We start from the raw sequence: 72,089 nt of genomic DNA, 5'->3' as shown, positions 1-72,089 counted from the left end.
ATCCCAGAAGGAGAAAGACCAACTTGGTATATACTCGCTTATATAGACCTACAAGATATGATAAACATAACGAAATTTACACACCTAAAGAAGATAATCAAGAAAGTGGACACAGGCGAAGGTGATTAATCCTCATTTAGAAAGACAAATGGGATGTGCATTGAACTTATGACAGGAGTCTACCACAAAAGGCATCTGAAAAACTCTACCTAGCAGTGTTTCAAAGCAGACACTAAGACTCATAACCAAACCCTCGGCAGAGTGCAGGGAATCATATGAAAGAAGGGAAGTTAGTATGATGTGGAAAGGATAGGAGTTCTACAAGGACCAAACATATCTGGTCACAGGGTCTTTTCTGAGACTGACACTCAACCAAGGACCATCTATGGATATAACCTAGAACTTCTGCTCGGATGTGGCCCATGGTAGCTCAGTAACCAAGTAGTTTTCCAAAGTAAGGGGAACACGGACTATTTCTAACAGGATTTCAAGGGCAGGCTGTTTGACCCCCCCCCCCGGGGGAGGAGCAGTCTGTTAGGCCACAGAGGAGGACTTTGCAGCCAGCCCTGAAGATACCTGATAAAACAGGGTCAGATGAAAGGGGAGGAGGTCCTCCCCTATCAGTGGACTTGGAAAGGGGCAGGGAGGAGACCAGGGAGGGAGTGTGGGATTGGGGAGGGAATGAGGGAGCGGGATACAGCTGGGACACAGAGTTAACAAAATGTAACTAAAAAGAAAAAAATAATAATTAAAAAAAAAGAAAAAAAAAGAAAAAAAAAAAAGCACAAAGCTGGTCGCGGTGCTGATGCCATGAATAGTGTTGACTCAGGGTAACCATGAAGGTAACATCACACAATGAAAAGTCTTTTCCAGCAAGGACAGACTTCCTTGTGCCCTGAGTGGCTTCCTGTGGGAGGCTGTATCTCATTTGTGTCCTGTATTTTCACAAATTGTCTGACTGTGTCAGAGGTGAATTAGAGTGTTCTCAAAACTCAGGCAGCAAGCACCATACTAGTATGTTCTGAAAGGCTGCTCAGCTGAGGGCCATATGTATTCAGTCAATACTAATGACAATTTTGTGAAATGCTTTCTAGTTTATGCTGGATAAAATCACCAGATATAGTAATGTGTTAGGTAGATATTTTATTGAAAGTTGATAACTATTTTTTTTGTGGGTTGTCAATTTACCTGTCTGTTAATCCTGTCACAAGCCACAAAACTATTAGAATGTATCCAATTTCTCAGAACTGAGTTTATTTTGGTTTTCTGTTGCTGTAGTAAAATTTCAGTGACCAAAAACAACTTGAGCAGGAAAGGGTTTATTTCAGCTTATAATTCCTTGTAACACGCTATCACTGAGGGAAGTCAGGGCAGGAACTTGGAGGCAGGAACTGATGACGTAAGATGTCATCAGTCTTGCCTTTCTCAGTCTGCTCTCTTACATACTCTAGGACCTCATTCCCACCTGAGGCAAGACCCACAGAAAGACAGGCTCTTGCACATAAATTATCAATCAAGAAAATGCGTCATAGACTTACCCACAGGCCAGTCTAGTGGGGAGTGTTCTCACATGAGGGTTCCTTTTCCAATATGTCTGTAGCTTGTGTCAAGCTGACATAAAACTATCAAACACAACAGACTCCTTAGAAACTTGACATGCGAAAACATTTATGTTAAACTATAGCCTTTTCTTTTTGTTCATACCTACTATTGCATGTTACTATTATAATATAAAACATAAATAACTTTAAGAGTTCCACAATATGTAAAAACTTAGTTGTTTAAAAAACAACTACAGTTTCTTTCAATGTTTTAAACCCCTCCAAAACATCTCTATTCAGTCTCCCTAAATATTCATTTTCTCTAAAATTCCAGATTCTCTCCAAAACGCATTCCTAAGTATCTTTAAAATTTCAATTTCTAAAATATTCATGACTTCTCTAAAATATCAAAGTCTCTTTAAAAGATCAAAGTCTCTCAACTGTGGGCTTCTGTAAAATCAGAAATAAGCTAAGTGCTTTCTTAATCCATGAAGGAGGAACCAGGGCACAGTCATAATCTGAACAAAGCAAAACCAAAGTGCAACAGTCAAAACCTTCAGTGCTTGAAATCTGGTACCGACTCAGCCACAATCCTCTGAGGTCCAAAGGGCTTCGATAGCTGCACCTCTCTGTCTCTGCCTGGCATTCATGGCACTTACCGCTTGTTTCGTAGTCTCAAGCTGGCTCAACTTGCTGCTGCTGTCCTTGCTGGTCATCACATAGTACTAGCATCTCCAAAACTCGGGGCTTTCCACTGCACCAGGATTCCACTTTCTATCCCTTGCCTCTCTCAAGCTCTCTTCAAAGACTCTATCACACTGCCTGGCATCAAACCTCTGCTTCTCTCCATGACCCGTTAAACTGACAAGGAGAGTTGATCTCAGGCCCTCAGAACCACTCCCTTAACCACAGAACCCTATCTCCAGCCCCCTAGGCTAGTCTCTTGTATAGGCTACATACAAATGAACATACATTACATTAGTCCATCTCAGCTTGTTCATTTTGATGATCATGACGCCCCACATCTTTGTCACCACAATTTCTAACATGTCCACCTTCATTATGGCTGAATGGTATCCCACTGTGAACATACCAGTGTTTTCTTTATTCATCTGATGATCAACACCTTGGTTGAGTCTATGCTTTTCTGTTTCAAATAACGCTGCATGACCATGTGAATTCACGCTCATTTTTGTGTCCTTGGATATATACCCAAGGGTGCAATTTCTGAATCATTGTGCTTCTGCTTTTAGTTGATTTTTTTAAGAAACTTTCATATTGTTTTCTATAACACTATACAAAATTATATGCATGCTAACAGCATGCAGAGATTGACTTCTCTATACATCTACTCTGGAACTTATCATTTTTTGTCTTTCTGATTATATCTGTCCTAGCAAGTATAAGTAATATCTCAGTGAGGTTTTACTCTCCCCAGTGATGGGTGACTAGCATTTTTCTAGGTTCCAGTCATTTTTATCTCTCCCTTTGAGAAGAACGCATCTGTGAATATAAGGAGAACGAATGAAGTTATTGAATTCTCTGGAGCTGGAGTTGCTGCCATTTGTGAACTGCCCACTGTGAGTGTGAGAAACGAAACCCAGGTCCTCTGAAATTGGAGCAAGTGCTCTTAACCACAAAGCCATTATTTCTCCAGCTCCATTGCTTATTTTAAACTGTGTTTTATTTGCCCCATTGAACCGCTTGTTTTTTTTAAATACATATTTGGATTTTAATTTCTTACCATGTTTGAGATTTATAAGCACTTTTTACTGTTCTGTGGTAACCTCTTGACTTTTTAGATAATCTCTTGTGCTGTGAGAGTTTGATTCAGCCCATTTCTCTGTTTCTGCTTTTGCTTTTGGTGCCTGTTCTATTGGCTACTTAGTCTTCAAAACAGACAGACAGACAAAAAACAAAACCTGTATAATGCATTTCCCCTGTGCTTTCAGATCTTTAAATTTTTCAGGTCTTTTACATAAGTCTAAACTTCCAAATTCCTTCTCTCTAAGGGTACCCAAATGTTCTGACACTCACTTGCTGAAGAGGCTGTTCTGCACCATAGCACCCGAGGGGCCTATCAACACTAGCATGTGCCTGTGGATAGTGTTCTCTCTTTGTTTCACTGAGGTGCCTGTCTCCCTTTGAGCTCCTTGATATAGTAGTTTTTATGAAAACCATACTTCATTTGCCCATTTTATTCTTTTTTTTTTTGTCACTGATCACTTTGTTGAATCTGAGTCTTTTATAAAAGGCTCTACACAAGCTTTAGGGTTTACTTTTCTGTCTGGAAAATACATTCATGGTGGTTTGACTGAGAAATGTCTCTCATGGTTCCCAGCTGGAGATATTGTGAGGAAACCTTTAGGATGCCAACCTTTTCTGGAGGAAGAAGATCACTGGGGGTGGACCTGGAGGGTTCATAGGCTGTCCCCACTTCCTTCTGGGGCATTGTCCATGTCTCCCCTTGCCCCTTTCCATGCCCACTTGTTCCTGTGAGTGGAGAAATTTAACTGGCCAGCTTCTTCCTATGGCTGGCATGGCATGCCTCCCTGATATGATTAACTCTAGTTCTCTAGAACAAAAAGCCAAACAGAAACCCATTCTTCATTAGTTTTGAGTCTGTTGTTGATTATTGTAACAGAACGTAATTAATAAAATATCAAGGGCTTTTGCTGAGGCTATTATTCACTCTCTAGGTTTCTTTAAATTTTGTAGCATTTAAAAACTAGTAGAGCTCCAAAACAATTCTTTTTAAAAATGTTTTATTATTATCATTTATTACAATTTATTCAATTTGTATCATGGCTGCAACCCCTCCCTCATCTCCTCCCAATCCCTCCTTTCCTCCCCTTTCTCCCCCTATTCCCTCCCTTAGTCCACTGATAAGTGAGGTCTTCCTCCTCTTCTATCTGACCCTAGCCTATCAGGCCTCATCAGGACTGGTTGCATTGTTTTCCTCTGTGGCCTGGTAAGGCTGCTCCCCCATAAGGGTAGGTGATCAAAGAGCCAGCCACTGGTTTCATGTCAGAGAGAGCCCCTTTTCCCTTTACTAGGGTACCCACTTGACATGCCTTCTTCTGTTCCATTCACAGTTTTAAAACACTCAAGTCATAGCGACCTCACGTGGTTAGACTTATTTATTCTACCCATGGGTAGTTGTTTTAAAGGTGAATATTTTCTTTATATCCTTTGGGGAATGGTCCTTATTAGAGTATAAGAATTTTACTAGTTATTATATCTATAACAACTTTCCTAACTTTATTATTGTAATGTATTTTTGGTAGAATATTTGTAGTTTCTCTGATATTTTATATATATATATATATATATATATATATATATATATATATATATATGTATATCATGTGTTCTCAGGTACCTGTGGAGGTAAGAAGAAGATGTCAAATACCCAGGGCTTGAGTTAGAGATGGTTGTGAGCTTCTTGGAATGGGTCCTGGAAACTAAACTTGAGTCCTCTTGAGAGAAAAACAAGCACTCTTAACCACTGAGCCATATCTCCACCCACTATGCTTTTAATTTAATTTTTATTGGTTTTCTTTATGTACTGTAATGCCTCCAGCAGATAGACACAATGTGTTCTCTTCTTGTCTGGACATCTGCAAGGCCGACCCCCACTTTACATTCTTTTGTCCACTTTACCCAGGACTCTGAAGCATGTGGCTCTTAGCCACTCTCTCTCCTTTTGCATAGGCTCTCCTGAGCCATCTGAAGAAGTTTTTTCTGGTCAATTTCATTCCTTATAGGTTCTTACTACCAATTCCCGTTTAGTCACTCAGTAATGTACATTAATTCTCCGTAATAATGGTATCAAATTAATGCTTTAGGGTCTAGCATTTGTCTTAGGATCTAGATTCAACCTGTTGCACCTGGACAGATAAACAGCATCACTGTGATTAGTGTGCCGGCTAGATGAGATAAGGGCACTTGCTGCTGTCCTGCTGACCGAAGTTTAACTCTAGACTTCTATTGTGGAAGAAGAGAAGCAATTCCCAGGTTGCTCTCTGACCTCCACTGAGGTAAGAGACTTCACACTCACCTGCACATAACAATAAACAAAAATATAATTAAACATTTAAAAACAACTCTGCACAAAGAGCTTCCTTGGAAGTCCAATGGAAATGACTTTGTGTGTATGTTAAAACTCATATACTCAATTTTCACAACATACACAAAATGCAATATGAATGTTAAATATTTTTATTCTTCTTCTATGTGGGAGTGGGATACAAGCCACAGCACATTCTGTCTCTTCCTCTTTTTCATCTCGTATGCCTTCCTCACTGTTATAGAGGAGGATGTATTCTAAATCTCTGGTCTAGGAAGAGCTCTTATTTTATCCTAGACCCACACCTTACCCCTAGATAGAGTCATTGATTGTTTTTTAGCTCTATTTTGGGTCCCCTCTCCAATCATTCCTGCCCCATCCACATTCATTTTCATTTTGGACTTGCCTTCTTCTTTATAACCACAAGCCTTTGATCCTATGATCTATTTACTTCCCTCTCTGGGGCTCCGAAGAGAAGAAATGAAATACTCAAAAATGATTTTTATTAAACCTTTTGACATCCCATGTTTCTGCTCTCATTCCCCATAAATATCTCAAATCCTACAATTATTTTTCTGTTCTAACACTTCAGAAGCCTGCAGAAGCAAATGTTAGCCATGGTTAGTTTCTCACAAAATTTCATGGATGCTTTTCACTTCTCTAACTTTAGGTTTTATTATTATTATTATTTCTGAAAACCCCTTCTCTGGTGTGTTACCTGCTATTGCATTGCAGCTCTCAGAAGCTTTATCTTTCTCACTCACTGTTTCTCCTCATTCCTTTTATCCCAGATTTTGGTGATCAATTCTCATGTCTGTGTGTGATTTCACTGGTTCCCAGTAATCATGTCTGTTTTAGGTCCATAAAAGTATGGCTAACTGCATGTTTTGCCTAGCAAGGTCAAAATATGAGTTCTCAACTTATCATGTATTATCCCTCTACCCCAAATATATCTACTTCTGAATGACTATATTAGTTAGTATTGCAAGGAATCCTTCATTGGGTTAGTAAAAAACCTCATTAACCTCTCTTGTCTCTTCATTTTATTTCTACTCCCTAAAGCTAACCAGTATCATCAATTAGTTTTAAATTATGTCATCTGAATGTCTTTCAATTCCATTTTATGGGCTGGCAGTAAAGGAGTTGCCCTGTAAACCCGATAACTTAAGTTTGATCAGTGGAACCTATGGTTGCAGGAAAGAACCTTGAAAATTGATCTCCAACCACTACATGTGCACTGTAGTAAGCACGTTCACGTGGGCAAATACGCAGAATAACAATACCCTGAAGTTTGAAAGCATATTTTACTTCTCTCTCTCTCTCTCTCTCTCTCTCTCTCGTGTGTGTGTGTGTGTGTGTGTGTGTGTGTGTGTGTGTTTCAAGACAGAATTTCTCTGCATAGCAGTCCAGGCTGTCCTCTGTCCTGGCCTCAATTTGTAGACCAGGCTGGGCTCAAACTCACAGAGATCTGCCTGCCTCTCCCTCTCTGAGTGCATCACTGTGCCTGGGCTTAATTTACTCTTTTTATTCCAATAAATGTCCCATGACCCTAATCTTTATTTTATATGTTCCAACGCCCCAATAATCTGAAATATAAACATCTTAATATCATAAGCATATGGTAGGCATCTATATGAAATGCCAGCCTACAATTAGAACTTTTAAAGATTATTTGAATTATATTTTATTCCACCAAGTTCTTTCTGGATTTTAAAACTCTATAAAGTCTATTAAAATGGAACAGTCAAGGGTACAAAGTAATTGAATAATCAGAAAGCAAGATGGTTCAGCAGGTAAAATTGCCTGTGGTCAGACATGACAGCCTGAGTTCAAATCCCTAGAAACCATGTCATGGAATAAGAGAATATACTCACACAAGTTTTTCTGTCTGTCTGTCTGTCTGTCTGTCTGTCTCTCTCTCTCAAACACACACACACACACACACACACACACACAGAATAAAAAATACTGTTACTCATAAAATTATATTGTTGCTATTAAATGAACCAATGAAGGAACAATTTCCTCATGCTGAAGCCAAATCACTATAACTCCATAAATGAACTCCATAAATCTATTTTATCTTAAATGATCAAAACGGTTAAAATGACAATATATTCATACTAAAAGAAGTAAAGTTTACCTAACTAATTTCATTTTTCCTAATATTTATGAATTTATTCCATTGCAATTGGTAAATACATTAAAATTTTACTACTGCTTTTCAAGTTACTATAATTCTTTAAATCTTAATTATACTCCTGTTTAGCCTCTTCTAAAAAAGAAGCATCTATTTAGGGCATTCTTTGTTATAGTTGTAGCTAAGCAGATCATACTGTTCAATAAGTGATATTTTAATGAATGTTTAGCTTCTGCTGTTTTTTTTTTTCTACTGAAAAATGCTCTTTTCAAAATGTCTAATTCTTCCTGAATCATGTATTGTGTATTGCTCCAACTGCCTTTTATTTATGGTCAGGCTTCGTAGTTAATCCATGCTTGCAATTTAATATTTATTTGTTGATATACACCAAAATGTTTCAAGATAAACTGCAACCTCTCTATATTATGTTCTAATAAATGTCTCCATAGAAACGTCATTGTTTATGGGTTATAAATTAGAAAGCTGTGGTTTGTTTAGCGCTGTTTTTGTTTATTTGGGGTTACGTGTTCTGATGATAAAACACACTGTCTAATAACTTGGTTTTAGGGCTGGGGGATGGTTCAGTGGGTAGAAGCACTTGCTGTGATTGTCAGATGTGTGGAGGACTCGTGAATAGCTAGACATGACTTTTCTGTTATCCCACCACTTCCTATGGGGAAATGGGAGTGGAAGACAGATAGAAGAGCCCTTGAACTCTGTAGGCAAGAAGGAAAAAAGCTGCCTCTGAAGGAGATGGAAGATTGATATCAAACTCAGAATATTGTACTCTGACCTGTACACACACACACACACAAACCATATCATACGCGTTTACCTCCTATGCTCACACACATACCACACATATGTTGAGCACACATACACACACCACATCACTCACACAAACATACCACACACATGCACACACGTCACACCACATACGCATACCATTACACATACTCACACATACTCTATCACAAAATATCAAACATACACACCCCACACCACACCATATGACACGCACACACACCCCACAGTGAACTTCATGTTATCACATATAACTCAGTTGCTAAATATTTCTTATTATGTGAGTGAATCTGCGTTTCTTGAGTATAATTATAAAGACTAATTTACATAAGACTGAGTAGTGTAAAAGAGATCTTGACATAGTTAAATTTTTAATGGCCAGTATTGGCAAGCCAGTTCTTTATATAGAACTCTCAAATATATTTGACTCCAATTAATTATCTCTTTATTCAAATAATTGCTTAAGATCTATAAGCAGAAGAAGAGTTCTGTGATAGCTATCCTGAGACCTGGCAGTGTTGCCTGCCTCGGGCCCTTCTTGTAAAGGAATATTAATAATCAACTTTTATAACTTTATTGGCATAAAAGTGACTATGATCAGTCACAATTATCATGCTGCTTTCCTGATTGTATTATTGTGAGTTTATATGTTAGTGTGATGTATGATTGCATGGTGTATGTATCTGTGCACGTGAAGAGCCTCCTGTGTGTACATGCAGAGGCGAGAAAAGCACTTTCACTTTCCTCCCTCTCCCTCTGAGACAGGGTTTCTGGTTGAACCCAGAGCCAGGCTCTCAGAGAGACCCCCTCTGATGTGGGAGGCACCTTCTTATGGACTTGGTATTAATGAATAAAAGGGGGAGAAGGGGTTGAGCATCTCTGTTCATCCTGCCTGCTTCTGGACTGCCAGTGTCAGGTGACCAGCCGCCTCCTGTGGCTGCTGCCATTCCTTCCTCACAGCGACAGACCGGGTCCTCAGCTGTGAGCCAAATAAACCTTCCTTTCCTTAGCTTTTACAGCTTTTTTTTTTAATCACAGCACACACACAGCAATGGGAGAAGTAATACAGCCCCACATTAAACTACATAATAACAATTATGATATTTATTCAATTATAATATTCATCTTTCCCTATCTCACGTGCTTTCTGCCAGATAATTCACCGGTGCACAGGCAAAAAAAAAAATTAATTATCGATTCACCATGAATTCACATGAAATCACAACTTTTAAATAGTGTAACATAAACTTTGACTGAAGTTTTGATTGGCGTTATCATGCACCTATAAGGATATGTTATGTTAATACTATGGAAGTATAAGAACATGGTGAGTAGTTTAGAAACAAAAACCATTTCCAGCAAATCTGCATACCTATGATTGCAGGTGCACTGTTCAACTCCATAGCGGGAATCAGCCACTGATTCATTCACAACTGCTTTGAGATGAAAATTACACAGGGGACTTCTAATTTGAACAGGGGACTTCTAATCCCACAGGGTTTGTACCAGTTGTTTGGCTTAGTCAACATATTTGAACTGATTTTTCTGGAATATGAAAGAAAGAACACGGAAAGCTTAGGTATTTCAGGGGAGATTGCTACTTAAAACTGAATTAACTCATTGTCCTTTCCCTGAGAAGAATATGAATTTACTGTACATCTAAGCATTACTAATGTCTCCTAAATAGAGCTTTTCTATGTGATTGAAGAAGCAGCATGGAATGAACATGGACCTGACATTTATACTGTGTCACTTTTCTGGTAGCCCTACTAGGGCAGGACCTTAGGCAGGTGTCTTCTGTAATCTTCCCCCACCACTATTCCATTCTGCAGGTATTTTTTGGACTAAGCTGTTGTACACAGGTAGTTACATGTCAATGACCACCTGCCCGAGGCTCCTTCAACCTTTCATTATGGATGGAGGAGAATTCAGAAGACTCCTCTCTCCTTGAGGAGTCACACAACGGTTATGGTGGCTGTGGAAGGAGCCACTCTTAAGTTGCCCTTGTTCAATCAAATAACCCGCCAGCTGTGTTCATGCAGGCAGCACTCATCTAAAGCAGTAGACTACAAATAATCAAAATATCAAAAACTAAAATAACTGGGTACTTGTTAGAAAGAAGGGTTTAGGGGAATGGTGGAGATAAGAGAGTAATGGGTGAAAATATGGTCAACAGGGCACATGTACATGTGTGTGTGTGTGTATAATTAAATTGTGAAAGAATAAACTAAAAACATTAAATCAGCAAAACAAAAATGTTATCCATTCCTTATCCTCATGAGCAAGAACTAAATGTTGAAAGAAGCTTCTAGGTTCTGAGAAGTCACAGGTACCCAGGAAGCAACTGTTGTCCATGTATGCCTCTGTGCACAGAGGCTGAGAGAAAGAACTTTGCAATCAACACTTAGTCAAGGTTAAAATCACTTTCTATAGCAAAAATCCCAGTTCTCAGTGGTGCCTTCCAGTACAGTTTGCTTGTTCATTTGTAGCCACAGGGACATATTGTTTAATGCTTTTTCTTTAATCTTTGAAAGAATGCCGTGGGCTTTTTGTCTTTGACTTACTTCTCTGTCCCACTCTCCTTCCTTCCTAGACCTGTGCAGTTATGTAACTTACTCATAACTATAATTATGAGTATTTAACAAAATTGCTTGGAAACTTGTTTTAATCTTTGTTCTTTCCTTATGTGCCTGTGTCTGGTTTGTACGTGTGTGCAGATGGATATGTCTGTACGCCAAGGCCAAAGCATGATGTCCATTTTCTGCCTCTAGTGCTCCCTGACATCTTCTACCAGTTGCCCCAGGCAGTGCTGAGTTTACAGAAACCCATATACATGCTTGTCTATTCTTATGTGTTCTAGGATTGGAACTCAGTTCCTCAAGCTTGCACAGCAAGAATTCTTACACATTGGCTCAGCTCCCGAACACCAGAACCTATTCTCTGATTCACTTAGGATATGATCCATTCCGAAGGATATGAAACAGCCCTATCTGTACAGTGAGTAGACAGCAAAAGCATACAGTGCCTTTGTATAAACTGAGCTATTATTTAATAAATGCTCTTTTGTCAGTGAGCCTTGTATGTCCTGGTTTTCCTCCCTGGACTGCAAGTTGTTACTGGTTCATTTTTTTCAGATCTTAACTCCAGAAACATGCATGCTTCTCATCCACAGTCAGGGAACAGGATTTAAGCATTGCCCATAAAGTCACAGGTATAATTATCATTAAACACAGAATGACCAAAATAGTAAGGAAAATTAAATTTAAAAACTGAACTTTGTACAATCTTAAAAAGCATTCTTGTAGATGTTTGTTTTCACTGAACAAAATCCAGATAATAATGTTATCATTTTATTATAACCATTTCTGATGTGCTGGAAAAATGTAAGTAGATATTCTTTATAAACAGCATATGTCAGATTCGTCCCTGTGTGTTGTATGTGTAGTATGTGGTGTGTGGGTAGGTGTAAGTGTGGATGCGTGTCATGCATGTTTGCAAGTATGTAGGTTCCCTTGTGTCAATGTCTGAGAAAGTGTGTGCATATGCTTTTGGAGATCCACAGTTAATATCTAGAGCCGTCCTCCATCTCCTTTCTGTCTTAGTCATTAAGGCAAGTTCTCTCATTCAAACTCCGAGCTCGCTGATACGGCGATTCCTGTCAGGCAGCGGGTTCTGGGCCTCCAGTTTCTGACTCCCAAGCTGGAAGTACAAGCAGGACATCACATCCACCTGGCCATTAGTGTAAGCGCTGAAATTTTGCATGGCAGTCCTCACCCTTGCCCCTGATCAATCCCCTCCTCCAGCCCTTGACAACATTTTTGAAAAGCCCTTTTATGTGTAAAGGGAATGCTGTCTGCACTGAGGAGCCGCATATTATTCACAGGGAGATGCAAGTTTTAGATAATCAGAATGCCACGTTGTTTTCCCTGGCAGTTTAAATTTTATCCCCTATTAAACATTCCATTTAAGCATTAGGATTTTCTTTTGTTCTCTTGTTGGAAACAAAGAAATACCAAAATTTCACAAACCTGGCAACCACAATGCATAACAAGAAAAAAGGTTGCTATGCCAGGAATCACTCCAAGAATAATAATAAAAATAAAAAGCATAATGGTGATCTACTGATGTCATTAGTGATGACTCAAGATTTAAGACAGAGAAGTGGGGTAGCAGAAAGCTACATGGTGACTGTATAAAAATGGAACTGTCAGCCAACAGCATGAAAAAACATTGACAGACAGCAACTTGTCAGCTTTCAGTGTAGTTAAAACAGGGATGATCTAAGACCTCTCTACCTGCAGGATGAGCAAATGTCGAAAGGATTCCATTTTGAACTGTTATCTTTTCACACATTTCTTCGTGTTTTGAAGACCAGTCGGGTCTTAGTAAAGATGCTTTAAAGAGAATGCAGCATGAGTATTAGGAGAGAGGAACTCAGAAGAGAAAACATTCAGCTGAGGGATTGGGTATGGGCTCCTCAGAGAAGAGTCATGGACAGCAAGGCACACCCAAGTGTAAATGTGGATCTTTCAAGGGGCCAATCTAATTTTAAAATTTTAACTGATACATATTGGTTCTATGAAACATAATCAGACAATACATTTTATGATGTTTAAATCATATTTTAAAGAGATCTCCTTAGCATTTCTTTTTTTTTTCTCAGTGTATTTTTATTGATTATTTGGGATTCTCACATAATACACCCTAATCACATTCAGTTCCCAGTCTTCCCAGGTCTACCTATCCTACCCTTGTGACCTTGCCCAAAGAAAAGAAGAAGTAAAAACAAAAGAAAGAAAAAAATGCCATGTCCAATTTCTGTTGCCCATATACTCACTGGAGCATGATAAAAGTCCCACTGTCCAGGCCCTTAAAGAAAACTGAGTCCTTCCCCACACCCACTGTTCAAGAACCCATCATTTGTGGAGAGCTACACTTCAAGATTTCTAACACAACTTTTAAGAGTTCTCTTCAATGGCTTCCTGTCTATACTGTCTTTTGGAGTGCGTGTATGAGGGAGGGCATAGGGTAGAAAGGATGTCACAGAAGTCTTCTATGTTGGTCATTCTCAAAAGTGAGTCTGCAGTCATCAACCCCACTGCAAATGAAGCTTCCTTACCCTTTGCAGTCAGTGGCGGCGTGGGTCATTGACTTCCACATGCTTTCTGGAAACAGCACAGACCATAGGCCTTTACATGGCCTCCAGGGTCATCATGAACCTTGAATGATAGATCATGGACCATGCACCTCACCATGGTCTGCAGTGGCAGCACACAGCACAGACATCAACATGGCCCTCAGCCGTAGCACTGATCATGGATACCATCAAGACCCTCAGTGACAGCATAGGCCATGGACAGAAACATGTTTCTCTGCCTCAGCATGGACCACGGAGAACATAATGCCCTCTAATGGCAGCACTGGCCACAGCATCCCCGCCACAGTTGGTGGCATCTCGACCTATGGTCATTACCATGGCTTCAGTTCCTCAATATGTCTTTAAAGTAAAAAAATTCAATGTTGGGGAGTAGAAAATGGCCCTGAATTTTAGAATAGCTTCCTGCTTCAGAGGATCAGACGTAAACCCCCAACACCCATGTCAGGTAACAACCACCGGAAACTCCAGCTTCATGAGCATATGCATGTATGCATGCTCACATACACATGCACACACACACACACACACACACACACACACACACACACACACACACTTCTAGCTTTTTTGAAATATGCAATGCCCTGTTGTTGCTGACAGTTACCGGAGACAGCTCAGCATAGTACAGCTCCTTATTCCTCCACATATGTGATGCCTCAGCCGCTGGCCAACCTTTCTCTGTCAGTCCCTCCCCCACTGCCAGCTGCTGCGTCTGGTGACCAACATCACTCAACTTTAAAAACACAAAAGCTTGATTGGATCCCCGTAGACATGCAGTGTGACAGGCTACTTTTTTTTCCTATGTCTTTCATGAAATGTCATCTACCTTGCGATTTGTGTTTTTGCAGATAATAGGACTTCACCTTATTGGTTAAAGTTATTTCTTGGTTTTCTTTTATTATTCTGGAGAACAGCACATCCAGTTTGAAGTCAAATCAACAGGCTCTCTTTACCACATGATAGAAAGTGCACCTGTAGCTTTACTCCAGACCTGCTGTAAGAAAGCTTTTCATTAATATTGCAACAAGCCGCTTTTCCCACACAGAGTAATATTCCCAGATTAATCCTCAAAAACAAAAACCTCATACCTGTAGATGCTTGAAGTTACAGCAAACTAGACACTTGAAAGGATGGGAAGAGGTCTCTCAATAGTTTACTAGACACAATGTAGACAGTTTAAAATCTTTCCTGTTTCCTGATCATAGATTGAGGCTTTCAGCTCAGGTATAAAATTAATTAAAAGTAGCAAAATCTTATTAATGAGAGGGTTTTACATTGTTTCATCCACTGGCCATACTAACACTGCAATTAAAAACAAAGCCCCAAGGGACAGTGCTCAGCTCACCTTTTCTCTATGCCAAAAAATGTAGACCTTCGGGGCCAACCACTGCCACGTGTACAGGCTTCCAAAAACCATCTAAGTTAGTACAGTCACTAGCTTTAGCTAAGATGCATTTGGAACACCAGGAAGTGATCACTCCCACAAAATGATATAAAGTAATTTTTAAAAATATAAAGTTTAGTGGAATACTCCTGACACAAATACTAGAGGAACAACAGATTTGTCAGTTTAAAGTGTCAGACATTTCATTTAAGCTACTTTGGGTGCATGTTCTGAAATGTGAAATTTTGTTATCTCTCCCTGAGCAGGGAGCTCCTGTCATGTCAAAAATTGCATCATGATAAAAGAGAATCAGGTAAGGTGCTTTTATTTATCATAACTGTTGTAGCAGTTGCTTAGGACTTCCATAGATTCGTGGAAATCAGTGCTATTCATACATGCAGCAAGTACATTATTTTGTTAAGGAATTATTTGATCTATTTATATGTGCATGTGTCTGTGCACACGTGTGTGTGTCTGCAGAGGCAAGAAAAAAGCATCGGAGCCCCTGGAGCTGGAGTTACATGCCACTGAAAGCCACTTGATCTAGGTACTTGGGACTGAACTCTGATTTAGGGAAGAGCGACAAGTGCTTTAACAGCTGAGCTGTCTCTCCAGCCCCCGCAATATGACGTTATTAGCCAAGGGCTCATGACTTTAGAGAATCAATAGAGAAATGGAGAGATGCACCCCTCTGTTTACCAGGTGCCGCTCCTGTTTACAGGGCAGCACACTTCCCCAAAGTGGTACATTCAAAGACATGACTCCTTCAAGTGTGGGGCCAGTGTGATGTCAGTGTGAATCTCAAAACCCAGACTTTCTTTCGGTCCGCCTCTCTGTGTATAGATGGAAAGAGTGTGGGGAAAGGGGGTAGAGAGGCAGAGAACCAATGGTGCCAGGGAGCCTGGTGGCTATTGGTGTTGCCTCCCTAGCGCTCAGCACTAGAAATTTTCATTGGTTTTCTGCTGTTCTTCTGAGTTATTGCTCTCTCTGTTTCTCTGCTTTAGATCACTGACCATTGATATATAATAACACTACGGTGTGGGCTTTTGCTTATTGAGATTTTGTGTTTCCTTATGTGTATGTGTGTTTACACAGATGCATTCAGGTACCTGTAGAGCTGGAGTTGCAGGTGGTGGAAAGCCACCTGACACAGCTGTTGGGAACCTAACTCAGGTCTTCTGGAAGAGCATCAAGCTCTGCACTGCTGAAAGCATTGTGAACTGCCATGGGCTACATCTGTGCAGGGTTCTAGGTTATCTCCATGCATGGTCCTTGGTTGGAGTATCAGTCTCAGGAAAGACCCCTGTGCTCTGATTTTTTGGTTCTGTTACTCTCCTTGTGGAGTTCCTGTCCTTTCCAGATCTTACTGTTTCCCACTTCTTTCATAAGATTCCCTGCACTCTGCACAAAGGTTGCCCATAAGTCTCAGCATCTGCATTGATAGTCTGCAGGGCAGAGCCTTTCAGAGGCCCTCTGTGGCAGGCTCCTGACTTGTTCCCTCTTTTCTCCTTCCTCTGATGTCCATCCTCTTTGCCTTTCTGGATAGGAATTGAATATTTTAGCAAGAGTCCTCCCTCTTGATTAGTTTCTTTAGATGTACAGATTTTAGTAAGTTTATCCTACATTATATGTCTATATGAGTGAGTATATACCCTGTGTATCTTTCTGCTTCTGGGATAGCTCACTCAGGATGATCCATTCCAGGTCTCACCATTTACCCAAAAATTTCATGATTTCCTTGTTTTTTATTGCTGAGTAATATTCCATTGTGTCGATATACCACAATTTGTGCATCCATGTCTTCACTGAGGGACATCTGGGCTGTTTCCTGCTTCTGTCTATTACAAATAAGGCTGCTACAAACATGGATGAGCAAATGTCCTTTTTGTGTACTTGAGCCTCTTTTGGGTATATGCCTAGGAGTGGTATAGCTGGATCTATACCACTATAGGAAGTGCTATTCCTAGTTGTCTGAGGAAGTGCCATATTGATTTCCAGAGTGGTTGTACAAGTTTACATTCCCACCAGCAGTGGAGAAGGGTTCCCCTTTCTCCACAACCTCTCCAGCATGTGTTGTCTCTTGAGTTTTTGATCTTAGCCATTCTGATGGCTGTAAGGTGAAATCTTAGGGTCGTTTTGATTTGCATTTCCCTAATGGCTAATGAGGTTGAGCATTTCTTTAAGTGTTTCTCTGCCATTTGATATTCCTCTGCAGAGAATTCTCTGTTTAGCTCTGTACTCCATTTTTTTTAATTGGATTACTTGATTTTTTGCTGTTTAACTTCTATTGATACTGGTTTTCAACTGTTTCTGCTCTGAATTTTATCACCCTTTCCTCCCACTGAGTTTGGTTTGCTCTTGGTTTCCTTTTTTTTGTATTTTTATTTTTATTAATTACAGTTTATTCACTTTGTATCCCCCCTCTAACTCCCTCCTTCCTCCCCTCCCAATCCCAACCTCTCTCCCCCTTCTTCACCCATGCCCCTCCCCAAGTCCTCTGATAGTGGAGGACCTCCTCTCTTTCCTTCTGATCCTAGTCTATCAGATCTCATCAGGAGTGGTAGTGGAGCTGAGTGAACAACTTGCAAGACTCAGTTATCGCCTTCTGCCATGTAGGTCCTGGAGGATAGAATCGAGGTCACCAGCTTCATAGAATAAAGTGCTTTAACCCCTGAGCCTTTTAATCAGATCTGGTTTAAGTGCTTTGTTTTGTTTTAATCGTTTAGAATTGTTTTGTGGTAAACTATAAATTCATATCTCTATTGGAAAATGTTTCATGTACTGATAAGAAAAGTTTGTATTCTGCAGCTTCGGTTAAATATGTCATGTTGTACATGCTGGTTCACGCCATTTGTTTTAGGGTACATCAGAACTTAGCTCTTTCCTTGTTGAGTTCTAGCAATAGACTGTGTTACATTGTTGAAAATGTTGTAGGAATGTTGCCTCTTATTTTAGGTTACATTCTCTCCCTTTTATTTTTTTATACATTTGGTGTTTTAAAATTAAGTTTATTTGAAATTGTTATTTTCTCTTTACCCTTTATTAGTATATAATGACATTCCTTGTATCACTTTAATACTTTCTCTCAAATTATATTTTATATATTTATAAATGCACCATTTTTCCTTACTTATTCATGGATTTAAAGCTTATTTAAGTCAATTAAAATATTATAAAACACTAACACAATATGTGAAATATATTCAGTTATGTTAGAAACATAGGAAGAAATGCTAATGTCTATCAAAAGATCAACATATGCAGAAACTTCTGTTAGAGTCATGTGACATCTGAAATATGGTGAACTCAAAATTATTACCTAGATGGCACATTTTTAGTGATAACGGCCTGAACCATCCCCCACATATGTGTGTGTGCGTATTTGTGCACATATCCCATATACATCCGTGTCATAAACAGCCTTGGTAATTGCATTTGAGTAAACAAATCAAATGAACAGCTAGAGTTACATTTCTATGTCATATTTTATAGTAAACTTACTGATATCGATTAAAAATATGAACATATTTACAGCACTTGGAAGACTGAGGAAGGAGGACAGTTATTTAAGCTAACCTGGGCTACACCAGCAGACACAAAACCAAATATACGTATATAAAATCACCATAAAGAAAGAACAAACTTCTTATCATATAATTATTTACTTAAAACTATTTAACTGGAAGAACATTGCTTGGTGCAAATCAGTATTTATGTTTTAGAAAAATAGTTAAAAATGGTACATTTTCAATTCAGCTCGATATAACATTTTCTTCATTGTGAATTCAGAGCTGATTTTGGTGGTGTGTGATATTCTTAGTGCTTGACACTCAGGCCTAATCCTCTTATTAGTTTTCTGACCTATGGCTATTTCCTTTTAAATCTGTATGCAGAAAGCATTATTCTTAATTTCTAGCTGAAAAGTCAATAAGCTGCATTTAATAGCAAATTCAGAATCCTACGCAATGTAACATTTTATCAGTTTTATGTTATTTATTAATTAGTAGTTCAGCTTTCCAAAAATATAGTGTTTTAAAACTCCAGCTGCATGAAAATTGTTTTAATTCAGTAAACTTTATACAGTCTGAAGAGTGTAAAGCTTTTATGCTTGAGTGTATGGGAGGTAGCAATTCTTCATTTGCAGACTTGTCCTGTTTTTATATACCTTTAAATTTTAGGCTTATTCCTTATTCCTGTGAATTTAACCTTCCATGTAATAATATAAATTAAAATACAAATCACCTGTCCACATTATGGTTTTTTTGAAATCCAGCTTCACTCCAGAAAAGAGTTACTCAGTTTTAAAATATTTTAGTTTCTCAAAAAAAAATTTTTTTCTTAACCGTAAGATACTTTGTCTATTGACAGAAATCACTGAAAAATAATCACACAAATATGTCGATAGTAGGTTGTATGTATCATTCTGGTATATCTTATATTAGACCTATAATAAATATAGTTTTCAAATATTTATTTGTTTATTACATTTTATTCATTTTGTATTGCTGCTGCAGCCTTCTCCCTCATCTCCTCCCAGTCTCACCCACCTTCTCCCTTGTCCCCCTGTGCCCTTTCCCTAGGGGAGGTCCTCTTCCCCTTCTGACCTTAGCTTCTCAGGTCTCGTCAAGGCTGCATCATCTTCCTCTGTGGCCTGGCAAGGCTGTACCCCCAGGGGAAGGTGATTAAAGAGCCAGACACTGAGTTCATGTCACAGTCAACCCCTGTACCCTTTACTAGAGTACCCACTTGGAATTTGAGCAGCCAATGAGCTTCCTCTGAACAGGAGCTCTAGGTCCTCTCCATGCATGGTCCTTGATTGGAGTATTGGTTTCTATAAGACCCTCTGGGCCCAGGTTTTTTGACTCTATTGTAATCCTTGTGGAGTTCCTGTCCCTCCTGTCCCCTCCAAGTGTTTCTATCTCCCTTACATTTACACAATGGAATACTACTCAGCAATTAAAAACATGGAAGTCATGAAATTTGCAGGCAAACAGTAGGAACTGGAAAAGATCATCCTGAGTGAAGTAACACAGAAGCAGAAAGACACATATGGTATATCCTCACTTATAAGTAGATATTAACCATATAATATAAGATAAACATGCTAAAATCTATAGTCCTAAAGAAGCTAAATAACAAGGAGAACCCTAGGCAAGAGGCTTAATCCTCACTCAGAAGGGCAAAGTGATAGGCATCGGAAGTAGGAGAAGACAAGGAGCAGTACTGGAACCTTCCACAGAGGACCTCTGGAAGACTACCCACCAGGGTATTGAAGAAGATACTGCAACTCATAGCCAAACTTTGGCCAGAGTGACAGTTGCTCAAAATTTATAAAAGTAGGCAGTCACTCTTTAGTTAGTGAGGTGTTTCCTGATAGAGAAGTCTGTGGTGTCTCCAGTAAAAGTAAGAGCTAGTGTTTTATCACATTGTGTCTTGTTAGGCCCTATCTTTCCTGATCTCAGAAGCCTTTGTGATCTCTCTCTCTCTCTCTCTCTCTTCTCTCTCTCTCTCTCTCCCTCTCCTTCTCTCTCTCTTTCTCCCTCCTGTGTTTGCATACATGTGCATGTGTGTGGTCACAGGTAGGTTGAGGTGTTTGTTTTACATGTGAAGGTAAGAGGTTGACCCTGGGTGTCTTCTTCAATTACATTCACTATTTGGAGATGTGTGTGACTGTGTCATACTTAATTAATTGCCTAATATTTTATCCAGCAAGGATTTGGTGCAGAGCAGCGCACCTCTCCTGTCTATAAGATTGATTCAAGGTTATAAGGAAATGCAGTCATTTGGCTTTCCCCTGCCTTGCATTTTTCTCATGAGAAAGTAACAGAAAGGAAGCATTATGGTGAACAGCAGAGCATAAGTATTTGCAGAAATCATAGTTGGAAGTTTTTTACCATTAAGAGCAAAGATCAAACCACAGCTGCAGAAACCTCAGAGAACACCAAAGTAGAGGGGGGGAAAATAACACATAGGGAACAAATATCACATGTTTTATTGCTTCCTATTTTATGTTGGACAGTTTTATACATGTATGCAATGTATTGTGAATGTGTTCACCCTCTTTCATCCTGCTCCCAACCATAAGATGCCCCCTCTTCTACTGCTCTCATTCTTTACTGTAAGACAGAAAATATATCCCAAAACACTAGAACAGAGGAGAGTATTTGGGGCTGTGAGAAGCTTTGGCTTCAGAAAGATAGCCAGCTATTACAAGCTAAACTCTCATTTAAGAGTGCTAAATGGAAAGAATGAATACAAACTAGAAATTCTGAATTCTACAAAGAGTAAAATACCATTCAAAGAAAAAAAGAGAGAGAAAAGGAAGACTCTGTTAGACAAACTAACTAAGACTTGGAAAGTTTATTCTCAGTAGATCAACAATAAAATTTACAGTTACCAATGGATGTTGCGGGGGTGGGGGTTCAGGCAAAAGGAATATGATTCTGCACAGATATTTGGTTCTGAAGCCATAAGATACAGTGACTAAGGCAGGAATTACAGGAACACATTTTAAATTCAAGTTTACAAATAAATACTGTGTATCATATCAGTAGCAAAAATGAGCAGGAGAAAAGATGAGATCATCCCATAGAGGGGAGCAGCCTTACCAGGCAACAGAGAAAGGCAATGCAGCCACTCTTGATGAGACCTGACAGAGTAGGATTAGAAGGAAGGAGAGGAAGACACCCCTATCAGTGGACTTGGGGAGGGGCATGAAAGGAGAAGGGGGAAAAAGGAGATAAGGGAGGAGTCTACAGCTGGGGTACAAATTACAATTAATTGTAATTAATAAAAAATTAATTAATTAAAAATAAATATCAAAGAAAATAAAGACCACCTTTCCTATTGCCAGCTTTTTTTTAGTTACCTGTAGTTCTCTGTGTAGTGTGGAGGCCTTGTGGGCTTATCTCTATGCAATTTGTCATGTTTGTTGTTCAGCTCACATTTTGGTGATCATATTGGTAAAAGTGTAGATATTTTCTGATGTTAGTAGGAGACACAGTCTCACAGCAAACTCCCTGATCCTCTTGCTCTTACAATCTTTCCACCTCCTCTTCCACAATGTTCTCTGAGCCTTACATACAAGGCTTTGTAGATGTATCCAAATCTGCATTTTTACTGATAGTGGTTTTCTGTAATGATCTGCATTTGCTGCAAAAAGAAGTTTCCTTGATGATGGGGTGAATGCTATAATTATCTTTGGTGTCAAGGACAAGTGATAATAGACAGTTGTTAGGGCTTACACTGGTTTAGTAAATTAGTGGTTGTAGATGCTCCTTCAATAAATATGATTTCTCCAGCCTTGACTAATTAGCTAGGTTTCCAGTACCAGGCATGCTGTCCCTCTTATTGAGTGGGGCTTAAGCCTAGTCACAGAGCAGTTGGTTGCCATCGGTGTGTGGCCCCTGTTGCACTCATACAGCAATTGCAGCACGTTTGCTGACGTTGTTTATAGGTGCATAACTGCATTGAACTGTTGGTTGTGTTCCTGCTCTGGAATCTTGCATAGCTTTGCCTTCTAGTACCATGAAACCTGTCCTCAGGGAAGGGGCATAGAATTCTGAAAACCTTAATTAACCATTTACTGACTAATTATTCTCACAATTTTCTCTAAATAATATATAGAAGAACAATTGGTTTTTTTTTTATATTTCTTAAGAGGAATCTATACACAATTTAAAGTATACATGAAGATGTGTAAAACATGCAAACTTCTCATCATTTTATACAAGACACATAAACATTCATGGGTTGGGACGTCTGTAGAAGCCACTGGAAACCAGTACACCACAGACAGCAAAGGATCACTATAACCGTTAGGTGATTTCTTACACAGAAGCAGGAGAGAAGGCAATTTAAATACACTGAAACTTAGGCATGGCTCATATTCATTTGCATAAAATTGGGTCCTAATATTAAAATACAATGAGATTTTAATGAGATGGAATGTTAGAGAGACATGACTTTTATTAAAGTCATTTTATGAGATCCTTTGTAGACAAATTGTATCAAGTGTCCATCATCCAAAAGAAAACCAGAGCTGTGTGCATCTAACTCTCAAAAGCTGCAGTAAATATAATTTCTTGTTGCACAAAGATGTCATCTGCCTCTTGTCAGGCAGTTGCTTCACAACTCAACTCATCCTTGACAAGTTGGAATTAGACTTCTCAGTTTCAGTGGGATTGGTGTGAAGCGTTATTTTGATAAAAGCTTTTGTGATACTGGGAGGAACAGAAGCAAGCATGAATCATTCTTCAATGGTACAAAGTTTCAATCCTGAAACATTTTAAAAACAAATGCATATACAAACTGAGAAAAATATTTCTTGCTGCTTTCATTGGAGGACAAAGACAAGCTTTTCTGTTAATAGTTTCTGAATATCTTACGAATAATATGTTTCTGTAAGGGCTTTATTAGTAAAAATTTTTTAATCTGAGAAGGCTTAGTCTGTTCCACTGAATTAGGCTATGTAGCAGAGGAAGCCTGTGTCCCACTGTGAATAGGAACCTTGCTTCTGCCCACCTATTCCTCCAACACCTGTCTGCATGCATCTTCATTTTCTCCATTTTCTTCCACAATTTTATTAATTTATGGTTCTCATAGATGAGACCTATAAATAGAAATTACAATCAAAACACACTGAAAGAGACTCAGATTGAGAAGGTAACATAAAGAATAAATTAATATAGCCCAAGTAAAGTTTGAGTCAGGTTGTTTTTGAGAAAATTAATTCAGGTGAATACCTTTTTCCCAGAAAAGTAAAGTTCACACTCAATCATTAATTCAGCCCAGAGTGCTCATTCAAATGGCTTTCTGGTGTTAATTTACAGCTAATTATGACTTTGTGCAAAATACTAGAAGATTGCAATAGGTAACTTAAAGTGGAAAAGCAAATATTATCAAAATACATCTCTTAGGGGTAGAGCATAAGTTTTATAATTAAAACTTTTTGGCAGAGGAATGTTTTTATTTAAATTTAGTCTTTGGAAATGAGGCAAAGACTGTGTGCTTCACAGTGAAGCATTCCTTATTTTTAAAAGAGGAGAAGCCTTTGAGATTCTTTTGGAGACATGGGTAGACTATTCCTGCACTTGAGGAAGTTTTTGTTGGGTGGGAACTTGCTGTACCTTCTCCTTGGAATGTTAACCTTGACACACTGATTTTGAAATTGAAGAAGATGATCCTGACCATCTTACCATGGTGTGACTAGGAGACATGGGCAGACTGTTAACAAAGATTGGGTGGAGAGACCATGAGTTTGGCAGAATTTTGCTTTGTGGATGGAAGCCTAGTATAAGGACGGCATTTCTTCTTAGAAAGGCACACTATTTAGGAGTGCATTTTTATGTACTCTTTATCCTGTTTTGTTACATTTTTCTATGGACAGTTCTTCATCACCTTTCCATGGAATTTGGCTGCTTCCTGCTGGTGGTGGGGAGTAAAGGAAAGCAATGTGGTGATGACAGGTTTTGACACTTGGAGTAATGTAACCATTTGTTACTTTTTTTTTTTGGTGTGTGTGGGGGAGGTGCAATGCCCTTTATTGATGGTATTCAAGAGACTAGGGCTCCCTAGGCCTTTCCAGCTATTCTGGGGGTCTGGGATGGAGATGCTCATTGTCAGGGGCTGAGTTGGGACAGGGACTCCTCAGCAGCAAAGTGCCTCTCTCTTGCTTTCATGCCTTTGCTGGGGTGGGTGGTGCCCTGCTTCTTACTCTTTGGAGGCCATGTAGGTCACGAGGTCCATCATCCTGTTGCTGTAGCCATATTCACTGTAATACCAGGAAAGGAACTTTACAAAGTTGTCATTGAGAGCAATGCCAGCCTCAGCATTAAAGGTGGAAGAGTGGGAGTGGGAGTCACTGTGGAAGTCACAGGAGACAACCTGGTCCTCAGTGTAGCCCAGGATGTCCTTTAGTGAGCCCTCAGATACCTGATTCAAAACTTTGATGTCCTCATACTTAGCAGCTTTCTTCAGTAGGCATGTCAGACATACAATAGACACATTGGGGTGGGAACACAGAAGGCTATACCAGTGAGCTTCTTCAGCTCTGGGATGACCTTGCCCATACGAGTGCTCCCACCTTGGCAGCACTAGTGGAGGCAGGCATGATGTTCTAGGCAGCCCCATGGCCATCACACTGCAGCTTTCCCGAGAAGCCATTCCCCGGGTCTTTGGGTAGCAGTGATGGCATGGACTGTGGTCATGACTCCTTCCATGATGCCAAAGTTGTCATGGATGACCTTGGCCAGAGGGGGCTAAGCAGTTGGTGGTGAAGAAAGCATTGCTGACAATCTCTTGAGTTGTCCAATTCTCATGGTTCACATCCATCACAAACATGGGACATTGGCAGAAGGGGCTGATATGAAAACCCTTTTGGCTCCAACTTTCAAATGAGTCCCTGTCTTCTCCACAGTGGAGAAGACACCACTAGACTCCACAACATACTAGGCCACAGCATCACCCATTTGATGTTAACAGGATTTCACTCCTGGAAGATGGTGATGGAGTTGCCGTTGATGACAAGCTTCCCATTCTCAGCCTTGACTGTTTTGTTGAACTTGCTGCTATGTGTAGGGTCATACTGGACCATATACTCCATGTAGTATATGGTCAAGAAGGGGTCATTGATGGCAATAATCTCCACTTTGCTAATGTTGTAGTATCCAGGCATCTAATGCAGCCAAATCCATTCACTCAGACTTTCACCATCCTGTTTAAGGGATGAGGCTGGTATTGTCTAAAAAGATGTGGCTTTTTAAGAGATGATCAGTTAAATATTAGTGACTTACTACTCTTTTGAAGATATGTTCCTGTAAGTTATGAATACATGACCTCATACTTTTAAATCCCAATTAGGTTGCAATTTATCATCATTAATGACAATGCTACTAATTTTAAACTCCACATAAAAATGAACTTAGCACCAAATGCTGAGTCAGAGCAAAGAACACCTAAGTCAATGTGTCAGTGTGTGGAGCCCAGTATTCATCTTTGGTTTCTCATTACAATTACATCCCAATGGTTTGAGAAAGGGGAGGACATGATAAAGGACATTTTAGCAAATTATCATGACCAGGCATTGAATACACATCAGGATAATATCATACAGGCATGTGTCAATTGGAACATGGCAGGTGGAACTAAGAGCATTAACATGATAAGAACATGGTATTCTTATGTCATTTATGATATTCTGTTGGTGTGCACATCTAGGTAAGGGCTGGAGAAGAGGTATAATTTACTTATTTTGGTTATTTTATTACAGAATTCTATCAGGCTTTAAAGAATAGTTAATTCCAATACTTCTCAAATTATCCATATAATAGACTCAGAAGGATTACTGCCCAGTTTGTTTTATAAAGTCATAGTTACCTAACACCTAAATCAAATAAACAACAAAGAAAGAGAATTGAAGACCATTTTCCCTTATTGTATGGATACAAAAATTCTCAATAAAATACTTAAAAACTGAATCCAAAAACACAACAAAAGTTCATATTTCATGAGTAAGTAGGCTTCACCCCAAACAGAAGATAGATCAACACATGTAAACCTGTAAGTGTAATCTACTGTGCACATAGACTAAAAGATAAAAATACACAACAGTATGTCATTAGATTCAGAAAAAGCCTTTGACAAGATCCAATACCCTTTTATGATGAAGCCTCTGAGAAATTAAGGACTCAAGAGACAAACCCTAACATAATAAAGGCAATTTACAAAAAGCTCATAGCCAACATCAGCTTAAATGGAGAGAAACTAAAAGCATTTCAACTAAAACCTGATTTTCCTGAACAGACAAGATTTTCCACTCTCTCTATACCTATTGAAAAATAGTATTTGAGATCTCAATTAGAACAATAAGACGCTGAAGGAGATCAAGGCGATACAAATAGGAAGGGAAGAAGTCAAAGTATCTTTATTTTGCAGAACAAACGTTAGTATATATAAATGACCCTAAAAAAATCTGTAAGAAACTCATGCAGCTTAGAAACATTTTCAGCAAAGTAACAGGATAAAAAATATTGCACAAAAATCAGTAGCCTTCTTATATAAAAATGGCTAACGAAATAAAAAAAGAGATCAAGGAAGCAAAATCTTTCACATTAGACTTAAAAATATATAATATCTTGGAGTAACTCTAACCAAGCTAGTGAAAGAGTGCATTATAGAAACTTTAAAACATTGAAGAAAGAAACTGAGGATGATATCAAAAGATGAAAAGATTTCCCATGCTCATAGATTGGAAGGATATTAAAACCAGCCATCTACCAAAAGCACTATACAGATTCAATGCAATACCCATCAAAATTCCAACACAGTTCTTCATGGATCTAGAAAAGACAATTTTCAGCTACACACACACCATCACCACCACTACCAACAACAACAAAATCATTGTAGTTAAAATTATCCTGAATTAAAAACAAAATGCTGGATATATCACCATCCCCAGTCTCAAATTGCACTACAGAGAAATAGTAATTTAGTAATTAATACACTGTAGTATTGGCATAAAAATAGACATGTTGAACAGTGTAATAAGATCGAAGACCGAGAAATAAGTGTATACACCTATGGACACACAATTTTTAATAAATAATCCAGAAACACATACTGGGAAAAAAGGCAACATCTTCAATCTTCAATAAACAGTGTTGGTCAAAATGGATGGCTACATGTGAAGAATGCAAATGGATCTATACTTACCACTCTGCACAAATCAACTCCAAATGGATCAAAGACTTCAATATAAGTCCACATACAATTAGCCTGATAGTAGAGAAAGCAAGGAATAGTTTTGCACTCATTGTTATAGGAAAAAAATATTTTAATATGAAAACTAATAACATAGGTAAAATAACAATAAATGGGACCTCAAGATATTTGAAAATTTCTATACAAAAAATGACACCATTATATAGACAAAGTAGCAGCCTACAGAATAAGAAAATATTTTAAGCAACTCCACATCCAATAGATAGCTATGCTGGGGTTGGTCAGGGGCTTCGAATGTATTTAATTGATAATTATTGGTCCCCAAGTTCCTGTTGCCACATAAATGAGCACCTGTCTTTGTTATGTTAGCTTTACTCTACCTAATTCAAAGTTAATGGGTTAATAAAGATGCTGAAGCCTGTGACTGGGCAGAAGGAAGGTAGACAGGGCCTTAGGTTCCCTACTTGTGGTCTCTGAATGACCACAAGGCAGGAAGAGGGAGGAGGAAAGAGATGGAGAAGAGAAAAGGAGGTGGCTATGGGCTGGCATGGACCAGGAGAACATAGCCAAGAGCAGTTTGCTCTGAGGACTGGTCTGATAGAGCAGAAACAGAACAAATGGAACATGTGCTATTTATTAGAATTTTAGCTGGGAAGCAAATAAGATAGCTTAGAGGGTTGAAATTGGCCCAGGTCTAGTGCTTTAAGGCTTATAATTATTATTAATAAGTTTGTGTGTCATTTTGAAAAAAGCTGCTTCAGAACTAACTGCTATAATAATTTTCAGCATTTAATTATTATATGTAGAGAATATTTAATTTATTTTACATAGCTATTATACAAAATTTGTAAAAAACACAAAAAATAAACAAAGAAAACAAGAGGGGAGGAGAGAGTACTACTTACCTCACAGACACAGGTGATTAAAGGTCATGGAGTCTGTTCAGACTTTCTGACATCTGAGCTTTTTGGGGGGAGGAGGGGATATGGGACAGTTTTCGGGGTTCCATCTTTCTATCCATAGCGTCTCATTTACAAACTCTACTCTCCTATCTCTGTTTATCTTCAACTTCTTAATTGAATTTGGATGCATATAGGTCCTTTAATTTAAATTTAAAAAAATTAAAAAAGAAAACACTGAATATTTGTTTATTGTATAAAAAGCAATGCCAACAGTGGACTAGGGAAGAGGGATAGGGAAGGAAGAGAGAGGGAAGGGTGGGACTGGGAGCAGATGAGAGAGGGGGCTACAACCAGGATACAAAGTAAATAAATTGTAAATTAAACAAATAAAAAATGAAAAAAGCAAAAAAAAAAAATCCCTTTGCTGTAGAGCTGTGCAGTCATTTTCTTCTTATTCCACAAAGTAACTAGTCTGTTGGAGGCAGCTCACTTCCTGGGTCGTGGCCACCAAAACGGAAAGTCAGTCTGGTTCCACGTTAATGGTTTAGAATTTTATGCTGTTTTAGAAGTTTTGTTGTTATTTTGGTTTGGTAAATTACTTCAGGAAATACATTCAGATTCATATAATTCATCCAGTTTAGAATTCACTGAATGTGTTCAAATGAAATCTGTATCCACTCCAATCCAAGAAGGTTAGAACTTCTATTACTTCACCTTCTAATACACTCCAAAAAAATTTGTTGTTTAATGAAGCAAAAGGTCTCCCAAAGTATGGTAGAGACTTAAAGACATGGGTTACTCACACAGACAGGAAATCTAAAGCTGATGGACTAAAAGGGACAAGAGAGCAATGGCAGCTGTGAAAGGATCAAGTGTCCTCCTCTTGGCACACATAAAAGCACAGACAGGTATCATGTGTGGCTACGATACATGCCCATATACGCACAGTCCCAACAGGTTCCATGTCTTGGTGTGTCAGGCAATTTTCTGATGTAGATTATTGGGTTACTGACACAATCACTCCTTGCTTCCTGCAAAAACACTGGGTAAGGCACTGCTGATGCCAACTGCCTTCTCAGAATCAGTCTCCTTTAGGTGTATGGTGCTGCTGTGAAAGAAAAATTCACTTAAATACAGAGTCACCATGTTTTAATTTTTTTTATTTATTACAATTTATTCACTTTGTATCACAGCTGTAGTCTCCTCCCTCTGCCCCTCCAGGTCCCACCCCACCCTCTCTCATATCCTCCCATGCCCCTCCCAAAGTTCACTGATAGTGGTGGTCCTCCTCCCCTTCCATCTTACCTTAGCCTATCAGGTATCATCAGGACAGGCTGCAATGTCCTCCTCTGTGGCCTGGCAAGGCTTGTCCCTCCTCAGGGGGAGGTGATCAAAGAGCCAAGCACTGAGTTTAAGTCAGAGACAGCCCCTGTTCCCCTTACTAGGAAACCCACTTGGACACTGACTGCCATGGGCTACATCTGTGCAGAAGTTCTAGGTTATATCCACGCATGGTATTTGGTTGGAGTATCAGTTTCAGAAGAGAGCCATGTGTCCAGATTTTTTGTTCTGTTGCTCTCCCTGTGGAGCTCCAGTCCTCTCCAGGTCTTTCTTTCTTTTTTTAAATTTTTTTTCATATTAATGATAGGTTATTTACTTTGTATTCCAGCCGTAGCCTCCTCCCTCATTCCCTCCCAAACCTACCCTCCCTCCCTCATCTCCTCCCTGTCTCTTTCCAAGTCCACTGCTAGGAGAGGTCTACCTCCTCTTCCATCTGACCCTAGCTTATAAGGTATCTTCATTACCGGCTGCAATGTCCTCCTCTGTGGCCTAGCAAGGCTGTTCCTCCCCTAGGGGTGGAGAAGAGGTAAAGGAACCAGTCCTTGAGTTCTTGTCAGAAATAGTTCCTGTTCCCCTTACTAGGGAACCCACTTGGATACTGAACTACCATGGGCTATATCTGAGCTGGGGTTCTAGGTTATAGCCATACATGGTCCTTCATTGGAGAAACAGTATCAGAGAGGACTCCCGTGCCCTGATATATTTTGACCTTGTGGAGCTCCTATTCTTTCCTGGTCATACTAACTCCCCCTTTTATCATATGATTTCCTGTACTCTACCAAAGGTTTGGTTATAAGTCTCAGCATCTGCTTTGATACGCTGCTGAGTAGAGTCTTTCAGAGGCCCTCTGTGGTAGCCTCCTGTCCTGTTTCTTGTTTTCTCCTACTTCCCCTGTCCATCCCATTTGTCTTTCTAAGTGAGGATTGATCATCTTATCCCGGGTCATCTTTCTTGCTTATCTTCTTTAGTTGCTCATACTTTAGTGTATTTATCTTATCTTATAGGACTATACACGTAAGTATATACCATGTGTGTCTTTCTGCTCCTGGGATACCTCACTCAGCATGATCTTTTCTAAATCCCATTATTTGCCTGCAAATTTCATGATTTCCAGGTCTTTCTATCTTCTCCTTCATTCATAAGTTTCCCTGCACTCTGTCCAATGTTTGGCTATGAGTCTCAGCCTCTGCTTCCATACTTCGATCAGTAGAGTCTTTCAGAGGCCCTCTGGGCTAGGCTCCTATCCTCTTCCCTGTTTTCTTCCTCTTCTGATATCCATCCCATTTGCCTTTCTGAATGAGGATTGATCATCTTACCCAGGGTACTTCTTGCTTAGCTTCTTTAGGTGTACAGATTTTAGCATGTTTATCCTATATTTTATGTCTAATATCCACTTATAAGTGAGTATACACCATGTGTGTCTTTCTGCCTCTGGGATACCTCACTCAAGACGATCTTTTCTAGTTCCCACCATTTGCCTGCAAATTTCGTGTTTTCCTTGTTTTTAAATGCTAAGTAGTATTCCATTTTGTAAATGTACCACACAGACAGTGTAATACTAAAAACTCATCAATGTAGCCAATATTTCTGACATCATTAAGAGCTGCAACTGACTGAAAATACCATTTTCTACTGTCAGTTTTCTTACACAGATAGCAAGTTACTCTTCCAAATTCCATACTCTTCCAAATTAGTAATTGAAAACTATTAGCAATAATTAAAATGTAACTTTGGCTAACATTTCTTATAAGCTTCTTTTACATATAATTTGTCCAATAATACAGATTTAAAATATACATTGTTTCTGCTTCATGTCACTAGTTCAGTGTTTCTGTTTAGACAAAACCTGACATTTTTAATAAGGAGATGGTATTTGGCAGTAGTCCCCTAATTTTGAAATTTATTATATAAAAAATTTGAAGGCGAGCACACACAACTATTTTACTACCTAGACATGATTTTCTCCATCAGTAATTGATGGATCAGTTATTTCAGACAGGGCTGTCAAGCACAATGTATTAAGCCATACGAATAGAGATTGAAATTAGCAGCTTTTAATTTGTTTTCTAAAAGATCTTTCACCTCTCTGATTAAGTCTTCCTTTCAACTTTTCTTTCTCAACTGTGCTTTGAGAAGCAAAATGCCACTTGGTAGGAAGCTGGGTCGGTGGTGGAGAGTCCGTCCACGGGCAACTGCACAGCTAAAGATAAAATAATTTGCTTCTGTAACATTTTAAAGGCAATGGCTCTGGAAACAGTGTACCTTAGGGAAATATATTTTGTCTTAAAAATAAATTCTTTCTAATTCAGGTTATGACTCGCTTAATAGAAATCTTTCTTTCTGTTTAGATGTAATTATGTGAATGATTATAAATAAATTTTCCAGCAATTCTACAATTGATAGATGAGATTCAATACACTAGTACAAAGGAATTGCTCTGGGCAGGAGTGTGTGCAGCTTTCCTAGGTGTATTTTTTTTTTTTTGATGAATTTGTTTCTGTTGTTGTGGGAGTTGTATTGAGGCTCCATAAATTGGCCATTATCTCTGATTGTTTTATCTAGTTATGGTGATGAATTGAACAAAGCTAAATGCAATGTCTCTGTCAGAAGCCAACTTCATGTACCAGGCAGATAATGTACAGTCCTTAGCTGGGAGGTACTCAGACATGGAGTGATAGCTCAGAAAAAATGGTAGAAATAAGATGCTAAAATACTTGATCCCTGCACTGATGCAGCCGTAGGGTAAAAAAAAAAAAAAAAATTGACGGAATCAATGCTGTTGAAAACACATCTAAGCCTGCATCATAAACACATCTGAAAAACACATTATGATGGCTCTAGCATATTCCACTTTACCTTCGTGAGACTAGTTATAAAAATTGAGATTGAAGAGGGAGTCCCAGCATAGAAAAGCCGAGGGTTAGACAGCTGCATTGCTGAATATAAAGCATTAACAAACTCTTCTGAAGTTACTTCAACTGATTCATTACATTGGAGTAAATCTACCTTTTTCATATATACGGTACTGGAAAAACTCCGTATCTACATGTACAAACATGAAACTCGCACATAAGACACAAAATTAGCAGCATCAGAAGGGGCTCAAGAGACAGAAGGATAGAAAAGGAAAGTGCACTAACTACAAAGAGAATATGCTATATGAATAATACATATTTGTCCTTATCTAACATAATGAATATGCATAAGATATGAATATACTATGACAGTTATAATGAATGCATACAATGAAAATATCATTTTATTTTTTTTAATTATTACAATTTATTCACTTTGTATCCCAACTCTAACCCATCCCTTGTTCCCTCTTAATTTATACCTCCTTCCCTCTTCTCCTCCAATGCCCCTGCCCCATTCGACTGATAGGGGAGGTCCTCCTCCCCTTCCATCTGACCATAGTCTATCAGGTGTCATCAGGACAGTCTTCATTGTCTTCCTCTGTGGCCGGATAAGGATGTCCACTGCCCTTGGGGGTAGGGGGTAATCAAATAATCAGCCACTGAGTTCATGTCAGAGACAGCCCCTGTCCCCCTTACTAGGGTACCCACTTGGACACTGAGCTGCCATGGGTTACATCTGTACAGGGGTTCTAGGTTATCTCCACACATAGATCTTAGGTGGAGTATCCGTCTCAGAAAAGACCTCTGGGCCCCGAATTTATGGTTCTGTTGCTCTCCTTGTGGAGCTCCTGTCCCTCCCAGGTCTTTCTATCTCCCCCTTCTTTCATGAGATTCCCTGTGCTCTGCCCAAAGTTTGGCTATGAGTCTCAGCATCTGCTTTGATACCCTCCTGGGTAGAGTCTTTGATACCCTGCCGGATAGGCCCTCTTGGTAGGCTTCTGTCTTGTTCCTTGTTTTTGCCCCCTTCCAATGAGTATCCCATTTTCCCTTCTGAATGAGCACTGAGTATCTTACCCTGGGTCCTCCTTATTGATTAGCTTCTTTAGGTTTACAGATTTTAGTATGATTATTTTATATTATATGTCTAATATCCACTTATAAGTGAGTATATACCAAGTGTGTCTTTCTGCTTCTGGGATACCTCACTTAGGATGATTTTTTTTTCTAGCCCCACCATTTGCCTGAAAATTTCATGATTTCCTTGTTTTTAATTGCTGAGTAGTATTCAATTGTATAAATTTACCATAATTTCTTTATCCATTCCTCAATCGAGGGGCATCTGGGCTGTTTCCAGCTTCTGGCTATTACAAATAAAGCTGCTATGAACATGGTTGAGCAAATGTCCTTGCTGTTTACTTGAGCATATTTTGGATATGCTAGGAATGGATCTTGAGGTAGTACTATACCTAAAAATACAACAGCCTAGGGACTGGGAAAGGATCTTCACCAACCCTATCTCTGCCAGAGGGCTAATATCCAGAATATATAAAGAACTCAAGAAATTAAACAGCACCAAATCTAGTAATCCATTTAAAAAAATGGGGTACAGAGGTAAACAGAGAATTCTCATTAGAAGAATATCAAATGGCAGAGAAACACTTAAAGAATGCTCAAAATTGTTAGCTATCAGAGAAATGCAAATCAAAATGACCTAAGATTTCACCTTAAATCCATCAGATTGGCTAAGATCAAAAACTCAAGTGACAACAACACATGCTGGAGAGGATGTGGAGAAAGGGGAACCCTCCTCCATTGCTGGTGGGAATGTAAATTTGTACAACCACTTCGGAAATCAATCTGGTGTTTTCTCAGACAATTAAGAAAATATCTTTTAAAGGACCTATATGTATCCAAATTAAATGAAGAAGTTGAAGATAAACAGAGAGACAGGAGAGTAGAGTTTGTAAATGAGGAGGTAGAAATAGAAGCATGGAATCCAGAGAATTGTCCCATATCCCCTTCAAAAAAAGCTCAGATGTCAGAGAGTCTGAACAGACTCCATGACCTTTAATCATCTGTGTCTGTGAGGAAAGTAATACTCCTCTCCTCCTTCCTCCTCCCCTCTCCTCCCCTCTCCTCCTCTCTCCTCCCCTCTCCTCCCCTCTCCTCCTCTCACCTCCCCTCTCCTCCCCTCTCCTTCCCTTTCCTCCCCTCCCCTCTCCTCTCTCTCCCTCCTCTCCTCTTGTCTTCTGTCTTCTTCCTTCCTTCTTCTCTTCCCTCCTTACTTCTTTCCTTGTTTTATTAATATGGCTCTTTTTTAATCTTAATCTAGTTAAAATGTGTCTACCTTGTTCATATCTATATTATCTCCTTTATTTATACTTGAACATTTTTTTTACTTAATTGTAGTGCTAATCTCTTATGATTTAAATTTATTCTTCTTAAACTAGCATAGTGAAGCATGCCTGTAACTCCAGCAGTCTGGAGTCGCCAAAGGCAAGAGGATCTCCCCCACCCCAAAGAAAAAAATTTAAAAATAAAGGTATTCTTTGTCTGCAGAGACAATTTTTGTCTATCAGTATTGCTACTTAATAACAGAGACCCCAAATACATGAAACAAAACTGGCAGAATTGAAGAGACAAGCAATCCAATAATAGATGGGGATACTATATTGCTCAGAATAACAGCAAATAAAATAAAGATGCAACAGACATGTAGAGAAGTAGTGACAGTTGGCAAAGCATACTTTCTTTCTGCACTGGAAATAAACCAGGGCCGTGAATGTGCAATTCAGGAGCTCTACCCTCAGCCCTGTATGCATTGCTTTTACCTATACAGAGAACATGCTTCAGGGTATGCTATATATAAGGCCAGAAAATAAGCTCCAAGATGGAAGGAAATGGAATAATACCAGGTGTGTTCTCTGGCCACAGCAGAATATAGTGCGAATCAATGGCAGAAACAAAGTGCTAGGGGTTCACATATATGGTGGCATCTGGCTGTGTGGCCTTGACTGTCCTGGACACACTTAGTTGACTAGGCCGAGATTTGCCTGTCTCTGTTTCCCCAAGCGCAGGGATGAAGGCATGGACCACAAAGCCTGGCAAAATGATGTATTCTTCCATATAAGAAGAGGTAGGAAAATGTATAGCTGTAAAGAACTTACTTGTATTGCTGTAAAGAACTTACTGCTTGTCTTTTGGGGGGTGAAAACCTTTTCTGTTTCTAATAACAGTACAAATAAACCAAAAGACTCCATATAGAAGAGAAAAAATCAACATGAATCACATCTTAGGAGATCTCTGTACCAGGGAACACAAAAAGTTATAGTACAACTCAACAGTACAAGGGAAATGGCTTAATTAAAAGATGATGGAAGGCTTTGCAAAGACATTTCTCCCAGAGAATATGAACATTTCCCCTGTGTCCACTAAGCCAATGAGAACAGCTCAGTGTTAGAAGCCATGGAGAAGTGGAAATCTAACCAGGTCGAAACACTACTGCAAATCCAGCAAAGTAAGATGTGAAAAATACAACTTTAATTCTTTGTTTCATTGGACTGTCAAATGGCTCACCCATTTCAAAAGACTATTTGACAGCCCCTTGAAAGACTGGAGAAAGTTACAGTATAAAAATGTTTATGTTATTGGAATTCTGAAATATACAATACATGTTGCAAGAACAGAAAATATAGACAGTAGGGCCAGCGAGCACACTGAGTGGGTAAAGCACTCACTGTGTAAGCCTGAGGACCTCGGTCCAATCTTTAGAACCCATGTAAACATCCAAGGAGAGAGATGACTGCACAATGCTGCCCTTTTACCTCAGGATGCATATCCCTTCTGTAATATTAAATTTAAAGCACTTTAGAAAAGAAACTATGAGGGCTGGAGAGGTAACTCAGCGGATAAAAGCACTTGTTGCTCTTCCAAAGGACACAGGTTGTCAGCAGTTTCACAGCCATACATAACTCCAGTTCCAAGATATATGACGCCCTCTCCTGGACTCTGCAAGTACCATTCACAACCTGCAAACAGACATATACACACACGCACATAAACAATAATAAATAGAATACAATTTTAAACCTTTAAAAAATATGGAATGTAGTCCCACTAGGTGAACCAAAAAAGAAGTCCTGCCAAGTATTATTAAATGATACGCAAGTAGATAAGTTTGACTGTTACAGGGTTTCTATCTGTATTATCAGCATTGTCATGGATATGATAAAAAGAATCTGAATGCATGTATTCTTCTTTTGATTTCGCTCTCTCTTTCTCACCTCTCCCTGCCCCCCACACTCACACACTGACACACACATACTTTTGAGATCGCACACAAGAAGGAATATAGCAATGATTATAGTTGTGCAATACCAACCTCTCAGCTTTGGGGGCAATAATTAAATAATGCTGTTAGACATAAACTTTTAGTTGAAATTTGCAAATTATTTTACAGTTTGAAATTGATAGATATAAAACTATATTTCCATTATGTGTGACTTGAATTGGTAAATTTATCTCTCATGTGTTACATCAATTTATTTTAGATTTGAGGTGTTATTTACAAAAATTAATACGCAAATTTTAGTACAAAGCAATTCAAGGAGTAACCCCTGCACAGGTGTAGCCCATGGCAGTTCAGTGTCCAAGTGGTTTACATAGTAATGGGAAGAGGGACTGCCTCTGGCATAATCTGATTGGCCTGCTCTTTGATCACCTCCCCCTGAGGGGGGAGCAGCCTTACCAGGCCACAGTAGAGGACAATGCAGCCACTTTTGAGGAGAACTGATAGACTAAGATCAGAAAGAAGAGGAGAACCTCCCCTATCAGTGGACTTGGGGAGTGACATGCATGCAGAAAGGGGAGGGAGGGGGGGGATCGGGAGGGGAGAAGGGAGGGGCTTATGGGGGGATACAAAATGAATAAAGTGTAATTAATAAAAAATTTAAAAAAAAAGGAAAATCTATAAATATGAGAGCAAAGAACATTGAAGGCAGTAAGAATGTCCATAATTCATCAGAGAGGGACTTCCACCTATCAAGTCACATTTTGATGAATCTATCATAGATTTCAGCTATGGTTCTGGTTTATAGTTGTTCTTGTTTATAGACAATAAGGCTGATGACTACTAAGAATAAGAGCCATGCATTATTCAAAGATATTGAAATCAAACTAAGGAGATGTTTCTCTTATTTAATATATAATGCTAGAAAAATACACATTTATCTACGAAGTTGAATAACATGACAGTAATTAATTTTAAATTGACTCCATTTTATAATTATAAATTAATATTGTCACTTATCACTTTGATAAGACATCTGAAGAAAACATGAAAGAGTGAAGCCAATTATATTTGAAAATTTATTATTGGCATTTAAAAGCTATGAGTGTTTTTTCAATACAGATTCTCATTTTGTTTCCCAGGCTAACTTAAAACTTACCACAGGTTTACAGCAGATTCTCAGTAATGTTCTTACAGGAGCCTCTTGAACACTGAGGTTGCAGGTATGAGCTACCATGATCAGCTGTATACTGATGTTTTCTACCAATGTAGTAATGCATCATTCTTTTTATAAAGTATTAACTATGGATAACTTTAAAGGGAAGAAGGGCTAGATAAGTAGATAGATACCTTTTTTAAATTCTTTAAGATATATTCATAAATTTTGTTAATGACAAATTAAATGCAAAGCTTACAAAATGTCCATTAATTCTAACATTTTTGTTTAGAATAAACCAGTTCCTTTTCCAACTACAATCTTTATTTTGTTCAATGAAAAAATATATTTTGCAAAAATATAATATAAACACACAATTATTGAGTAAAATAATTACATTTATATTTACAACATGCTTTACAGCTCTAAAGAACCCATTTAATCATATCCACAATTATTTCTAAGTTTTTATGAAGGGGAATTTTATATTCAAGTGATTAATGATAATTGAATAAATAGAACCGGAAAAAATATTCCCAGGCTTTTTGGCCATTAGTTAATTTTTGTTCTTGTTGAAGAAGACAGCATGGGTACCTTTAAGTTATTTATTAAGATGAGCTAATAAATTATAGTCTTAATAAAATATAAATAAGCAGCTGTTGCTATGCTGGATGTAAATTAAAAGTGTTCTCTGTGTGGGTGATTGTGTGTGTGCTTATGTGTGTGTGTGAATGTGTGTGTATACATATATTGCTCTTGCAAATAAAATGCCTAGTGACTACACAAAGTCTTAATTTTCCTATCAAACTTTATTTTCTGTTCATAGTTTAATTTCAACAAATCTAAATGCTGTTTCTGGAACCTTGAAGTCAGCTCAGAAATAAATGTATAACAAATCTTAAGATAAAAATAAAATGACTTTTTCTTCTGTCCTTGGTCTTGTATCAGTTGCTCTCATGTAGTCTGGGAATCCTTGGTCTGTGTAGCTATGCAACTATGTAGCTGTGAAGTTGCATAGCTGTGTAACGGTGTATCTGTGTAGCTGTGTTACTGTGTAGCTGTGTGGCTGTGTGCCTGTGTAGCTGTAGCTGTGTGGCTGTGTGTTTGTGGCTGTATAGTTGTGTATCTGTGTAGTGTATCTGTGTATCTGTGAGGCTGTGTTCTTGTGTATCTGTGTGGTTGTGTGGCTTTGATAGAATAGATGAAAGTGAACTTCATCTATTAGAATTTAGAAAGGAAAGAGTTAAAAGGTACATTATCCTCTATCAGGAGAGAATATGGATAAACAAGGACTTCCCAACAAGCTGGTATGTGCTGTGGCACTAAGGTTTTCCTTGCTGTTTGCACAGGAAGATACAACATAAGTGAAAACAGCTGTGAGACAATGTCTGCAGCCTCCCATTCCAAGCCGAATTTAAAAAGAGCACAACTCTAACCAATAACTGCCATGCAGCTTCATGAGAGTCTGCTCCATATCCGCCCAGAAAATCAGCCAGAACCCTGAGCCCAGCACATGTGAAATCACTATCATTTATTTTTCGGAGCTGGTGATTTTTAAAATATCCTGTATTATTGATAAGATAAATAACATTCTCCCCCAAAAAGATAATTATCTCTGTTCTTGGAGTTTATGAATAAAATACTATTATCATAAAAGGAAATTTTTACCTGTAATCAAGAAATGGATTGTTAATAAGATTGTTCTGAGTTATATATGTGGGATGAAGGCATCAGATCAAATCAGGGCATTCTAGCTTTAGACAGATGAATTAAGGTGTACTTGATGGGATTGAACTGAAAATGGAGGAAGGATGATGGATGTGGGCAACCCGGAAGTGCTCAAAAAAGCAAAAAGGAATTTGCTTTGTCTTAAGAAGAAAAGTCAGCTTGCCAACAACATGAAGTCAGGCCATATTCTTTGAAATTTTTATATCTGTTTTCTGATTTCATATATTTAATTTTCTGCTTTCATAATATTATATATATGCGTATATGCATATATATGCTTGTGGGCCTGCTAATCTGTGTGCAATGTCAATATAGGCCATAAAAGGGGTATAAGCTCCACTGCAATTAGAGTTACAGGTTGCCATGAGTTGTCATGTGGGTGCTGGGGACTGAACCCAGGTCCTCTGTCAGATCAGCAAGTGTTTTAACCTCTGAATCATCTCCATAGGCTCAATTTCATGTATTTCTAAAAGTATGTTTAAAAATTGTAAAATACATTCTCAACACAAAGACAAACACAGCTTCTTCTACAATTTGTGAATACTAGCTTCTAATTGCTGTGTATTTCGGTGAAAAGAGATTGGGAAATTAATAAAGAGCCTATGAAATGGGGGAAAGAGGCAGGCAACTCTGAAGGGAGCCTCAAAAAACAGCTAAAGTAAATAGCATGAGAAACCACCTTCCCCCAACTGCCAAATAAAAACCTTCCTGCTGGGCCTGGTAGCCCATGCTTTTATCCCAACACTCAGATGGCAGAGGCAAGGAGACCTTTGTGAGTTGAACATTGGTCTCTTGTACATAGTACATTCCATGAGAGCCAGGACATAGAGAAAACAAACCAAGACCAAAAATTGTCTTTACAACTAAGGAAATAATCAAATTAGAGAATGAGCAGAAAGCCTAGCCTAATTACGGAATAGGAGGAAATTTTGCGTAAAGTTTTACCTACTAAAACCTCTCTTATTATTATCTATTATTGATTTTAAGTTATCTTAATTCATTGTGAATGAATACCTACAGTTTATACTAACTGCATTTGGACATAAGGTTAAGTCACCCGCAGCTGACCCACAGCAAAATGACTGTTGAATTTGGATATATCATGCTTCTTCAGTCCCTCCTGACTTCCCCATCCTCCTTGCTCTCTCAGATGTGTAGAGTTAGCACTGGTTTCACAAACCTTCCTAAAAGTCCAAGACTTAGAGTGATGATTATACCAAAGTATTTACTAACAAAAGCTCCTCTCTTCCTTTCCTCAAAATGTTTGGTTTATTTTCTTCCTATTATCTTCCTTGTCACTATGTCCCACTGATTTTTCTTGCATGATTCTATCTCAAGTTAAAAAAACAATTACACTACAAATAGAAAAAAAGACTAAAAGAAGTGGCTTAGAAAGTAATAGCAATAGCATAGCCCTGGGAACCATTCTCTGGAAATCTTCCCTCTGCTGGTTACAAAACAATACATATAATTTACTTACCATCCTCTGGCTGGATATATGGCTCAAACAGCAGCCACTGACTGAAAATACTCTGGAATTAATGCATACAATTGATCTAAGTACCATGGGTAAAGGAAAGGGATTCGTGTCTGGCAGGTGTTAGCACTAACTCTTAGAGTTACCATGTATAGAAGCTGATTTTCTCCGTGAGACACTTGTCTGACAAGAATACTCAAGGGGAAGATACAGGATGTAGGATCTGCAGCTACTGCTGGCCTTAGCCTTTCTCTACGATGGCTGTACAATATAGCTGTACAGAGAAAGTTTGTTTGAGCTGATACTCTCTGCATCATACCTGACATTTATTTTCCTTTACTATAAAATCTCTCATGGACCTTTACACTAGTCCAAGTTTATTGATGATTCCTATTCTATGCTAATATGCCATTCATTCCTGATAAATGTCTGAAATATGAGCTGATGCAGAATTGCCTATGTGCCATTCTGGCATGTATTGCATTTTGTGGAGGCTGTGAGTGGACAATTCTGAAAAGAATTTTTAAAAGAGGCTTATTTCAACCCATAGTTCTAGAGTGGTAGATAATCATTACAACCTGATCAGATTTTTCAATGACCATGGAAATATATACTTGGGTTCGACTATGAGGGTATTTAAAAAGGGTGTGGCTGACCATAGAAACTCCAGTGCTGGGAATGAACCCATGGGCTTGTGTTTCAGACTGAACAAAAAGGGGAAAGCAAGCTGATTACCAGAATTTGTCTCTTTCTTCTTTCTGACTAACGATATGAACAGTTACCTTATTGTCCTTCTGTAACATTCCACCATGATGTCCTTCCGTATGAGACAAAATAAACCCTCATTTCTTAGATTGCTTTTGATAAGAATTTTGAAACAGCAGTGAAAAAAGTAGCCAATACAGCCAAGAAGTCAAAGGTTGAGCAACTGTGTCATTCTGCTTCATAACAAAGTGGAGTCAGAAGAGAAGAGAGAGGATGAATTGAAAGAGAGGTGACCATGATAGGTAATTCATAAGGAAAATGAAATCTATTTGAGGTGGTTAGTTTAAGTTTTTTCTTGACGCAACCAAGAATTACCTGGGAAAAGTTTAAATGAGAGTTTGCCTTCACAGATTGGCCTGTGTTCATTCTCATGGGGGATTGTTGTAATTAAGCCAGCTTATGTGGCAAGACAAGCCCACCATTGGTAGCACCATTCCCTATCCATATGGTTCAGAACTGTGTAATAGTAGCAAAATCGAGTGAAGCAGAGCAAGGAGGAAAGCAAATGGGCATGCATGCACTTATTTTGTCTCTATTCCCAGACATGAGTAGAGTTCCTTTGAGTTTCTGCCTTGGCTTCCTCACAATGATCACTTATAAACAGGAATTGTAAACAAAATAAACCCTCTCTCCCTCTATTTACTTTTTGTCAAATTATTTTATCACAGAAACAAACATGACACTAGACCACTGCTCTTTAATGTTCTATCCAGACATCTCCCAATAGGCCCCTCCCAACATTGCTATGTTAGAAATTAAGACTCCATCACATAAACCTTTGGAGACACTAGGACCACAGCAGCTTCTATATATCATGTAGTTAAGACCTTAATGGATTGTGGAAACATTTATCAGTTAACCACATCTTAAATTATCACTGAAAGCCTTTTGGAAATGGCCAGTGTTGGCAGAGTGAAGCCCAACTTTAAAAGAGGCTTACTTTTAATGTTCTGTAATTCCAGGCCATAACATAAATCAGATGAGCCCAGAGTGCAATCAACACTAATCAAATGTAGCATGTTACAGAAGACTTAGTCCACCTCACACAACTGGGGAATAATTTGGTAATTCTAACTCTCTTAATGCATGCTTTGCTAGTAAAAGTTTAGAGTCTTTTTTTTTTAATTTTGTTTTAAATTATGGCTATGTTTGTAAGTATATGAAGGTTTCTGGAAAGGACAGAAAAGAGTGTTGATTACTCTTGAGATTTGTTACAGGTACTTAGCAGCCTCCCCACAGGGATTCTGGGAAGCAACTATGACCCCTTGAAAAAGCAGCAACTTAGCCACTGAGTAATCTCTCTAGCTTATGCTTAGAGGTTTTAATCTTGATCCTGCTATTTAGCCATATATATTGAGTTTGTATCAAATATTCAGTGGAAGCTACAAGGTTAAAAGTAAAACTGTAGTGTTGTTTGTGGTTACAAGTACTCCAGAAAAATCATGAATTCATGATTGCAACAGTAATTACACAGTATAAAGAAACTGAGTATGATAAAAGTTGATGGTGCATATTAGTTTACATTTCAGTGTGTGTGTGTGTGTTTGCGTTTCAAATATACAAGTGGAGGTCACAGGAATACCTGTAAGGGTCTATTCTTTACTATGCCAGGATTAAAATCAGGTTGTCAGGCTTCGGCACAAGAGCCTTAACTTGATAAGCCATCGTGATGGCCCCTAATTGTCTCTTAAAGCTAGAACAGCGTTAGTGGCACAGACATTGATGTCTGCTGTCTTCATCACTTTCTTTTCCACTTTTTTTTCTGAGATATTCTCTCAGCACATTGGGAGCTCACTGATTTGGTTAGACTGTCTGGCCAGCAGGGCCCAGAAAATTTTCTGCCCTCGCCCAGGTACTCCAGTTACACACTCACATAGAGTGATCAGGGTTGATCTCAGCTTTTTATGCTTGGGGAACATGTGCTTTACTTATGGAAGCATTTCCGTTAGCCTATCAGCCAACTTTTAAAATGTCTAAAACACTAGAAATTATTAAACAGATATGTTATGAAATTCATTTTAATTCCATCCCTCCCAGGTCATTAGAATGGTAAAACATTATTAGATAATACAGTTTGCTCTTTCTCAAAACTCACAGAAAAAACTACATTTCAGATGATAGTAGGATAAAAGATAAAAGTTAATGGTGCATATTAGTTTACTTTTTACACCTCTCTCTCTCTCTCTCTCTCTCTCTCTCTCTCTCTCTCTCCCTGTGTGTGTGTGTGTGTGTGTGTGTATATGTGTGTGTGTGTGTGTGTGTGTGTGTTTGCATGTTCATGTCAAAGTATACAAGTGAGGTCAAAGAAATGCTTGTAAGGGTCTATTCTTTTGAGCAATATTATTTTGTATTGTTTAATTAACAGAAATTTGTTTTGGTAAACACAAGGTTTCAAACTAAAAGAGACAATTTGGAGTGTGTTGTCATGCTCTAGTTTGTGATAAATATAAGTGAAAAATGAACACTTGGAGTTAGGTAGAAGGAATGCGAAAACTTAAAATTCACTTACATTTTTATAGCTAAACTGGTCAGATAAAGTTAAATAGCACTGGAGCACTTCCCAGTGTGGTTTTTGTGTTGCTTCTGACTTAACTGAGGACCTTGGAAGTTCAAAATTCCACTGAGTTTAATCCTAAATCCTTGGATTTTGAGACAAGGTCTTAGTAGGTTAGTTCTAGCTGGTTTCAAACTCCTGGCCCTCCTGCCTCAGCCTTTGAAATCTCAGACTGTAGGTAAATGCCACCCTAGGAATCCATAATTAGCCACTTTCCCACAAAACAAAGAAGTTGTAAAAATGAATTTTTATTATTTATTTGTTTGTTTGTTTCGTGTGTATGTGTGTGCACATGACTGTGGATGCCTACAGGGGCCTGAAAAGGGTGTTCAATTCCCTTCAGCTCGATTCTCTGGCAGCTGTGAGCCCCCACGTACAGGTACCGGGAATGGAACTGAAGTTCTCTATGAAAGCAGCAAGTATTCCTAACCATTCAGCAGCCTTCTCCCCAGCACCATCTTCAGTTTTAAACACAGCCTTTATGTTAGATAGGTCTTAGCAAATGGTGTGTTGTGATGCGTGCCTTTAATCCTAACACTTGAGAGGCAGAGACAAGCAGATCCCCAAATTCATAGCTTGTCTGGTCTACAGATCAAGTTCTAGGACAGCCAGGGATACATAGAAACCCTGTCTTGAAAAGAAAAAGTGGATAGATCTTAGCAAATGTGAAAGTGCTCTAGGAATAGAACCATAGTACTGCACTGAAGCAACTAAGGAACCATCAACACAGAACACTTATAGAGGAATAGTAGATAGAGGAAACATCTTCAGATACTTGAATGATAAAAATATGCAGTCTTAAATAATTCAAAACTTAAAGAAGTCACAAAAGAGAATAAATGTACACAATGAGCTGAATGAACATAAAAATTCAATGTGAAATTTGTGAAAAACAAAAGTATTGTGGGTGCATTTATAGTCTCAGCTACACTCAGCAATGTGAGGCTCACTCTTCACTGTGTACTTGGCTATATTTGGAATCACCTATCCACACTCCTAAACCATTATCTGTGAAGGCGTCAAGAAGGTTAACTAAAGAAGGCTGACTTCTCCTGAATTTGAAATTTGAGTGCAAACATCCTCTTAACAGTTCTGGACTGAATAAAAAGGGGTTAACTGAGAAAGCAAAATGAATCAATCTCTCTCTTTCTCTTTCTCTCTCTCTCTCTCTGCCTCTCTCTTTCTCCCTCTCACTCTCCCTCTCACTCTCTCACTCTCTCTCTCTCTCTCTCTCTCTCTCTCTCTCTCTCTCCTTCTTGACTGTGCCTAATATGTGACCAGATACCTCTCATTCATGACACAACTCTTGACACCAGGACATCCTCCTAATGGACTGTGAGGCAAAATAAAATGTTCCTTCCTTAAGAGGCTTTTGTCAGGTGTTTTTTCAAAGCAATAAGTAACTAATGCAATGAGCTAAAAGCAAAATGCTCAAATCAATAATTTCAGCCATGACCTTTGGAAACTATTATGAAAAAAAAAGAATTATAAAATAAACATGGTACAAGTGAAAGGAGGGGATTACAAGCATAAGAACATAAATAAATGGAACTGAGAACAAGAAAACAATAAATAAAATGAATAAAATGGAGCTATTTATCTGTAAAGATCAATAAAATTGATCAAAAATATAGAACCAGAAAGCATATCTTAAGGATTTTCACAAAATTACAAAGCCTTTCAGTATAAGATGGAGAGATTTTCCAACTAAATGACAATAATAGATCCATTAAAGTCATCTTTGATGAACAGGAATGTATTAAGTTAAAACTTTTGTTTTTCATAGGATACTGTTAAGAGGAAGGAAAGATGGGGCTGGAGAGATGACTCAGCAGTTAAGAGCATGGGCATCTCTTACAGGGTGCATGGGTCCGGGCATCTCTTACAGGGTGCATGGGTCCAGTTCCCAGCACACACATAATACATGATACAACCACCTGTAATTCCAGCTCTAGAGGATCTGAGGACCTCTCCTGGTCACCACGAGAATCTGTACCAGTGTGCACATCCTTACTCAGACACACATAATTAAAAATGAAACAAATATTTATTTTTTAAAAAGGTGCAAAGGCAAGGCTTCTGTTATGATTTAAAAGTTTCAGAAGTTGTAAAAGTTGTATTTCTGTAAAAATACTTAGAACAAGTAAAGAATACAAAATTGAGCTGGAGAGATGGCTCAGTGGTTAAAAGTAGTTGCTACACTATCATAGACTGGTGCTCAGATAGCAGTAACCTTATTGGATGTATCACAAAAGGCTGTAATACCAGCTTCAAAAAATTCATCATCTTCTTGTGGCCTCCTTGGGTATAAACGCGCGCGCGCACACATACAGACACACACACACACACACACACACACACACACACACATACACACACACACAACATCTAAAAGAATTTTAAAATATTTTAAGTCCTCAAAATTGGAAAAAAATGCACTTTTATTGGGAAAGGAACAAAGAGAACAGAAAGAAGCTTTCACACAGAGAGTCTTCGGAAGGCAAGGAACCACATGCCAAAGTGCCCAGCCGTGTTTGGCACAATATCTAAATCATCTAAACATCTAAATTAAAGCCACACACTATATAAAAAGCAGTTAGGCACAAGACCACTCTGGAGTCGAAAGGAACTCTCCTCTGCCTTACACTCATTCAGCTGTACCTTCAGACACTCATCTTTGAGATAGGAAAGCTTGATTATACATAGAAATCTTCAGATGAATGATAATAACCAATTAATCTGGAAAAATCAGATAAATTTGCAGGTGCCCACAGGAAACATCAGAGGACGTCCCGTAGCCTGCAGCTGGAGTTACAGGTGGTTGTTATCTCCAGAGACGTGGGGATGCTGGGAACTGAACTGGGTTTCTCTAGAAAAGAAGTACAAACACTTAACCAATGAACTACCACGTGATCTTTTATCTCCCTCCTCTGTGGGTTTCCTGAAATGGTGGAAGATTGGAAACATTGATGTGGCTGACTCCCACATCCTTCTTTTCCACAATATGTGGTCAATCTTGGAAATGAATAGAGTTTTCTCACCTCCTGATTCCCTTAGAGACAAGAATTTATCTATCCTCCATGAAAGCTGATTTTCAATTGTCTTCTTCATTCTTCACTCAGGAAACACAAGGTATTGTCATAGAAGGCAGCTTGGAGTAGAAACCTCAAAGTTAATTTATTCTTAGACTTTCCATACAGTTTAATGTAAAGACAAGGTCATTGCTCATTAGCCCAGTGTCCACTGTTTCCTATATAAAGTAACTATTAATTCTAAGAGACTGCACTTACTAAAACTTTACAAAACAGGATTTATTTCATTAAATATACATACATTTGCTAACAGAAGAATCATGAAATGAATAAAAATGCCTGCCTTTTTATTGCTTCCTTAAGTTATTGCTGCAGAGGAAGCTAAATTTTAAGGCCTGGAACCTAGGAACCCTGTAACTCATTACTCTCTCCCAGATTTGGAGGCTGACAGTAAGCCTGCTAGAATTGTTTGTTGGGTAAATGAATGACCCCAAATCGATCAAGTATCTTACTTACTGAATACATCCATTGTCTTTAGCAACCATGTTTGTATGTGTCAGGTAGATAGATTATATATACATGTGAGGATAACAGAGCTTTGAGAATTATCTTTCCATAGCCATCTCCTTGGTGTCAGCATCTACAAGTCAGTTACTCATGAAGTTACAAATGGTGCCTGTCTGATCCATATGCACATTCTCACACTTCTTGTATGTCATTGAACCAAGAGGCTCTCTCATCAAAAGGAAAAGTATGATTCTTAATATAACTTGTTATTAACATATATTTATTAAAGATAACATGCAATTCTGAAAGAACTTTAAAAAAAAGAAACAAAACAGGAGGAAAAAGTACTTAAACTACTGAAATAACAGGTCTAATCCTCATAAAGTCTGCCCAGCACTGTCTTGTTGGCCACCATTACAGAGAAAACCAGCCAAAAAATGATGTGATCACTCCCAATCCAGTGATCATTATATTAAATATCTAGGATTCATCATTATGTATTGACTTTACAGCATTAATCTTTTCATCAGTGTTTTGTTAGCTATTACTTACTATTTAATAATGAGAATAAAAGTATGGGTCTGGTGACATGTGTTGGTGTGTAAAGATACACAAGCCTGAGTACAGCTCCCTGGACACACATGGTGAGTGGATGAGTGGAGAGGGCTGACTGCTGAGAGCTGCTCTCCAACTTCCACACAAGCACTAGGCAAACACACACACACACACACACACACACGGGGGTCCTCACCCCTCTCTTTTACTTTCCTTCACACATGCACTAATTTTCTTAACACACACACACACACACACACACACACACACACACTAAAATAATACTTTTTTTTAAATTAAAAAGAAATAAAAGTGAATATTCTGGAGAAATCATTGCAAGCAGAGAGTAGAACGCTGTCATTCAGCAAGTGGTTTTAGTTCTCAAAATGCATTAATCTTTGCATAAAATATTTCCTAAATTTAGAATTAGAATTTTAACACAAAGGAAATTGTTTCCTATCGGAATCCCAAATCATATATGAGATTTCTCCCCCACCTTACTTGCTAGTCTTTGAAAATATAATCTAGAAAATGTTTTGTTAGAATACTGTACCATTACATCAGGTTTCTTGTTGTCAGATTTCTAAGTCCAGTAACTATTATGGTAAATCTAAGAAAATTGTCAATTGTATGAGTCAATATTCTTTTCCAGTATGAGCACACAAAGATATGGTTGGTAGTATTAATCATGGGCTGTTTCCTAAAATAGCATTCAAGCACATGAATGAAAGACTGGCTCATTACAAAAGAAGTTAAACGTACTCTGTCTCATTCCAGATTTCATAACTCTCACAAGAAACAGCTTATTTTTCCTGTATCTTCTTAGAAAAAAAATAATGCGAAGGTTACGCATGGTGATGTATTCCTGTATCCTGACATTCAGAAATCTGAGACAGGCAGACACTAGCTCTCAGGCTAGCCTGGGCTAAGACTCTGAAACAGGTGTTTCCCTTGTAGAAATTTAGACTGCATGAGGCCTCAGCATGGAAACTGGTGAGCTACTGATTTGTGTAAAATACACATCATAGCATATTCCAGAGGGTTTATGTAAATTATCTCTTTAGACTTTTAAAATGGCTAAATTCTATTTAAATGCCTGTGATTTTAATCTGCATGTATATATGCAATGAGAGCATAGTGCAAATGTAAATATGTAAAATTTCATAAATGCTTATAAGATGTATAAAGAGAGATTTCTCTTAAATCAAATAATGGCATTCAAAATGTAAATTTCTCTCCCATTGGTGGCTGCAATGTCTTAATATTATTTCAACAATACAGAGCCTAATAATAATCAATCCATCTGTCTAGAACTCTTCATAAATTCATTGCATATATTTAAAAATTGTTATAGTTACTATACTCTTTATTTAAGAGGGAAACATGCACAGTGACATGTTGAGGACCAAGGACAGCTTGCAGGAGTCTGTTCAGTTTGTATCTTGTGGGTCTCGGGGATGGAACACAGGGCATCAAGCTTGTCAGCTCCTTTACTTGCTGCACCCCCTCATCTGCCCCCTCCTTGTCTGGCTTGGCTCTATCATGAAAATATTTTATTTTCAGAAAGCTGTGTCTCTTATGATGTTCACAGAATTTAGTTCATTCTAGAAGGTTTTGACAATTATTTCTGGATTAACTCACAAATGCATTTTCCTTTTCCTGTGTACCTTCTTCCCATTGTGTCATTTATCCCTCTGTCTCCTCTGACCTTCATGGGAACACCCTGCGGCATTTCTTCTTCTGTGATAGGAAGGGACCTTGCCTGTTCTCCGCATTCTTCTGAACTTAGTGCACTACATTTTAACATGGTATTTCTGTGAGAACCACTGATGGCTGTCAAAAGTATCACTACTCTATTGGTTATATTACAAGCCTTAGCTGAAGAAATGGCTCAGTGGTTACAAAAGCTTGCAGAAGGCTAGAGTTTGCTTTCCAGTACCCAAGGCAGGTAGCTCACAACCACCTATAACTTCCTCCCCAGAGGATCTGAAGCCAGCGTCTGTCCTCCTCAAGCACTGCACACATAACACAGTCTTCATGTATAGGTAAATAATAAAATGAATCTTTTTAAAAGAGACAGACGCTACAGTGCTTTCTGAATAAATACAGACCAAATTGCTTTAGCTTTCATGTGAGTAAAGAAAGCAGAAGAGGAAAGCAGACTGGAATATTGTGTAGGAACAAACAAAAAAAGGTTGAAATCCCATCATTTGCAAAGAAGTGGATAAAAGTGGAGAATAGCACATTGCGTCAGATAAGTCCTACACTGGGGGAGACAATGAATTTCTGTATTCTTTCCTATGTAGGAGTTAAAAATCCCCATTTGTAAGTTAGATAGTCATGGCTAGAGATGAATATTGTATTGGGAATGGCGTGGAGGGTAATAAAGGGAATTTGCAGTTGATAAGAGATTAGAGGTCTATGTGTGGAAATGACACGCAGCCTCCCGTAAGGAGAGGTACTGGACACCTGTAAGAGGGGACAGCTTGGTTTTGGGATTGGCTCTCCTTTTCCCCTAGTTTAAAGCCGGCAGCAATGCAATGCATCGATCTCTTTCACCGTCAGATCGCCTACTTTGTCTTGACCTCTTCAACTCTGCCTCCCAGTATTAAGCTTAGCACACTTAAAGGATACACTTGGAATTTCCTATTGCACCATCTTAAGCTCTAAGCTACAGGTCCAAACTTTCCATAATAATTAATGGTTGTCAATTAGAGCAAACCTACACTTTCCGAGAAGATAAAACTCTAGGTATATCTCAGAGAGAAAGTTTCTAGACTAATTTAAATTGAGCCAGAAACGACCTTTCTAAAAGACGGCAGTACCGTCCCATGAGCTAGAATTGATTAAAAAGAAAAAGGCAATCCAAACATCAACATTCACCTGCCTGTTTCCCTACTGTGCACCCCATGTGACCTTATACTCCTCCTTCAGTATCTTCCCCAACCTGTTGGATTGTTTCCTCAAATTGTGGGCCAGAATAAGGCCCCTATTCCACCAGTGGCTTTCGGTCAGATGTTCTGTCACAATAAGAAATGTAAGTACAGTTCCTCTTGTCATTTAAGGCTGCATATTAATTTGCCCTCTATAGGGCTGAAGATGGAGATGTCTTGGGCATTAATCTTCTGACCACACGTTCCACACATTGCCACATGGGAAATTATGAATGACAGCTGTAAATCAGGATATGCATATGCTTCCCCTCCCAGCTCACTGACATCATTACAGTATTCGATCTTTACTCTGGTTCTTTACTTCCAACAGCATTAAACTCATCCCTGTCACAAATGCTGTGTGAATACATAATTGGCTGTGTATTGCATTCTTCTCGTTTTCTAAGGATTAGTTGTAGAGGCTGAAGGGATCACTCAGTGGGTAAAGATCTTAGTGTCCACTCATCTGATCCTTAACTTGTATCCCCAGCACCCACAGGGAAAAAAAAATGGGTCTAGCAGCTTGTGCCTGTAACCACAACTACTGGGGGTGGAAACAAATACATCCCAGGGTTTTCTGGCCAGAAAACCCTGCTGAATCTGGGAGTTCCAGTTTTACTGCAAGAACCTGCCTCAAAAATAAGATGTGGAACAAGAAAAGAAAGCTCTTGGCATAGCTATACATTTGTATCCATATACAAGAACATACAATACACACATAAAAACATATGACCAAGATGTATTAAGGCTACTTAAACATGATCATATTAGTAAAATAATTATCTTTCTAAACAGAGTTGATATGCCTGCTCTCATAGATGGCTGATTTTAAGAATCAGATAAATGTGTGAAATTTTTAAGATGGTGTTACTGGAGAACATGGTGAAACAGTTTCAAATAAGTACTGAAAAGTAGATACAATTCCAAATATTGTCTACTGAGCATAAAGGTGAAAGATCTTTGGTAACATATTTATAAGTGGATTCTTCTTTTTTGTTTTGAGCTGGTATTTCTTTTATTTTATTTTTTCATTATTATTATTAGTTACATTTTATTAACTCTGTATCCCAGCTGTATCCCACTTCCTCATTCCCTCCCAAACCCTCCCTGTCTCCCTCATCTCCTCCCTGCCCCTTTCAAGTCCACTGATTGGGGAGGACCTCCTCCCCTTTCATCTGATCCTGTTTTATCAGGCATCTTCAGGACTGGCTGCAAAGTCCTTCTCTGTGGCCTAGCAGGACTGCTCCTCTCTTGGGCGGTGGGGAGGTCAAAGAGCCTGCCATTGAGTTCCTGTCAGAAATGGTCCCTGTTCCCCTTACTATGCGAAACCAATTGGTTACTGACCTACCACGGGCTTCATCTGAGCAGAGGTTCTAGGTTATATTTATACATGGTCCTTGGTGGAGAGTCAGTCTCAGAAAACACCACTGTGCCCAGATATATTTGGTCCTTGTGGAGCTCCTATCTTTTCCAAGTCATACTAACTCCCCTTCTTTCATATGATTCCCCGCACTCTACCGAAGGTTTGGTCATGAGTCTATTAAGACTGCTTTGATACACTGCTAGGTAGAGTCTCTCAGGGGCCCTCTGTGGTAGATTCCTGTCCTGTTACTTGTTTTCTCCTATGGCCAATGCACCTCCCATTTGTCTTTCTAAGTGAGGATTGACCATCATACCCTGGGTCCTCTTTCTTGTTTATCTTCTTTAGGTGTATAGATTTCACCATGCCTATCATATCTTATAGGACTATATGAGTGAATGTATACCATGTGTGTCTTTCTTGGTATTTCATGTAGTACAGGAGGGCCAGAAAGTGGATGAAAATAACCATGACATTCACCTAAGAAGATCAATGTACTCCTGCCAAATGCTGGGAATACAGGTATGGAGCACCATACCTAGTGTCTGTGGTAGCAGGTATGAAGTCCAGGGCTTGCTGCATGCTAGCTGTAACTGCACCAACTGAGAGGCAGCCCTTGATCATTTGTATTGTTTCACCTTGTGCTCTGTGTGCTTACAGAAATGCTACATGATAGAACCTCTGACCCCCCTGTCTTTAGGGAAGTATTTAAATTCACTTTCCATGAAGTGACACTTTCCCCTGATAGATACATCGATTGTCAAATGTCAAAGCAAGACATTTACATATGAAAAGTATACACAAGTTATAAATGTGAGCTACAGGGGAAATGTGAAAGATCCTTCTCCATGAAATGTAAAGAAAACCTCGTGAAGCTCAGTATTTTTCACAGTAGTGGCTGTTTATTGGCTGTTTATGAATAACCAATGAATTGTGTATTAAGAAACAGAACAGTTATCTCAGACTCAACACAAGCCTGAACTTGAAATGCTGGTGGCTCTATTTTGTATGAGAGAACTAGAGATTAATTATCAGTGAGATTAATTAACTACCTTGAATCCATGTAAATGTTAGATGGCCATGCTGAGACTGAAATTGGTATGATTTTGTACTCTGTGACCCTTTCAGCTCTGCCTCATGGAGAGGTCTGTGACAAAATGATGTGGTTTAAATTAAGATGAGTGGGCCTCTGAGGACTTTCAGTGCCAGACCAAAATTAGATGTGATGATGCCTCACATAATCTTAGCAAAATCTGCATTTTGTACTAGAAAATGAATTATTGTGTTGGGCCGTGTGTGTGTGTGTGTGTGTGTGTGTGTATGCACACACGCACGTTTGTGTGTGCATGAGAGAGCACAGGTGTCTTCAGAGGCAGAAAAAAGCTGGAATTGCAGGCCAATGTGAACCCAAAGGCAGCTGCTAGGAACCTAACCCAGTCCTCTGCAAAAGCAGGGTATACTCCTGCCCTCTTAGACATTTCCCAGCCAAGATTATATTCATGAAAGTCGCTCGTTTACTTTAGGCACTATTCCACTTAAAGACTGATTTATCTACCATTTCTTAAAATTCATCAAAAACTGTTTTCTTATCTCATACAAAATTCAATAATCATAAAAAAGAGACTCAAAATGCAAACAATGAAAAAACCCAGAAATCTTAGCTTGGCACTACTCAGTCCAACTGGGGTTATAGATCTTAGTATTAAACTTGTATATGATTACTTGACTGTTGATTCTGTATCTCCTTTCACTATGAACAGTAAAGCAAATTCACATTCAGCTTTGGAAGACTTTGCAGTAATTCAGGTCTAGCAGGAAGCCCTCTCTATTTGAATGTCAGCCATGATCCACAGACATAAGAATTTCATATTCCAGAAGCTTATGCTCAAGGTTTATTGTGTGAAATTTATTTTACATTTATCAAAATTATACTCTGGCTGGAAATTATGTTGTAGCTTTCATAATATTTGGCATAAAATGTTTTAAATGTAGAATATAATTGGTAATACTCACAAATGTACCTAGAGTATTCCATGTTTATATTAGAAAGCCAATATTTAATTAAAACCACTTGAAAGTTCCTAAACTTTTACAGTAAAGCAAAATAATATTATTTCAACTCAAGTTTCTCTGTAGGAGTTGACCTTTGGTGACATCTCCAGCCTGAGGTCTAGTTAGCACCCTTAATTCATTGACACAAGGAGTGATTTGTTGGCGTACTTTTTTAAAAACTGTTTTATTTACTTTTTTATCTTTTCCTGCCTACTCCACCCCAGTCCCACCCAACACCCCAACACCAGGTAGGAAAGAGAAACGGTTAGTGGGAGAGGGGGCACAGTTCTTTCTTAGCTGCTTCCTGCTGGTCAGGATTGTTGGGTTCCTTGGACAGCCTAATCCTTGTTTCTGTAGATTTCCCATCCTCTTGTTTCACAACAGCAACTAGGAGCAGCAAGGGGGAAGCAGGAGCAGCCTTGTTCTTTGTCTTCTCCACTCTCTGGGCTCTGGTATTTATTCTTTCTGCAGAGTCCTTAGATTCAGTCCATCAGCAGCTGGCAAAGAGCTCCTCTCAGAGTCCGAATGAAACAAATAGTCTGCTGCTGTGGACAGTCTGAATCTCTCCCACATCCCACACCTGGGACCAAATCCAACACATGTTTATATCTACAACAGTGATTAAATTACAGGAAGTTTCTACAGTTTGTACACCTGTTTCTTTAGATCATAAAATACTTTGTATGCATGTGGCACATGTGTGTTTCTCCATGCACATGTGTATAGAATAATTGTGTGTAGATATAAAGAAGTCAGAGCTCAACATTGAACACGTTTCCCATTTCCCGTCATTCTCTACCTTAGGAGTCCAGCAGCTTAGCTAGACTGATGGCCAGTTATCCCCCAGGAGACACTTACCACTGACCCCTAGTTCTGGAGTTACACTCACCCTCTGTCATACCTGCCCTTCACAGATCCTCTTGGTTATTTGACAAGAACTTTTCCATCTGAGCCATTCACTATCCCTGTATAGTCTTGGAACTTAATCAAAAGATAATTCTCAGATACACTTTTATACATTCATATAATAATTATAAACCTATAGATCCTTGTACTCTCACCAATAAGAGATAGAACAATACAAAAATATTCAATTTTTTTCCTGAAGTTTCAGAGCATTTCTGGTTCTCTAGTTCTTACTGAAGGAATAGGCTCTTCCTTCATGTATATTCTGACATTTCCCCTCAAGGGATCTGATTAATAATGATAATTACCACAATGTGATAATTTACTAAAGCACAATTTGCTTACAGATAGTCATTTGTGCAACTTAATCTGCCAATATTCTTGCAGAACACACACCTTCCCTCATGGGAGGATGTGCTGATGGAGTTTGTAATTACCAAGGCCTGGAGGAAATGGCCGAGCTCTGGTTCCTCACCTCCAGCGAAGGTTAATCTTCCCTGTCAACTTTAAGACTCAGAATTGCCACAGGCACATACTTCTTGGTGTAGTTATAAGGACGTTCTCAGATTGAGTTAACAGTGCTGAAAAGATACACCATCCCACAAACTAAGGGCCCAGACTGCATAAAAAGCAAAATGCTAGCTGAGAACCTTCATAACCTTTCTCTGTTTTCTGACTGTGGATGCAATGTGGGGCTTCCCTGCCCAAAGTAGGAGCCAAAGTAAAGCCTGCCTTAAATTCCTTCTGTCCAGTATTTTGCCACAATGTTGGGGGAGGGGGAAGGTAATCCAACTCTCTTGTTCACATACCTGGGAAACTGTCTATATGTACCCACCCTTGACTTAGTGAATTTTCTCTTACTAATATTCTTAATAAGGTAATCGACTTTATGACTAAGCCTTAAATAAGCTCCTAATTATGATGATTGTGTTTACAAAAGACTTAATAAATGATGTTAAAGCATTGTACATCGTTTGGAGGGGGGAGTCATTTTCCCAACTCCAAACTACCTGCAGTTCCTCCATGTAAAACTATAGAGATAATTAGTTCTGTGAGAGAATTGATGGCTTCAACTGTCTCTAGGTATCTCCACTGCATGCTAATAAACATCAATAGATGGATGCTAAAATCAACTTCATAAAGAAGATTCAAGGGGGCTATTTCTCTGTGTTCTTATGTTTCTGAGAGCATGGGAAGATGAAGGATACACACCAGATGGAAAGATGAGAATATTCAAATCATTATGACAAAATGTCAAGATCTACTTTCACAAAATGCATGTATTTCAGATTATAAAATACTTTGTATGCATGTGGCACATGTGGGTTTGTGTATGCACCTGTATATAGAATAATTATGTGTAGCTATGAAGAAGTCAGAGCTCAGTATTGTACATATTTCCCATCATTCCCCTTCTTATTTTTTGAGAATATGCATCCCACCAGCTTAGCTAGACTGAAGTCCGGTTAACCCCCACGATACACTTACCACTGACCCCTAGTTCCGGAGTTTCATTCACACACTGGCATACCATACCTTGCACAGATCCTCATGGTTATTTGATCCTCTGCACTTTTCTATCTGCAGAGGAAGTGACAGAGGAAGTCTGCCACTGAAGTGTTGATTGAAATTTGAAGCAAAGGATGAGTTAAAATGATAGATGTATCTACACACTCATCAGGAATTTGAACTACATATAATCTGTGAAAAAAATTTCTAGGTTGATAGTTTAATTCCAATGCTTTATACTTTTTTTTTCCATTATAAGAAATGTAACTTATCTTATTTTACCATGTAGCAACATAATTTAAGAAAGATATTTTTATTAATTAGTTTATTCACTTTGTATCCCCCCTGTACCACCCTCCCTCCTCCCCTCCCAATCCCACCCTTCCTCTTCCCCACCCGTGTCCCTCTCCCAATCCACTGAAAAGGGAGGTCCTTCTCCCCTTCCCTTTGATCATAGTCTATCAGATCTCATTAGGAGAAATTTCATTGTCTTCTTCTGTGGCCTGGTAAGGCTTCTCCCCCCCCCCCCACCTTGGAGGGAGGTGATCAAACAGCAGGCCAATCAGTTCCTGTCAGACAGTCCCTGTCCCCATTACTAGGAGGCCACTTGGATACTGAACTGCCATAGGCTACCTCTGTGCAGGGGTTCCAGGCCATCTCCATGAGTGGTCCTTGGCTGGAGTATCAGTTTCAGAAAAGCTCCCTGTGCCCAGACTTTTAGGATCTGTTGCTGTCCTTGTGGAGCTCTTATCCTCTCCAGGTCTTACTATCTCCCACTTCTTTCATAAGATTCCCTGTACTCTGCCCAAAGTTTGGCTATGAGTCTCAACATCTGCTTCAATACCCTGCAGGGTAGAGCCTTTCAGAGGCCCTTTGTGGCAGGCTTCTGTCCTGTTCCCTGTTTTCTCCCTCCTCCGATGTACATCCTCTTTGCCTTTCTGAATGGGGATTGAGCATCTTAGCCAGAATCCTCCTTCCTGATTAGCTTCCTTAGGTGTACGTATTTTAGTATGTTTATCATCAGTAGCCCTCCTGTATACAAAAGACAAAAGGGCTGAGAAAGAAATTAGAAAACAATACCTTTCATAATAGCCACAAAAGACATAAAGTACCTTGTAACTGTCTCCAAGTGATCTGATGCCCTCTTTAGGCTTCTATGGGCACATACACAAGTGTGTAATGCATATGTGATACACATCATAAACATATGTATAAATAAAACCTTAAATATAATTTTTAAACTTGTGGCAGTGGTGATGCACACTTTAATCCCAGAACTTGGGAGGCAGAGGCAGGGTGATCTCTGTGAGTTTGAGGGCAGTCTGGTCTACAGCATGAGTTTTATGACAACCAGTGCTGCACAGAGAAACCATGTCTCAAAATAATAATAATGATAATAATAATAATAACAACAACAATAACAAACAATAACTTTTTAAATAATAATTTGTTATTTTGTTGTGTTGGTAAAAGAGATTATATTCCTATGCCATGATTTTTATCAAAAGTAAGAATAAAGTATTGGTATCCACTTATGAGTGAGTATATACCCTGTGTGTCTTTCTGCTTCTGGGATAGCTCACTCAGATGATCTTTTCCAGTTCCCACTATTTACCTGCAAATTTCATAATTTTCTTGTTTTTTATTGCCGAGTAATAATCCATTGTGTAGATGTACCACAATTTCTGTATCCATTCCTCAACTGAGGGGCATCTGGGCTGTTTCCAACTTCTGGCTATTTACAAATAAAGCTGCTACAAACATGGTTGAGCAGATGTCCTTGTTGTATACTTGAGTGTCTTTTGGATATATGCCTAGGAATAGTATAGCTGGATCTTGAGGAAGCACTATTTTTAACTGTCTGAGAAAGTGTCAGATTGCAGAGTGGTTGTACAAGTTTATATTCCCACCAGCAGTGGAGGAGGGTTCCGCTTTCCCCACATCCTCTCCAGCATGTGTTCTTACTTGAGTTATTCATCTTATCCATTCTGATGGGTGTAAGGTAAAATCTCAGGGTCATTTTGATTTGCATTTTCCTGATGACTAAGGACATTGAAAGTTTCTTTAAGTATTTCTGTGCAATTCGATATTCCTCTATTGAGAACTCTGTTTAGCTCTGTACCCCATTTTTTAATTGGATTACTTGGTTTATTGCTTTTCAGCTTCTTTAGTTCTTTATATATACTGGATATTAGCCCTTTGTCAGATAGAGGGTTGGTGAAGATTCTTTCCCAATCTGTAGGCAGTCGATTTGTTCTGACGACAGTGTCCTTTGCTTTACAGAAGCTTTTCAGTTTCATGAGGTCCCATTTATTGATTGTTGCTCTGAGAGCCTGTGCAGTTGGTGTCCTGTTCAGGAAGTTGTCTCCTGTGCTAATGAGTTCAAGACTCTTCCTCACTTTTCCTACCAACTGATTTAATGTTTCTGTTTTTATGTTGATTTCTTGGACTTTAGTTTTGTGCAGGGTGATAAGTATGGATCTATTTGTATTTTTCTACATGTAGACAACCAGTTAGTGAGTGACCTGTCTAATATTGTTCCTGGGAACATAACTATGACGTGCAAAACAGGACTGGTTGTAGTTGCTGCACCATATGCTCAATCCCAAAGTCCATGATTTAAAGACATAGCTCTCTGAGAGCACTGTGGCAGTGGCGGATCCTAAGGAACTCATCCACACAGAGAGGTTCTCATATGACAAGGAACATGGAATCAAGGGGGTTGCAGACAGCTGTCACTTCCTCCACTCTTTCTTTATACCCTTCCCATAAGACAATCACTTCTAAGCATGTGTTCCCAACAAATATCAGGGCAGAGAAATATAGACTGGAACATTCCATACTGTGAGACAAAATAACAATTTTTCTTTATGAATCGATGTGTTGGGAATTTTGTTATGACCATTGGAAGCTTGCTAATAACAGCCATGGCAGCTTTGCAAGTCATGCATCAGAATACATTTTGAATAAATCCAGTTATCATCTATGTATAGAAGAGAATGTAGTTCTGCCTTATGGTTGGAGCACTGAAGAAACCAGGAGGTTGATTTAACTGAAGATGAAATACTAATTAGAAAACAATGATTAACAACAGTGTAAGATATAAAAATTTCTGGCTGGGAGCGGTGGTGCATGCCTGTAATGCCAGCACTCGGGAAGGCAGAGGCAGACATATCTCTGTGAGTTTGAGGCCAGTCTGGTCTACAAAGCCCGTCAAGGACAGCCAAAGCTACACAGAGAAACCCTGTCTCAAAAAAACAAAGAAAGAAAGAAAAAAGAGAGATACTAAAAGTTTAAAAGATTTAAATAAGCATCTAGTAAAACAAATGAGTGTATGCATGTGTTGTATTTAAACTTGAATTGTCCTGCACAGGTTCATCAGTGTTTGGTCCAAGCTGTAGAATGTTTATAATGTGGAACCATTAAACAGCAAGGCCTGGGTCCCAGGAGTGGCCTTGAAGGTTTTATAACTTCATTCATTCATTCATTCAGTTAATTAGTTAGTTTTGAGACATGATTTTTGTAGGCTGGGCTGGCCTCAAACCTACTACGTAGTTGAGAAAGACCTTAAACTTCTGATTCTCCTGCCTCCACCTTCCATGTGCTACCATGCCTGGTTATGTGGTGCTGAAGATACAACCCAGGCCTTCTTGCATGCTAAGTAAACTCTCTACTAATTGAGCAGAATCCTCAGCTTAGTTTTAGATTTTTTTTAAATTTTAATTTTTATTAATTACACTTTATTCACTTTGTACCCCATATAAACCTCTCTCTCCTCCCCACCCAGTCCCATCCTCCCTCCCCCTTATCCACACATGCCCCTCCCCAAGTCCAAGACCTCCCAAGATAGGAGAGGTCTTCCACTCCTTCCTTCTGATCCTAGTCTATCAGGTCTCATCAGGAGTGGCTGCACTGTCCTCTACTGTGGCCTGGTAAGGCTGCTCCCCCCTCAGGGGGAGGTGATCAAAGAGCAGGCCAATCAGTTCATGTCTGAGAGAGTCCCTGTTCCCATTACTATGGATTCCACTTGGACATTGAACTGTTATGGGCTACGTCTGTGCAGGGGTTCTAGGTTATCTCCATCAATGGTCCTTGGTTGGAGTATCAGTCTCAGATACTGTGCCCAGATTTTTTGGTTTTGTTGCTTTCCTTGTGGAGCTCCTGTCATCTCCAGGACTTAATATTTCCCAATTCTTTCATAAGATTCCTTGCACTCTGACTAAAGGTTGGCCATAAGTCTCAGGACCTGCTTTGATACCCTGCTGGGTAGAGCCTTTCAGAGGCCCTCTGTGGCAGGCTCTTGTCCTGTTCCTGTTTTCTTCTTTTTCTAATATCCATCCTTTTTGCCATTCTGAATGGGGATTTAGCATCTTAGCCAGTCTTCCTTCTTGATTAGTTTCTTTGGGTATACAGATTTTAGTAGGTTTATCCTATAGTATATGTTTAATATCAACTTATGAGTGAGTATATACCCTGTGTTTCTTTCTGCTTCTGGGATACCTCACTCAGTATGATCTTTTCCAGTGCCCACCATTTACCCACAAATTTCATGATTTCCTTGCTATTTATTGCTGAGTAATATTCCATTGTGTAAATGTACCATAATTTCTTTATCCATTCTTCAGTTGAAAGGCATCTGGGTTGTTTCCAGGTTTTTATTTTGGAAAAACCCACTTGGAATTTTGCTGGATTACAGTGCAGCTGACTTTTTTTTCAATAGGATAAACATCCTTATAATATTGTTTTCCTTAGTCTGCAAATAGGGGATAACTTTTCATATTCTAAATCATTACTTTTAAATTATTTGTTTGAGAGGAGGATGTGGACTTCTACTCTGCCTTTGAACCTCTCTGTTTAATATTTGTAGTAAATTGTATTGGGTGTGTTCTATGAATGTGATAATGTTGAAGCATATATTTGGAAGTCAAAAAGAAAGCTACGCTATCTCCCTGGCCTCTATTTGAGATTTTAATTCTTTCATTATATTCTTCAGCTTCAGAATCTGCTTGTTTAAATTCTACTTTATTTTCTTTTATGAAAATTCTCATTCTCTTTGTGTCTTATCTCTGGGTTTGTTTAACTGTTTTTCTTAGGTTACTGAAAACATAGTTTTAAAACTGTCATTGTTCTATATAATTGCTTGATTTCCATTTTCAGGCTGGTTTTTGGATAATTATCTTGTTGTTTCTGTGGTCCACCTTTTCTTGTTTCTTTATATGCCTTGTAATATTTTTCTGGGATTCATACATTGGAAGAAAAGCAGCCCCTCTGTAGTATAGTTGTTTGGGGCTTCCTTTTTATTCAGAAAGTCCTTCAATAATTAATTCATAAAGAAATCTCTGAGGTCAGTGAATCCTTTTAGGTGGCTGTGTAACTTTTCTGAGTATTTGCATTTAATTGCTCAATTAGAGTTCTCGGAGGGTTTTCTCTTCAGGAACTGCTTACATTTTTATTGTTCTCTGATCTATACATGGTGTAACATTTCTACATTATCCTTGTTTTCATTTTTATGACCATCCATAGGCAGAAAAATATAATATTTTGAGGTGAAACAGACTGCTTTCTGTTACAGTACATTGTATTATGTATACATTTTATTATTAGCTGTCAATGACCCACTTTCCCTAATTTGCAAATTAAACCGTTGCTATAGACTGGTATGCACAGATGGGAAATCATCATGTATAGAGCTCAGAACTAATTGCAATTTCCAGTGTCTACTGTGGGGTCAGAATCGACTTGCCTTGGATACAGGAAAGGCTCCACTATGTTGCAGATTCTGGGGTGCTACAGAAGTAAGTCTCTCCGTGTTCGTTTATAATCAGTTATCCAAAACATGGATATTTCTGTTCAGGAGAAAGAAAACGTGGAAACAGTGCAAAGAAAGAAGTTAAAGGAAGGGAAAGAAGAACAAAAAGGGTGGGGGGGAATGAAAGTAAAAGTGTTGGAGTATGATCTGGTGCTTTGCATTTGTTAATTGCTTCCCCCTCCCCGCCCAAGATTTTACTGTTTATGAGCAAACTGTCTTGTACCCCAAAGTACTGCTGTTAAACCTTGCCTAAGAAGTTATTCCTGATTGGCTGATTAAAGGGCCTAACCCTGGGCGATGCAAAAGGGAGTAGGTATGGCCATAGTTTGGGGGCTTAGGGAGAGGAGAATCTTGGGAAGGAGAGAAACAGATGGGAAGAGAGGAAGAAAGAGAAAGTCACCATGGGTTGGCATGGAAAAGAAACCTCACATGGTTTGGGAGAAAGTACTCAGAATGGTGTGGAAAGAAACACCAAGATGAAAAGTATAAGCAAGTATTTATAAGATTATGGACACAAGGTAGCCCATATAGGAACAGTTAGGGTGGACGGTATTGGATGCGGGCTAGGAGGTGGATGGGGAGGTTATTGAGATAGCATAAGTGAAAATATCTGTTTAGCCCAAGGTGTTATAAGGCAGTTATAAAATCTAGCAGGTACCGTGTCTTATTGATTGATTGTGATAGCAGGTTAGATAATACTGCAGAAACAATTGTAGGGCCAATAGTAAACATTATCAGCCTGATTTGATTTTACTTTATTTAGTCCAATACCTTCTATTTTCAACAAGAACAAAGAAAATGTAAAGTGGAGCCAAATGGCGCACCATTCTCTCTCTAGAGGGATCCACAATGGAGCACAATGGGATCCACAATGGGTCCCTCTGAGAGGTACCAACCAATCTCAAGGTACTAACGGCTCCTGTTTTCCAGCTTGCTTCCTCTGTCTTCTTTCATGCTTTTTCTAGGTTCCCACCCTATGCCAGAATTACCAGTTTCTGAGTTAGGAAAGAAAGAACCCAGCCGTAGTCACTGCTCTAAAACCAGAAGAAAGTTCTGTTCATCTCTATCCCTTTTCCATGACAAGCTGTGTGCCAGACACCTTTCCGGGTGGGTCTAAGTCATTCGCTTCAGAAAGAAGCTTTAAGCCTTTTGCATATCAAGGTGGATGTTTCCATCCTTGCCTTGTTTGAGCATTGTAATTTCTCAGTTGTTTTCTGGGGCTCTGCAAAGTTATCTCCAGATCGTAAGTCTAAGGATGGCTCTCTAAGGGAGTGAGGGTGGCGATTTCTATTCTGATTTCTTCCTGGCTTCTTTATTCTCTCCTTTAGCAATACTCAGATTAACAAAGCTCAGTTCTCTGCAGCTTCTTGTCTGAGCAAAGGCAGCCAGCCACAATTCTGGGATTTTCCCTCCAAATAAATCTCTTGTGTGAGGTTTGTTGTGTTGTGCAATGTGACTTTGGGGTATTCCTTGGCTACTGATTGCCAAGATTACTTTCCATCCAAGTTCCAACTCGTACAGTCCTTGCAAATAGGTTTCTACAATTAGGAAATGCTATTGCAAAAGTAGCCCGAAGAAACACATGCCTCAGTTTTAACCACTAACAAGTACAAAAAGATCTGTGAGGTTTCTAGAAACTTCTTTCAAAAGTAGATTTGAAAATGTATATTAAGCACTAAAATTGGTACTTTCTTTGTGCCTTTAGCCATTTTCTTGAAGTTTTATATATTTTGATTAAACTGCAGTAAAATCACATCTCAATTCAAAGGTGTCTTTGAAAGAATTAGTTCTTCAAAGAAAATTAATATTTTTTTTAGTTTTTTTAATTAATTACACTTAATTCATTTTGTATCCCCCCATAAGCCCCTCCCTCCTCCCTTCCTGATCCCACCCTCCCTCCCCTTTCTACATGCATGCCACTCCCCAAGTCCACTGATAGGGGAGGTTCTCCTCTCCTTTCTGATCTTAGTCTATCAGTTCTCATCAAAAGTGGCTGCATTGTCCTCTACTGTGGCCTGGTAAGGCTGCTCCCCCCTCAGGGGGAGGTGATCAACAAGCAGGCCAATCAGTTCATGTCAGAGGCAGTTCCTCTTCCCATTACTATGTAACCCACTTGGACACTGAACTGCCATGGGCTACATCTGTGCAGGGGTTCTAGGTTATCTCCACTAATAGTCCTTGGTTGGAGTATGAGTCTCTGGGAAGTTCCCTGTGTTCACATTATCTTGTTCTGTTGCTCTCCTTGTGGAGTTCCCATCCCCTCCAGCTCTTACTATTTCCCACTTCTTACATAAAATTCCATTCACTCTGCCCATCAGTTGGCCATCAGGCTCAGCATCTGCTTTGACAGTCTATACTGCAGAGGCTTTCAGAGGCCCTCTGTGGCAGGTTCCAAGGATGTTTCCTGTTTTCTTCTGGCTTTCAGAGGCCCTCTGTGGCAGGTTCCAAAGATGTTTCCTGTTTTCTTCTGGCTTTCAGAGGCCCTCTGTAGCAGGTTCCTAGGTTGTTTCCTACTTTCTTTTTCTTCTGATGTCCATCCTCTTTGCCTTCCAGGATGGGGATTGCACATTTTAGTTAGGGTCCTGTCTCTTGCTTAGTTTGCTTAGATTTACAGATTTTAGTGGGTTTATTCTATGTTGTATGTTTATATGAGTGAGTATATACAATGTGTGTCTTTTTGCTTCTGGAACAACTCACTCAGGATGATCCTTTCCAGGTCCCACCATTTACCTGCAAATTTCATGATTTCCTTATTTTTCATTGCTGAGTAATACTCCATTGTATAGATGTACCACAGTTTCTGCATCCATTCTTCAGTTGAGGGGCATCTGGGTTGTTTCCAGCTTCTGGCTATTACAAATAAAGCTGCTACATGGCCATCTTACCAAAAGCAATCTACAGATTTAATGCAATTCCCATCAAATTGACAACACAATTCTTTACAGACCTGGAAAGAAAAATTCTCAACTTCATATGGAATAACAAGAAACCTAGAATTGCTAAAACAATCCTCTACAATAAAAGATCTTCTGGAGGTATCTCCATCCCTGATCTCAAGCTGTACTATAAAGCAACAGTTATAAAAACTGCATGGTACTGGCATAGAAACAGAATGGTGGATCAATGGAATCGAACAGAAGACTCAAAAATAAACCCACACACTTACGGACACCTGATTTTTGACAAAGATGCCAAAACCATACAATGGAAAAAAGATAGCATCTTCAACAAATGGTGCTGGTCCAACTGAATGTCTACATGTAGAAAAATGAAAATAGATCCATACTTATCACCCTGCACAAAACTGAAGTCCAAGTGGATCAAAGACCTCAACATAAAACCAGACACATTAAATCGGCTAGAAAAAAAAGTGGGGAATACCCTAGAACTCATTGGTACAGGAGAAAACTTCCTGAACAGAACACCAACAGCACAGGCTCTAAGAGCAACAATCAATAAATGGGACCTCATGAAATTGAAAAGCTTCTGTAAAGCAAAGAACACCGTCATCAAAACAAAGCGACTGCCTACAGATTGGGAAAGAATCATCACCAACCCTTTATCTGACAGAGGACTCATATCCAGTATATATAAAGAACTAAATAAGCTGAAAAGCAGCAAACCAAGTAATCCACTTAAAAAATGGGGAACAGAGAATTCTCTGTAGAGGAATATCGAATGGCAGAGAAGCACTTAAAGAAATGCTAAATCTCATTAGCCATTAGGGAAATGCAAATCAAAACCACCCTGAGTTTTCACCTTACACCCATAAGAATGGCCAAGATCAAAAACTCAAGGGACAACACATGCTGGAGAGGTTGTGGAGAAAGGGGAACCCTTCTCCACTGCTGGTGGGAATTTAAACTTGTACAACCACTCTGGAAATTAATCTGGTGCTTTCTCAGACAACTAGGAATAGCGCTTCCTCAAGATACAGCCATACCACTCCTAGGCATATACCCAAAAGAGGCTCAAGTACATGAAAATTAATATTTAAAAAAAATAAAAATTTTGGTAACAAGGAATGTGGCTAATTTTAGAATAAATACCATAGACCTCTCTTATCAGATGAAAAAATATTCTAATACCAATAGTTGTGGGAGCAGCAGAAAGAACTCAGTGAGTAAAGGGCTCAAGCAAACACAACTGAATTAGAATATGGGTTTCAGATCAAAGGTACCTCTAATCCCAGAACTCAGAAAGTAGAGATGTGACATCACCAAGACAAACTGGATAGCTGTACTAGCCTAATTAGCAATTCCTTGGTTCAGACAAGAGACCCTGCTTCAACAAATAAAGTAGGTAGCAATCAGAGAATATTCTGAAGTCAGCTTTGAGCATCTACACACAGGCATATACAGGTGCCCTGTCACAAACACTTCCCCACACACATGAGATAAATCTATATAGGACTGCATGGACATCTCACACACACACACACACACACACACACACACTCATAAAAAATATTAGACTTCATGCAGAGAAAGGATCATTTTGTTGGTATACACAGCCTAGTTTTGAATTCTTTCTGCTTACTTTTCTACTGCAAGAACTTAGTGAGTTACTTCAACTTATTTTAGACTTTGTTCACTTCAGATTATTATGAGAATTAAAATGGAATGAAAAGGTTCTTAAAAGTTATCAGGTAGAAACCAATGACTGGCCCAACTTGAGTCATATTTTATGAGAGAGAGCCCACTACTGATACTATTAATAATATTCTGCTATTCTTGAAGACAGGAGACTAGCATAACAGTCCTCTGAACTGGCTTCACCAGCAACCGACAAAAACAGATACAAGGACACACAGCCAAACATAAGGCTGATTTCCCTGTATGTTTTTGTTGTTGTTGTTGTTGTTTGCTTGTTTGGTTTTGGTTTTGTCTGAAACAAAACATTAACAGTCATATCATATCACCATCAGCACTTCAGCTGTTTATGATCATGATAAGGCAGTTCCAGCATTGTCCCAACATGTATACTGGTACATTGGATTGTATTGAAAAAGTGTTACTTTATCACAGACCTATAATACACATAGATTAATTGGAATCTTAAAACAGAATCTTTACATTAATTGAAAGCAGTGACTTATCGGAACTATAAGCAATTGACTATTGATCATACAGATAAAGAAACTTGAGAGAATGCAACATGGCTTGGCGTCCCTCCATTACTAGGGCTTAATATTTAAAGGATATTGTTTTATTTGCATAAACATTATTAAAATTATAATGTCAGGGTTGAGTTAGATGACTCGGCATCTAAAAGTATATACTGCTCAAGTTCTGCTCTTGCAGAGGACCTGAATTCAGTGTAGTGCTGGGACGCCATTATGTTTCAGGTAGTTCTTGATGGGTACAATTAAAAAATGTGCACAACATATTTTAAATGAAAGAGGTATATTAGATGGAGATGAAGAGAGAGAGAGAAGGGAGAGCAGGACATGATTGTGGAAAAGACAGGGGTGCCCCGATAGAGAAAGAGGAGAGGGCAGAGAGCCAAGAGGGAAAGAGGGGACAAGAAGGAAGAGAGAAGGCAAGAGAGAAACCACAGTGTCAGATTGCTCCCTTTAAGGGGCAAGGTAACCACACCTTCTGGGTGTGGCCACCTGACCAGGGACACATGATGGCATCAGAGGTTCCTAGGCCACCCAGAAGCAGGTTCTTAAATACTAACATTCCTTTTATCTATAATTTAAAAAATGAGGAAGTTGGGCTGCTTCTCATGTAAGGCAAGTTAAAGTATATAAATTTAGGTTCATTGGTAGCAGCTCTTGGTTGCCATGCAAGGGGTTAAGAGAGAGAGAAGAAATAATAGCAACAAAATGGACAGATTACATGGTCAAGAGGAGGAGGGGAAGCTACTTCCTTGGAAAATTTAGGATAGAGGGTTGTCAGTAGAGAGTTGCCAGCCATGCAAGTCAGCAGGTAAGGACTGAGGAACGCTGCGAGAACCTGAAGCTGCTTGTCCTGGTCCTGAAGCACACCATTCCAGCCTTTTGTTAATAATAAGTGAATAATGGGTGTAGATTCTCTTCTGGCTACTTCCTGCTGACACTGGGGCGCTGTAGGGAGGTCAAAAGGCTGAAATGCTGGCCAAGTTCAGGAAGAACTGGCTACTTCGATGCTGTCCAGGGTCTGCGAGAACATCTATGACTGGGAGGGAAAGTGCAGGTCCAGCTTGATGGAAGTCTGTGAGGTCAGACTGGAACACTTGTAGTAGCTGCTTTGGCACTGTTGAGGATATAGGAAACATCTGTGTCTGGCAGGATACTGAAACATATATATAGGCAGATGATAAAGTTAAGTAGGTTATGGAGAAAATCCTTTAGGTGTACATTTAAAACTTTTGGGAGAGTTTTGGGAGAGCAAACAGAGGTGGAAGGTTTGGGAACCTCTGTTTATCTGAGGGAACCTTCATTTATCCAATCACTGGCAGTAATTAAAAAGGCTTTGCTTTGGATTTGTTGAGGCCAAATTTGGATACAGAGGTGTGTAAACTTAGAGGCCCTTAATGTGGGCACTCGGTGTTGATACCTGAAATTCTCCAGAAGCCATCTCAGAGGAGAATCTGAAGGAACAGGAGAACGTACTATTTCCATTGGGAGGGTAGGGGTCAGTGACCTGTCAAGGCATCCCAAGAGCAAGGATTGACTCAGTAGATTTATATGGTTGTCAGCTTTTGGCCAGAGACCAGGGGCACAGCTGCCCGAGGAGGAGACACAGTTTACCTAGTACTACGATTTTCTTAGGCGAACGTGAGGAAAAGAAACTGTGCACATAGAAGAAAAGAATCTCTCCCAAGGGAAAGAGGAAGTCCTAAACGGAGGTAGCCAGTGAAGACTATGGATGGCGGGTGTGTGTGTCTCCATCTCAAATGATAGTAGGAAGTTGCAAGACGCTGAACAGTCAAGCTTCCCCTACCAATTTATGTTGATAAATGAGGTGAACTCACCAATCTAGTGGTTGGCCAATGAGGAGAACTCACCAATCCAGCCATGCAGCAGATAGCAATCTGGTAGCCAGGAAAAGGAAGTCCCAAAACCAGGGAAAGGGGAGGAATCCCACCTTCTGAGATAGTCAATAAGTTCAGTATTTATCTGGAGCCCAAATGACCTGAGAGGTAGATTCAGGTGGATTTTCCTGCAGCTTACAAGAATTACTTTTAAGTTTCATGAAGGAGATAAAACTTTAGACGTGTTAGCATCATAATTGTAATTTTCATTGAAATATACATTGTAGAAAAGGCAGTAGACATACACATTTGTGTTAACAGCATAAGCATTCTTTAAGGTGAGCTCTGGAAAGGCAGAAGCCTTTTGTGAAGCAGAAGGGGCAAAAGCTCACTTGATCTTAACCTTTAGTATAAGCACACATTATGGAAACTTAAAATCCTGAGCTTGGAACCATAATAGTGGACGGTATAGTGGAATGTTTTGTATTAGACTTAGATTAATAAAACAGAGCTCTACTGATAAAGGTCAAAGCTCTGGACAGTCAATATAACAGTAGCATAGGAACAGGAAGAACTATTAAGCCTTTTTACCTATTTAGGATACCTTAAATCACCTTAGACCTTGCAACCTTTATAATTTGCATTTACCAACCTTAAAATATTTTCTCAGACATTTAAACATTTATAATTTGCATTTATCAACCTTAAAACATTTTCTTAGACCCTCAAACATTTATGACTTGCATTTATCAACCTTAAGATGCTTTTTTGGACACTCAAACATGTATAATTTGTGTTTACCAATATTAAAATCTTTTAGACTCTCAAACATGTATAACTGGTGTTTACCAATCTTAAGGCATTTTCTTAGACTCAAACAATATATTTTTGAGGGGGATCTTTGTATCTAGTTATTTCCCATGAGACATAGGTGAGACAGCTATGCACATGTATTGTCCTTTAGCTAAACGAAGGGATGGTAAAAGGTTACATTTAGGCCTGTTTTTTGAGTCTGGCAACAAGGCATATTGTTTCTAGGCCTGACAATAACAACTCCTGGACTTAGGCTTAGGGCCTGGTCTCCTGCATATGAAGAGAACTAAGAAGGCATCTGAAGTCTCCCAACACAGAAGTTGGCAACATGTCTGTGGGACCCCATTGTGAGGCCAAAACAAACCTGCAATGTTACCCTGGGTTGGGAGAGGTTGCTGAGTCAAGGAGCCATTTGTCCTCCACCAAGCCAAGGAGCTGGAAGGCTGGAAGTGTCTATGGCTTTATGCTGGTTGAGCCTCCATGGCTGGGCACAGAAGACAAACCTGCATGGGAGCATTTTGACTTCCAGTGGCCAGTCTGCAGGCAGGCAGGCATGGCTTATTGAGGCAGCAGCAGGACCAGTGTCCCCTTTGGCTGCATTTGAAACAGTCACCTGGCAGAATTGACTTTTGGCTATACCCTGGCGGGATAGGGCATTGCAAACCTCTTGCTTTCTGTGCGGGAATGCCAATAGCCTCAGAGCAGCAGCCAAGGTCTGGAGCATAGTTATTGCTCTGGATGAGCCTGTCAGGAAGGCTCTTCTCT

At 39.0% G+C, this 72,089-nt stretch overlaps 1 pseudogene; it reads right to left on the bottom strand.

The window, feature by feature from the left end:
* Positions 1–24,807: 24,807 nt before the first annotated feature.
* On the bottom strand, positions 24,808–25,809 carry LOC129675005 (glyceraldehyde-3-phosphate dehydrogenase-like; annotated as a pseudogene).
* Positions 25,810–72,089: the final 46,280 nt, after the last annotated feature.

Source organism: Psammomys obesus, unplaced genomic scaffold (genome assembly GCF_907164565.1).
Source record: "Psammomys obesus unplaced genomic scaffold, mPsaObe1.curated_primary_1811, whole genome shotgun sequence".
Classification (NCBI taxonomy): Eukaryota; Metazoa; Chordata; class Mammalia; order Rodentia; family Muridae; genus Psammomys; species Psammomys obesus.
Note: the sequence above shows the minus strand (reverse complement) of the source record. Positions and strands in the feature narration are given on the sequence as shown.